The sequence below is a fragment of the Scomber scombrus genome, chromosome 19 (genome assembly GCF_963691925.1).
Source record: "Scomber scombrus chromosome 19, fScoSco1.1, whole genome shotgun sequence".
NCBI lineage: Eukaryota > Metazoa > Chordata > Actinopteri > Scombriformes > Scombridae > Scomber > Scomber scombrus.
Genome location: NC_084988.1, coordinates 1,884,908 through 1,956,996, shown reverse-complemented (window position 1 = coordinate 1,956,996; position 72,089 = coordinate 1,884,908). Strand labels below are relative to the sequence as shown.

The window sequence follows — 72,089 nt, the reverse complement described above, 5'->3', positions numbered from 1 at the left end:
TTAGTACTTTGTGGCAGAAAGAAGTAAAAAGTTTACTAAAGTACAAGTAGAAGCTTTAGTATTAAAGTATAAGTGTAAGTCTTTGTATTAACCCTCCTGTTGTCCTCGAGTCAAGGAAGGGAGGAAGAAGGAAGGGAGGAAGAAGGAAGGAAGGGAGGAAGTGAATGGAGGAAGAAGGAAGGAAGGGAGGAAGAAGGAAGGAAGGAAAGGAGGGAGGTAGGACAGAAGGAAGGGAGGTAGGAATAAGGAAGGAAAGGAGGGAGGAAGGAAAGAAGGAAGGAAGAAGGAAAGGAGGGAGGAAGGAAGGGAGGAAGGGAGGAAGGAAAGGAAGGGAGGAAGAAGGAAGGAAAAAAGGAAGTGAAGGGAGGAAGAAGGAAGGAAGGAAAGGAGGGAGGGAAGACGGAAGGAAGAGAGGAAGGAACGGAGGAAAGGAAAGAAGGAAGGAAAGGAAGGAAGGAGGGAAGGAAAGAAGGATGGAGGGAGGGAGGACAGACGGAGGGAAGGAAGGAAAGGAGGGAGGAAGGAGGGAAAGGAGGGAGGAAAAGAAAGAAGGAAGTGAGGAAGGAGGGAAAGGAGGGAGGAAAGGAAAGAAGGAAGGGAGGAAGGAAAGGAAGGAGGGAAGGAAGGAAGGAGTCAATTTGACCCGGGAGGACGACACGGAGGTTAATGTACTCAGTCTTAGACTTTTCTTTATACTTTTCAGTATAAGCCAAGTATACTTCACTATACTATTCTTAAGTATATAAAATATAGTATATAAAAAGTAAACTTCAAGTATACTGCCTCAGTTTTAGTATAAAATAAGTATACTCGTTGTACACTTGAATAAACTACTTTTTGCTGAGGGATATAATGATTAAAATAAAAATAAAGTGTGTTAAAGCTGCAGGAGGTATTTATAACCCTTTAACCCTAACCTAACCCTGTTCAATAAAAACTGAACTTTTGAGCCCTGGTTGTACCTCAGGAGTACAATGAGTGACTTGAAGGCTTAAGTAATCCTCTAGAATCTAAAAAAAACATCTGCAATCATTTTTTAATGCTTCACAGAATATCAAAAGTCAGCAAAAATAAGGCAGACACGAGAGATTCACCTAATAATACTGATCTGATGAGATGTGAATCTGCTTATGCAAAGTGATTAGTAAATACAGCTGTGACATGAGTGTAAAATATATATTGTTTTCATAAAGAAAATACAAAATGTGATACTGAACTTAACCTCAGTAGTGAGTTATTGTTCTCAGCCGAAGCACCAACATGTTGGAGCCTAATAAAGACAGACCTCCTGATCTGAAGAATGCCATTTAGGTCTAAACATGTTAGTTTTTTTTAACAAAGACTTGCATTGGCCTTTATTTTGCTTTGATTTTTTTTTTTTTTTTTTTTTTCTCCTCCATTTTTTTTTTCTCTTCTTCTCCTACTTTGCACAACATCCCTGGTGGGAGGTGAGCTGAGATGCGGGAGAAGCTTCACTCTCACCACCATCACCAAAACCACAACCACAAGCAACAAGTGTGTGCTTGACTGCATATTTGTAGAGATGGGCATGTTTGCCTGGGCGGCTCACACGAATATTTTTGGTTAAGTACAGTCGGTGATACCCTGCGCTGGATACATTTGCAGCAAATTAGCTCCTTTTATGGACAGACTCCTTTATAGCACCAGAAGAACACATAAATCTTCCCTTTTCACAGGAAATATACATTGTTTACTTCATTATCTTTAAGATAATCTCCTTCTTTTTGGATTTTTTTCTCTCTTTTTATCAAAGAGAAATGGGAGGGGTGTAGAAACTTGGCGCCCTGTTGCACTGAGTGGTGAATGCCAGTTGCATTGCATTGTTTTGTATTTAGTAGGAAAAGAAAAATCAGTGCAATGCTCACATCTAAGTTATGATTCATTACATCGACTGTCGGACCAAGCCGCATTCAAGTGACAGCACAGAGGGAAAAATACATATTGTCTCAGAGCAACAGCGCTGTATACGTCTGCGTTTACATGCCTAGTGGTAAATGATTGAGGTGTCCTTTCAAGGCGAAACACACCATTGTTTTCCTAACAATCACACAATCTGACGCAGGAAGTGATACACAGGACACAAATACAATGACCAGCGCGGCTGCGGCTTGGCGACAACAGAATGGCGGCTCCATGGAGTAGTGGGAAAATGTTCCTGTGTGCTCTCTGGAGCGCCCGAAACACACACGGACACGTACAATACAGACGGAGAAAAGAGGCACACAGACACAGAAACTTTACATAAGAAATTACATGACAAACTCTGCAGCCTTTATATTTATATACAAATGGATTAAACTCATGCATGCACAAAATGCTGCACCTGAGTCATGCTTTTTAAGTTAATGCTCCATGCTGTCATGCAGATATCGATACCACAATGATTGCAAACTTTAGAGATACACATCATAATTACCTTAGGAAAAACTAAAGACCTGAAGCTTTGGAGCGGATCCAAGCAGCATGACGCCACTTCTCCTCCAAACACTTGACGCTCCCCTCCAGCCAACCTTCCTCCTGAACTTGGACCTAATTCGGCTCCCATCTTATAAAAAGAGACACGGTTTTTCCTGTCTGCCTTTTATTTCTTTATATAGCTTTACTCTATTATTTATAAAAGGACATGGGAACAATTAGGTGGTTGTCTAAGAGTTGCATTGCCTAATAGACTTTGGCTAAGTATTATTATGTAGAGTCTATTATTGATTATAGAGGCAGATAATCAGGGTTGTTTGAGGCGTTGAACTTTGCACCTGTTTTACGTGACCTTTAGTAGCAAACCATAGAACTGGTCTAATACAATATAAAAACAAAATATGTTTACAAAAATGCATAAAATGATAGTTAACAGACTTCTTGGATCATTGCTGAGGAGAAGATATGCATCCTATATAAAGTATGAGAGCAGCTAATTAAGATTTAAGTACATTGAGTTAGCGAGCTGGAACACAGTTGATAGCTAAATAATGAGGTGGTTAGCTTTCTAGTTAGCTATTACATTAGCTAGCTATCTAGGTTTAGGAATATTAAAGGATAGGAAAAATTAGCGTTGTATCTTTATGTGGCTCTGATGTACTAAATTTAGTTGAAAGACTTATTGGTGGCTGCAATCTTTCCTTCCTAACTCTAAGTCGGGAAGTCGCTCAGCTGCGTTTTTCAGTCGTCTGCTTCATGCATATGATAGCACGGATATACTCCTATTTTAAATAAATGTACACGTCTTAACCAAGCGACAATCATAGTGGCCTGACGCTGAATCCAATGCAGAAGTACTTTAAGGAGACAACTGAATCTGCAACTGATTCAAAAAGCCTCAACTTATTTCTCATTATGGTCTCAATCTCAATCAAAAGTCAGGCCCCCTAATACAGTAAGTGCGCTGATGGTCATTTTGGATTATTATTACAAGATTTGAGTGAAAAGTTTTTGCAATATTTCACTAAGTTTAATGATTCTTGATAACCACACCTATCCCGTTAGCATGATTTAGCTAAAGTAGCTAATGTTAGCCCAATTGTCCAGTGCTCGTTGTTCCACACCACGTATGCTAGTTTTAGCTTCAGTCTGAGATAGCATGGTGCGTTTCCAGAGCATGAAAAGGTAACACCCCACACTCCTTATTTGGAAGATCCTGGCTCCAAATGGAAAAGATGGCACCAACCATAACCTGCAACTCTGTGCCTCAAACCACCAGGTGATCCACACGTCACTATGTCCAAGTTTATATACAGGCTGTGATCTAGACACAACCCGATTTGCCAATTTTAGGCTTCAAGTCTATTTTTTCATCATAACTCACTGTAACCATAACAATAGTGATTGTGTATTGGACATCCAAATCAACTCCACTCAATCCTGTGCCTGAACACACAAAAGTAGCACTCACTGCTACTCAGGCTACACTTTCTGTGTACACACTTATAAGAGATTGGGGGTTAAAAATCAGCAGCAAAAATAAAACGAGACCTCAGCAGCCTGTTTTAGCCAAATCCAATTCCCTTTGTTGTGTCAAGGTCCTCGAAACAAAGTACATACAACTGCCAGGACGAATCCCTTTTACACAGCTCAGGAAGCCCAAAAACATTGCCCAAAAAAAACCAGAAAGGGACGTTTGTACAAAGAGAAATGTTTTTCCAGCGTTTCTTAAACATATGACATGCATGTGTTATTTGTTGTATTAAGGTAGATATAGATACATAGATTATTCCTGATATAGCTTTGGAAATCAGTCACAACAATTCATGCATGAAAAGTTAGAGTTATTAAGACTTTTTAAAACTTATGACTAGTATATGTGGATATGTTAGCTCTCTTATATTTTTCACAGACTTACCAGAAATACCAGTTTAGGGTATAAACAGTAGTGTATCTTGGAGAAAAAGGGTATATATAAAGGGTACATTTGGGGTATCACTTGTATATAAACAGAATGTCTAGGAGACAGGTTTTGGTATTGCTGCTGTCCAGTTAGTCTGTCCACTGCTGCAGAGGATTGATGAATTGGTGAATGGGGTGAAACGGTTGGATGATCAGACGGCAGAGACAGGTAGCTGGATTTGGCTTTGAGGTTTTCGAGTCAAACCAACCACATCGACCCACTTAAAGCCGTTCCGTCATCAGACCAACACTCAGACTGAACCTCCATCGCTCTTACTCCATTACCACACACTCTCTGCTCTCTGTTTACCGCCAACAGAGATAAGAAGCCCTTTTCAAACGCTGATTTTGTTTATTTGTCTTTCCTCTTTTGTCTCTTTTCTTCTTTGGATAATAGGATCTCCAGCCTGGAGAAGCGTCACTTTTTTTATGGGCACTTTGTTGGAGGCTTCTTGATCTAATCGCTGTGAAACTCAATGCGGCAGGTAGTCTCATACCTGCATGAGTATAAGTGGGAAAGTGTTTAGTGTTTGCACTTAAAGTGTGTGTGTGTGTGTGTTTGGGAGAAAACCCAAGTGTCTTTGTTCCTTTATAGACTCCTGTCTTAATGACTCAAATATATTATGTACTGCTCTGATGTCTGTGATACCAGCAGATGCGTGAATTAAATAAATGTTCTACTGGTATGAGATGATATCATTTTTAAATACACTGTTTAGGAGTTTTTTAAATCATGTTTGCATTACTAGATTTAGATTTTCAATATTTGTTACTTTTTAAAAAGTCCTTTCATTTTCCACTCTCTCCTTTTAGCCAATTTTCCCACTATTAAATTCCCAATCAATATTTATTTAGATGCTTTTCAAGCTGCAAAAGCATTTAAGTTGTTGTTCATATTAAGTGATTAGCACAGAGCTCTTGACATGGCCTTGACACTATACAGCTTCACTGATTATGCTGAAAGAAAAAAAGAAAAGAGAGGAAGGCAATCTGATAGGAATGCTGCTGGAATTCCCCGGAATCTCCCCCCTTCCCTCCCTCCACTTTCCCCCCATCACTGTTCATGAATCCATAAGGAGTTTTAACGTGCAGCACAATGGACAAGGGGAGCTATTCTGCGACAATAATGCAAGGAAATGTTACCTCAGTGCAAAAAATGTCAGGACTATGGAGGCCCCCGGTCCTAGAAACAATCAGTAAAGGAAGCTGAGGCAGGTGCCCACCTCCTGTGAAAATATCCTACTGTGACGTGCAGAGGGGAAGGGCTGGGTGTGTCGCTGTCGGCAACAGTGGCAAAGCAGAGGAGCAATTAAACCATAAAGTCATAACTGCTCAACACCACAAACGATTGTACTAAATATCACCTGTGCATCATCATACACAGGCACACATGCAAAGAAACACAAATGCATGCACAGGAATACTGTTTACTGTTACAAATTATGATACTCTGCATCTCTCACCGTATATGCAAATGCAGGAGACACTAACTGCAACTCACTAGTGGAGGACCAATTTTAAGCAAATTTCCACAGTGCAAAATTCTCCACTTCTTACTCTGCATGCATCAGTTATTACATTCATATTGGTATTAAAAACATATCCAAAGTACTCGACTACAAGATGGCGCCAAAAAAGTCTAATCCTACTCAGTTGTAGACTTCACATTGGGATGTCGTCACAAAGGAAAGTTTTAGGATTATAATACCTTTATGAATTAAAAATGTTCAATGCAAAGAGTAATAATTGACCTAATAAGCAGTTTGAGGTGTCTTGTGAACAGTTTTATAGATTATTTCTGTAATAATGATGATCTATGGGAGAAATGCATGAGGATTTTTTCAGCTGCAATACTAAAAGTGGCCACTAGGGGAAATTGTTAGGAAAGCACAGCAGTGGTGCCATATCCACCTCTCTTAACATATCCATAGTCAGGGGACAGTGATCGACCACCACTCAGTGAGCATGAATAGCGAAGAATCAAAGCTACCAAGCCATGAGCTGCTGCCTTCAGACTCTCCGAGCCCACACTGGAAACACAGAGAGTCTAGCAGGACATTCATGGTACCTGTATTGTAGCTGTAGCGGCTCTGCTACATGAAGCTCTCTGGTGTGTCTGTGTCTGTGTGGGAGTGTCAGTGTGTAGCTGGGGCCTCCTGAATATCTTCTACAGCTCTGAATATAGCACAGTTACTTATCGGCAGGTCTACGTGTTGTGTTTACTGCCAGTCAAAAGGAATCTGTGCGACGTCTCTATGCCGTCTCTTATCTTGAAAGATTAGTAATGCTACCAGCACCTCTGTCTGAGAGGCACAAACTGAGGCTACTATGCTATATTTACACTTGATATGACAGCTGATAACTAGACCCATAGAGTCCTGCTTATTATGTCATGGTTATAGAGGGCAGAGAATTTGGCTGAACTGAATTTTCAAATCCAAGCAGGCACTAAAAAGGCTTAATTTGAGCAGATAAAGTAGTTTTTACACACTACAGTCCTGATTTACTAAAGGTCTGCGTGTGTAAAAATGTGCATGTGCAAACTTGAGCACTGAGGTTTGCGTCTTTCAATTGTGTAAGATAATACACGCTGGCCATGTAGTACGTTTACCGTAATGAATGTAATATGAGACAGGAGAAAATGCAAATATGTTATTTAGCACACGCATTGTGATTTACCAAACCTGAAGTAATGTTGCTGATGCTAACTGCGTCTATAAATAATAAGTTTGAAGGACAGGTACCGGCTGTTACTATGGAGACGAGGAGACGGAGGCACAATGACAGAATACACACACTAACAGCATTGACTTCAAAACAAATACTTTCTCTGGTAATATTAGTTTTTGTTATAACTCAATATATTTGTTAACCTCTTCCACTAGAACCTGATCACATTTCATTTTGTGCTTGCACCTTTCTGCTCGTCCAAACTCTCCATAAAGACACAAAACCCTCATTTAAATACCGCTGTCTGCACCCTGTTGCACCTGTTTTCATTTACACAGTTATTCTTAGTAGATCACCTGCAAAATGCATGCAAACGAGACGTGCAATCTATTGCACTGTGCACTCAATTTAGTACCTTTATTTGGGATCTTAGTAAATCAGGCCCTATATGTTCGTTGTTGGAAAAAATCACCTGCATTAACATCATATGCCAACATTTGTGATTATGATTACTGTGTAAAAAAGGTTAATAAGAGTGAAGCATCAACTTAATCTACTTCAAATGCAACCAATACAAACTTTTACTTAAAGTAATAATCTAAAATGTGTTTACGTTTCTATATGTCAGGTGATGTGTGTGAGAGACATGTAATCTTTGGCAAGTTGGGACGAAAACACCACATGGATGAATAGCTACAAGGTGTAGTCAGTGTGTGGAGGCCTGCAGTTCCTGTGTGATTTACAGTCATGTCAAATCAGATGAATGCAGGTGTCTGGAATTATGATAACACACTGCAGAGCACTGAAGAAAGGATGACGACTCAGATTATATATTTCATTTTGCTCCTTTCAATTATGACAGTAGTTGCTATGAAACATACGTAATAACATTCACATCTGAGGGTATTAAAGGAGACACATCATGCTTATTATTATATATTTTGTACTGCTGTGATGTTGAATGTTAAAGCTGTAAAAGTTCAAAGTCTCAGTTGAGGTGAATGTATGTAAAAATGCTCCATGCAAGTTAAAACGGTTCCTCCTGCCCTGACTGCTCTGTATGCAAAGATACCTTTACGATGCCATGACACACCTCCGACAGCCCGTAGTCAGGCGGTCCGTTATCCCAAAAACAAAAACCCGCTGCTCCAAAGGCCCTTTACTCCAAATATATACTCTAAGTGATCATTTTAAGTCAATCCATGATGTTTCCCAAACGTCATGTGTGCCTTAATCGAACCTGACCATAACTTCAGCATTGTCAAACCTTAAAACATCATTATTTCTTAATAAGCATGTCAAAATACAGTAAGATATTAAAGGCAAAAGAGGACAGAGGTAGTCTGATTGGAATCAATGCACCATAATCGGTTGGTCAGACGCTGATAATGTTCATTACCTGACAAAACAGACTTATATATTACTGAGGTCCTTTGATTAATTTGGCATCATTTAATAAATCATCGGTTATAAAAACGTGTAAACTGTGTTGAAGAGGCAGTAAGTTGAGTGTTGAGTGTCTGTTTTTGAGTCTTAAGAAATCATAAGTAGATGTTTCTCAGTAAGCTTGGTTCCATTTAATTTAACAATAACTTAACAAGACTTTATTTACCCTCCTTTTCAGTCATTTACAATGTAAAATGAACTAATTCACTCTGTTCTGCTTAGTTTGGCTTCATGTTTCTAAAAAGCAGATCTCAGATTTAATAAAAGTATTTCTTTAGGAGTCATACAAACATCATACTTTAGGATTTATATATTATCTATTAACCCTTACATACTGTTCAGGGGTTTCTTTTACATTAGAGAGCTGTAAAAACACCATATACACATTTATTTTTAGCCAGACGTTTCCTAATGACCCACAGTATACAAAAATGGAAATGAAATGCATCTGGATATGCAAATTTCCAAATTTATCATTCTCCATATTCTATTAAATGTTCTACTGGACCATAAAATAGTGATTGTGTATGTGTTTTCCCCCCATAAATACATAGAATACACTCTGTTTGCTCTCTAGCTTCACTAAGAATTCATCAAACATTTATTAAGACTGACGGGGCATTTGTGAATTGGTCCAGAGACTAATCATGAGACACAATTTGAACAGTATGTGAGGGTTAATGACAACAGGACATTTTTCAAACTTTTGTGGATTTGGAATAATGGGCAATCCCCACCTCTGCTTCCTCCTTCTACTCTAACCTACCTCTACTGTCCACTCATATTTCGGATGGGATTGAGAAGTGGACATTTTGAGTAAATAACGAAACAAGAAGTGAAATCCAACAACACTTCTGACAGCTGGAAGTCTAATAATGGGAAGCCTCCTGATCATGAAGCTCATCAAGCACAGAGTGAGCTCATCTGGAGAGTCTTAAAGAGACAGGAGCTAAAACGGCCTGTTTCAAACAGAGGCTGAACCATAGACTGTACTGCAGTGGTCTCCAACCCTGCTCCTGGAGAGCTACTGCCCTGCATGTTTTAGGTATCGCCTCACTCTAACTCGTTATCAAGCAGCTGAGGCTCGTCAAAGGGCTTGATAACGAGTTGATTATTAGAATCAGGTGTGTTAGAGTGAGGAGATACCTAAAACATGCAGGGCAGTAGCTCTCCAGGAGCAGGGTTGGAGACCACTGCTGTACTGTATATAAGAAATGGACGTAACATCCGTGACGTCACCCATTGGTTTGTGGACTGCTGCTCGGAAAATTTCAGGTGCATGCTGGGTAAAATAAAAGCACGGATTCTACTTATATGGGCATCAGGAGGAGCATGAGGCGCCCTCCTGAACCTGTGAACCAATCAACCTGTCAATCACGACGTAGCCACGCCCTAATGCATACCCTGCTTTATCGTCACATATAAAATCAGGGAGGCCAAAATGTCCCAAATGAACATCATACTGCATTGAAGAAGGCTTTAAACTAGCGATTGAGACCATAAACACATTTTGAAAACGTTTACTGAGGTTAGAAATCAAGTGAGAAGTTGGTGAATTCTCCATTGACTTGTATAGAGACGGAAGTCCTTTTGACACCAAAACGGTCGCCCCCTGGTGGCCTTTTGATAGAATGCAGTTTTAAGTTACTTCCGCGTTGGCATCATTTCAGAGGACTGGAGCCACCCGTCTGGGCTGAACTGAGATGCTGCTTAAAGCGCCACTATAAGATAAATAAGGAGTTTTTTTATAAGTCATGCATGTCCATGTAGAGTCCAAGAATTTAAATCCATACCTGGAAATGTGCATGATATGTCCTCTTTAAGACTTCTCCTAACTTCCTACAACAGAGGTGAGTTACATTTCATATTTAATTATCAAAGCTCTTAAAATAAAATGTAACAGCTTCATGTCTCTTCAGAAACAAAGTCCTGAGGCAGTTCCTGATCGATTTTTCGTGTCTGAACTAGTTGACATGCATTTGTGAAATGTCAGACGAGAGTCATTTGTTGTATGTTCGGTATTTCTGGGCCACAAAATCAAAGTGGGCACGTGCCTGAGAAGTCAAACCACTTGTTTAATAATAGTGAACGTCTGTGTTTTTACAATGAATATGGCATAAAATGCTAAGAGGGAGCTAATTTAAAATGTAAAAAAATCAAATTGACCCCGTCTGTTTTAACTGTTCCTTCTTTCCTTCCTCCCACCTTTCCTTCTTTCCTTCCTCCCTCCTTTCCTCCCTCCCTCCTTTCCTTCCTTCCTCCTCTCCTTCGTTACTTCTCTCCTTCCTTCCTTCCTTCCTTCCTTCCTTCCAACCCTCCTTTCCTTTCCCTCCTCCCTTCCTTCTTTCCTTTCCTTCTTTCCTCCTTTCCTTCCTTCCTTCCTTCCCTCTTTCCTTCCTTCATTCCTCCCTCCTTTCCTCCCTTCCTTCTTTCCTGTCCTCCCTCCTTTCTTTCCTTCCCTCCTTCCTTCCTTCCTTCCCTCCTTTTTCCCTCACTCCTTTCCTTCCTTTTCTTCCTCCCTTCCATCTTTCCTTCCTCCCTCCTTTCCTTCCTTCCTTCCTTCCCTCTTTCCTTCCTCCTTTCCTTCCTTCTTCCTCCCTTCCTTCCTTCCTTCCTCCCTCCTTTCCTTCCTTCTTCCTCCCTTCCTCCCTTCCTTCCTTCCTTCCTTCCTCCCTCCTTTCCTTCCTTCTTCCTCCCTTCCTTCCTTGACTCGAGGACAACAGGAGGGTTAAGAAACATCACTGATTAAACCACTGAAAGTCAATGCAATTAGGCCAATAAAAACCAATAGGCTAAAACACTCAAAAGTCAATTAAATACATCCTTAAAACTAAGTTAAATAAAACAGTAAAAGTCAACAGAATAATACACTTAAAGTCACTGAAATGGTGCTAATCTGTAGGATCAGTTAATGCTCTAATGTTGTGCGCTGTTCGTGTAGCTGGCATGTTGTGGATTCCCCCCCCCCCCCCCCCCTCGATTCATACACACCAGCATCAGTCGGCTCCAGGCAGGCACAGACTGGCCATCGGAAAGTTCAGGGATTTCCTGATGTGCCAGTCTGGGCCCACCATAAATATGGCTTCATTCATATTCACTACCATCACAATAACAGGTGTGTGAACAACCTGGTGTGTGTTTCTGTCCTTCCTCTCCCACAACCACATACCTAGAAGGATGCAAAAACAAGCTATTGGAAACCAAAATATAGATCTTGTTTTTCAAAGGAAATGTTTAATTTTGTCACTGGAAAAAGTTCAGAACCAACTTATATATATTTCAAATCTTTTGTTTAATAACTGTTCAAGTGCAAAAATCATCTTGAGTTAAGTTCAAACTACTGAGGAATGTAAATATCAAATTTGGCATCTTCTGTATTGAACGACTTTGCTGTGAGAACATTTCAGCGGGAAAGCTTTTTATAAAAGGATCAGTAACAAATAAGGGTTGACAAGATGAGCATTTCAAAAATATCTTTAAAAAATAGTTTTAAAAGCAGCATCAGGTTTTTTTAAAATGTACATTCTGTAGCTTTGTTGTCATTTGAAATGACATTTGCACCATTTTTTTTTTTACCAAAAGTAAGACTGAATGCTCCTGAACCACAAAAGAATGATAAATATTACATATTTTATCACCTACAGTGTATTTAAGTGGATTTATACTAATAATGACTTCATTTAAAACATGTAAATGTTTTCTGATCTCCATGGTAACCAGAGTAAATGTAATAGTTAGAACAATTGTATTCCATTAGCTTTATTTAATATAAAAGTTATAATGTAAGATCATGCCAAACTAGTTGATATGGTGTTTTATTGAGAATCTACTGTTTTTAAACAAGTTGAATTATTTGGTACAAAGTTTTTATGGTTACACCACTTAGACATTTTTGCCATAATCCTCTAATATATTCTCTCTAAATGGATTAAAAGCAGAAATTTGATGCTGAGTCCACAAAAAAAGAATGTGTGCAAGTTATTCATATGTTTATTTTGACATTTAAACTCCTTTCAATTGACTAAAATAAGGTTAAACTCTAATTTTGACCAAACTGGAAATCTAATCCAGATTAGAAGGTAAGATTAATACATGTTAAGGATAAAAGCCAAACTAAAGTTAAAGCTTTTGTTAAAAGAGATGCACAGCAGCAAAAAAATGACCACATTATTTTCCTTTAAACTGAATGAAAACAGATTTCTCTCCTCTTGACTGCAGCACACACACAACCATTACTCCTCCCGTCTGAGACTTGATACCTGATGACGATCTAGACTCCAAACGTTGTGTATCGTTCAATAAATTACAGGGTCATTAGAAGCAAAGCATACTGTATTTTATTGTTTTGTGTCCTGGTTTTCATCTGACATAATGAACGGCTCGGTGTCCCATGAGAGGCGGCGGGGATCAAAACTCTGCGGCCTCCCAGAGGACTTCCTTTAATGTCTTTGTGCATGCGTGGATTTGATACCCTCCCTCCTTTAAATTAGATCCCACTACATCCATTAGTCACAGAAGCCTGTTAATATGTCTCTTCAGAGGGTGGAGACCTGCACATAAAGGTCTATACGGTCCTATTGTGACTCTGAATCCCCATTAGGTTGTGATAGCGGGCGTGCTCCCAGTCTGGGCCTGACTTATTATTTTTTGAAACGATTTTGTTGTGGTTGCCCCTTTTATGTGTCTTCATGGTTCTGGATGGGAAATTAAGTTTTAACCTTTACAGGATGTGTAGTTTGTGTTAAGTCAACATCAGTAGCATTTTTATAGTGTAAATAGAGTAAATAAAGTGTATAGTAAAAAAAACATCCTCATAACTAATTTTTTGACAGACTATGTTTTCGGATCTAATGGCGCTTTTCCACTACACCGTTCCAGCACGACTTCGGCTCGACTCTTTTTCTTTTGCGTTTCCATCAGGGATAGTACCTGGTACCTGGTACTTTTTTTAGTATCTGCTCTGCCGAGGTTCCAAGCGAGCCAAGCCGATACTAAATGTGACGTCATCAGACTGCCGGCCACTGATTGGTCAGAAGAGTCGCTGGAAGAGTCATGAGCCGTCCCACACAAGAATCAAACCCGGCATTTTTAAATACCGGCAACAGAGTCACAGCCATATGGCTCAATTTTCTTGCTCCGTGTGTGACAGAAAGCCTCATACAGCAGCAAGTACACCATCGCCTCAATGTCCTCCATTGTTTATGTGTTTGTGTCGCGTAGAAAACGAAGTCATGGCAGTTTCGCGGAGCCGTGCTATTACGACCCCGCTCACGTTGAGTAGGTACTTTTTTGTAATGGAAAAGATCGTTCCTGGAACTGTGTCGAGTCAAGCCGAGTAGTGCTAGAACTGTATAGTGGAAAAGCGCCATAATTGCATGATGGATAGATGCAGTTTCTACAGACACAGTGCGGAGGGGCATATAATGCACATTTCCTGTTTGAAGCAGGCTGGTTTTTTATACATTATGTTCATAGTCTTTTTCTTATGGTATAACATCCCATCAAAGATTGGAGGATGCACCGCTAATATCCTTCGCGGACTCCCATATCCCAAGATCCTTTGCGTGCCGCTGCTCAGTCCTGAAAAAACAAAAAACGGCGCAGATGGAGCCGCTTCTCCTCTTCCTCCAGAACATAAAATCAAAAATTGCTCAGGCTTAATCATTTTTTAAACTTTCTTTCTACTCTTTCAATTCCTTTTGTTCTTACTTTCGCGGGCCTGAGCGGCAGAAATCGTGACGTAAACAGGAAATCCTCCAAAGGCTAGACCTTCGTCCCATTTAACAACGGTTGATGCATCCTTTGGAGGGACTTCCGAAGGATGGATGCAGCCTCTGAATTGGGACACAGCTAATGAATCATATTTCATAAACCTACTTATAAGCTACATAAACTACAGCTAACAGATAAATGTAGTGAAGTGAAAAACACAATATTTCCATCTTCAAAATAGTGAAGTAGAAGTATCGATAGTAATTGATAGTGATTGAAATTCAAGTAGCTCAGTACTTCAGTAAATGTACCAGGTTTCATTCCACCACTGCAGCTGAAAGGTACTGCAATCAGGGGGGAAACAAAGTCCACGGCCATCTTTGATTTCACATGAAGATGATTCACAGTATGACGTCTTGGATCTGAGCCACTCTGTGAAGAAAGTAGAGTTTGGTTTCACTGTTGCATGGGAGATTTCTGAGTGGAAACAAGGAAGAGAGACTGGACAGAGAGAAGACACAGGCACAGACACAGACCTGATATCATACTATTTTACACTGTCAATGTATGTAGCATAAACAATCGGTTCTCTATATGTATATGTAGGCTGCTGTTTCCTGGTTCTCCTCTGCCATTTCCCTTCAACTCTCACTCAGCAGGAAACCCCCAAAAAAGACGAAAGCAAAAGAAAAACTAGAAGTTTCACCACAACAACAAAACGCAGCTACAGCACCAAACATCTGAGAAAAAACATGTGGGAGCAGGAGGTCAAAAAGTCAAACCTGTGTGACTACATGTGTTCATGGGTGTGTGTGTGTGTGTGTTTATCACTGGCCAGGATCTCGAGAGGGTGCAGTAGCATTGTTAATACATGTTCGTGTTGTGTTGCATTGAGTGACAGACGGGCTGGAAATGTACGTTCCCGGATCTCTTAGGAAGGTGGCAGCGGTTTGCGCTCGGGTGGGTTTAGCTTAAGGAAATGACACTTTCTCCCGCAAGATCTCAATCTGCTGGAGCGCGCTGCCAGGCACAACAATGCAGTGTTGAAAATGGGAGTGGGCCACGTTATTCCCCTCCGGTCGGGTCCGGTTCCGAGCTGAAGGAGTGGTCCGACTGGTGGGCCTGATAAGCACCTGCCATGAGGCTATGACAAGGAGAAGGGAGCGCCGCAGTGCGAACTGTTCTGGTCAACACCCAGAGAGATCCTGCATGATGTCACCGACAGTACCACCAAATCCTGCAGGGAAGGAATGACCTATATCTAAAAAAAAAAGAAGAAAAAAAACAGGGACAGTTCCTCCGAAAAGACAGTTCACCTGAGGATGAGTAACACAGTCAGGAGATAACATGGAGGAACAGGAGATGAGATATTAGGTAATTCAAATATCTGAAGCATTGACACAAAAGAGAAGAAAAGGTTTCAGTGTCTTGATGTTCTCAGCTGAAACCAAATCAAAAAGAAATGATACAAACCAACTGCACGTTCTCACATGCCATCACCACGACAAATCCTCCAAATCAAATGGAAAAATACTTTGCTGGTCCATGCACGCCCCTGTTAGCAGCAATCAGCAGGAACACATAATGTTACTGTGCCTTTCTAAACTGTTACAAATCACTGCTGAAAAATAAATATGATACAGTATGTCAATGACCTCTATGGTTAAGATTAGCTCGATTTTAGGCAAATAAAACACCTTATTAACACTTAAAAATGATGGTTTGGTTTAAAATGATTCATTTTATTAAGTCTTATGGAAGTTTTGGGAACTTTTAATCGTATTTTGGCGCTTTTCCACTATACAGTTTTAGCACTATTCGGCTCGATTCGACTCGGTTTGGTATCAGGACAGACCTTTTCCATTACTATAGTACCTCCTCAACGTGGGCGGGGTTGTCATAGCACGGCTGCGTGAAACTGCCGTGACTTCGTTTTATACGCGACACAAACACATAAACAATGGAGGACATGGAGGCGATGGTGTACTTGCTGCTGTATGAGGCTTTTTGTCTCACACAAAGCAAGAGAAGAGAAATGAATCGCTGTAACGTTGTTGTTGGTATTTAAAAATGTCGGGTTTGATTCTTGTGCGGGACGGCTCATGACTCTTCCAGCGACAACTCTTCTGACCAATCAGTGACCGGCAGTCTGTTGACGTCACATTTAGTATCGGCTCGGCTCGCTTGGAACCTCGGCAGAGCAGGTACTAAAAAAGTACCAGGTACAAGGTACTATCCCTAGTGGAAACGCAAAAAAGAAACGAGTCGAGTCGAGTAGTGCTAGAACTGTATAGTGGAAAAGCGCCATTTGTTAACATTTTTTTCAAATAAGTTAACCAAATAAGTAAGCCAAGTTAACGATTAGAAGATGCTGTTTGCAACCCATGTACAGATGGATGTACAGAACACTTTCAGGCGAGTTCTGGACTTATAAGGACAATCTTTTTTCTGTGATTTCTGAGGAGATTCTAGACATTTATCCAGAAATATAAATAATATCCTCAAAGTGTAAAAATTACAGTAATTGGGTCCTCAGGGTTTTAAGGTGTTTTAAGCAACCAAATCAGCGGCAGGTTTGGATGGTAAATCGGTTGCTGCAGTAACTTGACCTGCCCTCAAGAATACTTTTGTAATAAGCTGACAATAAAAAAAGACAACACAATGTGGTCATGTGAATCATTTTGAGTTTGTTGAAGCATTTTATAAAACTACAAGAACAACCAGTCACAACTTGCAGCCATCATACTATTTCCACTCACTGTATGAAGTAGTAATTAATGTGTCAGTATTGAGTTCAATTTAATTCTATTAGTGGATTTGGTAAACACGACTCCGCACAAAGGCACCAGTATGATAATTTGAGTCAATATACAGAAAACAGAGCCAGGGGTAAACAAGACATACATACACATACACATACATATCAAATAGCTATAATCAAAATAGAAAATGTTTCTTAGCCAAGTGATATTTGATGAGTGTTGATTGCTTTTGGGTTGGAGGAGCTCCTAATACAATATTTAAGATTCAAGATTCAAGAACTTTATTTGCCATTTGTGCTTGCACAGATAGGAACTCTTGTGCGGTTGTTTGTTCAAAGAGTCAAGTCAAGTTAAAAAGACACACAAGAAAGACACATAAATCCATAAAACATATACTTCTATAGAAATAAAAAGAAAGTGCATAAAACCCTATATAAAGGGAAAGTGAGAGCATTGTGAATTGCACAAAACCTTATATAGAAGTGTAAATTGCACAGGTATATTGCACAGGCCCAGGAGACAATATAATATAATATAATATAATATGATATGCTATGAGGTAGGTCAGGACATCAGTTCATTTTGTTTTGGCCAAGAGTCTCACTGTTTAGTCTCACATTTAGTGCATGAAGTCATTTTTAAAAAAATACTATAAATAAAGCTCTTGTTTTTTGTGAATTTGCATTGATGGATGTGGTAGTTGGTGTGTATTTAAAAAAAAAAAAAAGATTTATTATATTCTGTCTAAACCTTTTACAGTACATCTCCGCCTACCACTTAACATGATGTCATCAAAACAAACACTACCACTTGTTGACCCTGATGTTCCAGCTATTATTCATTGTGCGAACTCGTCTCCATCTGCATCAACCTTATCCTCCTTTATGTTGGCGGTTGGTGGTGGGAGCGTCGCTAGGTCAAGCACCCGGGTCACTGCGCTCTCAGATCCTAATTACAGAGACCAAATGTGGGACACACAGAGAGAGGGAGACAGGCCTGGACATGTGGAGCTATAGTCCAACACTCGGGCCCCCTTACACACACACACACACACACACACACACACACACACACACACACACACACACACACACACACAAACACATACACACACCTGTAACTGGGCCTCAGTTCAGTCTGTCATGCCGCCTTTGAGTATGAACAGCTTTTTTATGGGTTTTTTGAGCCTTTTGAATTGCTAAATGGGTGTGGTTTACTACACCAGGGAATACAATGAGCAGCAAAGTGTTCAATCACAGGAAAGTATTGTTTCATTTTGTTCAGTTTATCTTCCTGTGAAGTGACAACGTGCCTCGCACATTGTGAATTCCCACCCATCTGGTACTGAAACTACATGTGTAAAAAACAAACTGTGAGAATGATCTGCAGCTGCTCTGTGTGAGTCAGGTCACTTGCAGTTAATTTGGCTTGACAGGACTCTTAATGGAGCGCAAAAAAGGGTTTCATTTTCAGTGTGAAACCACCCAGAACCTGCAAGGTGACCAAACCACTTGTTACAAAGAGGGGAAGTTAAGAATAGTCCTCCAAATGTGGACATTTCAGTGGTTGAATATTGGTTGGTCCACTGCTTGGTCCAGATGGGAGCATGTCTGTGTTCCCTCAGCCCTATGTAAGTTCCCACAGCCTTATGTTCTCTCAGTTTAATAATAAAATAAAGAATTTCACCTGTTTTTGAAGCATTTTCATAGATGAAAAAAAAGAAGCTCCAACCAATTCTCATTAGCATGATATCTCAGGAACACTTTGACAAAATTACCTCAAATGTGCTACCAAAGTTCACTTGGACTCAACAATGAACTGATTAGATTTTGGTTGTCAAAGCTCAAAGGTCAAGATCACTGTGATTTAACGAAAGTCCGCTAGTAGCTATAATATGGTGTATTTACATCTCATGCAAATGTTCATTAGTATGCACACAAATCAAATCATAAACATTACTGTAAAATAAAATTGTGTTTTCTGTAACATGCATGCACAATTACGTAAGTGGTACAGCTTCAACTACTCTGAAGGTGGAATGTGCACCTGTACCTGGACTTGCAGAGCCTGTATCGGGCCTAATTTGGTGGAAAATCCTTGAGGGAACATAAGGCTGAGGGAACATAGGGCCTAATTTTGGTAGGAGGAAAGTTTCTTAGAAATTAGGGAACATAGGGATGAACCCATTCAGACTGAAATGTCTCAATAACTGTTGGATGCATTTCCATGAAAATGTGTAGACGTTCATGATCCCCAGAGGATGAATCCTACTTTGAAAGTATTGCACGTATAGAAATATTGACCTGCTGATGCCACCCAGAGGAAAAGTTAAATTCATCCTGAGGAGAACATGAACGCCTGCACCAAATTTCATTGCACTCAATAGTTGTTAGTTGTTGAGAAATCAAAAGCAAAGCCACAAATGAGGCCAGATGCTCAACAAAGTGATTATGATTCATCTTCCAGAGTCCACAAAATGTCATGAACGTAAATCAAATAATTGCAATAACTGGTGACTGACATTGCCTTCCTAAGATTTATGCTGCACAACTCAACAACCTCAGTCTCCAAAAATATGGATTATTCAGCCCCAATATTTGAGCACCTCTTTGAGTAAAACTTTTACAATTAAACAAATTGTGATTAGAATAATACATGTTCGTGTTGTGTTGCATTGATGGTGGTGCTATTAGATTGCTCTTAGATCAGCAGGTGTTTTGAGAAGTGAAAAAGTTATTTTAGAAAGGCTAAACACCAACAAATATGGATAAGAGCAGATCATTTCATTAGGTAAAAACATATTCTGAGTTTTGGAAATGATTATATCTATGTTTTTTACGCTCAGTTGCGGAGCTTCAGACAAATGGAGAGCTATGCTGCCGGGGGCGTTAATCCTCCACAGTAGTAGAGCCTAGCTGTTGCATATGATGGATGGCAGTACAAATGACCCTGTCTTTAGCCCAATGCATGCTGGGTTTGACTCCAGCGTGGTGTTGTGACATTTTGACATTCGATAATTGATTCATCATTTAGGTCATTTATCAAGCAGGATCATTTTTGACTAAATGTGTGAAATGTGTAATTTATGCTTATTTTTTTATTGAAGATTACTTGAGTAACTGGAAAAGTAATAGATTTGTTGTTATTCCCAATAATAGCCTCTAGATTCACTGACTGTAGACATGGAAAAACCTGAATGAATACTACTTAGGAAAGGTTGATTTAGGGCTAAATGGATAATTGGGGCCAGATTTAAGTTGGGAAACAAATACTATCAAATTCCTCACAAGCATACTATTACTACTATAAAGGAAATACTGCCAGGTATGCGTGCATGGGTTGTGTTTGTTTTTCTGTATGTGTGTGTGTGTTTGAGTGTGTGTGAGTGTGTGTGCGTGCCGTCCCGCCGCCTCACATGAGCCGTGGAGGCCGGACACAGACGAGCGGCTTCTGACAGGCATTTCAAACCCCTCCTGCCCTCTCCACCGTGTGGCCTCGCCGATAATGGGAACCTGATCGGAGGGAGAGCAGAGCGGGCGGCGGAGAGGTTGGGTGGGGGGGAGGGTTGGGTTGGTGGTGTGTGTTGGGTGGGGGGGAGTGTGTGGTCCGTCTTTTGTGAGAACCTCTTCAAAGCGCTGGCCCTCCTATTTGTCCACTGGAGCTCTTTGTAACGGTATCCTCCACTGTCATTTTGCCCCTTTTATTTTTAGGCAGGGCTATTATTGCTCCCATACCCCTCACATACCCCTAGGCTTTGTGTGCAGGGACAGGGTCAGGTTTTAACTTTTTTTCTTCACCCTGTTCAGAACCATCTTTTCTCCGCCTCCTCCACATGCTGTGTGTGCAGCAGAGTAATGGATCGCAGTGGCCAAAGAGAGCGAGCTGCTAATTCCAGGTCTCAGTTGAAACACAGTGGGGAATCTTGCTTCCTATGCTAAATGCTGTTAAGTATAATAATGCCAGGATATACCTTTTGTACTATAGGGTCTGGTGTCTGCTGTGGAAGTAATGATCTGGTGGCTGGAAATAGATTTGCACATCATTTTTGTGTATTGTTTTACAGAGCGACTGATTGGACTCAACACACAGGAAATAGTACAGGAGATACAGCATGACAGTTATGACTGAAGGGAAGCTGCTGAAAATGCAATTAAACAGTGTAGTCTACTCGCATTGTTAGTGTTCCTCTACAGTAATTACCATCACCATTCATCCCAAATATATTCCCTCATTTGATGTTTTAACCCCTTGAAATTTGACCCTTTTTTGTCATTTGACAGCTGTAAAAACACACCAAATGTGTTTTACCCTGAAATTTGATGACTAATACTTTTGTATAGGTGCTATAAATGTTAGTCCATTGAGGCTGTTCTGGGTCAAATTATCTCCGTATCTATTGCCATGTGTTTCAGTGAAATGAATAGTTAATAGTTTTAATAAGATAGTAGTTATGAGGATTTCTTTTTATGATGTAGCAGTGAAGACTGATGGCTCTAATGGTTCTACAATAAACCCCACAGCTCCATAAAGTTCTGCTCATTTTACACTTTACATATAAAATACATTTAACCACCAAAAAGAGATGCAAACATAACTAAAAGAGACTTAAATTAACTAAATAAACCTAAAAACTACCAAAAACAGACATATAAAATGACTAAAATCAACCTACAGTTAGTTTGAGTGACAGCTGCCATCTAGTTACCGTAGTAACGTAGAGATGGAGTGACTAAAGAGACTCAAAACTACCAATAAAATACATTTCAATCATTATTGCTATGTTATATTTTCATGTCTTAAATAAAATAGGACATGATATTGTGTGATTAGTAGATGTTTAGCGGTGTATAAGCTACAAAATACACTCTCTCTGCTCTCTGAAACATTAATCAAAGTTTAATCACACATTTATTGATCAGTCAGATCGACTATTGATGCTTTCTAAACACATCTCATCATCATGACAGTGGTGAAGAGTGCTGTCTAACCAGGTGGGGAGTTCCGGTCCTCTGAAATGATGCCAACGCGGAAGTAACTTAAAACTGCATTCTATCAAAAGGCCACCAGGGGGCGACCGTTTTGGTGTCAAAAGGACTTCCGTCTCTATACAAGTCAATGGAGAATTCACCAACTTCTCACTTGATTTCTAACCTCAGTAAACGTTTTCAAAATGTGTTTATGGTCTCAATCGCTAGTTTAAAGCCTTCTTCAATGCAGTATGATGTTCATTTGGGACATTTTGGCCTCCCTGATTTTATATTTGACGATAAAGCAGGGTATAAATTAGGGCGTGGCTACGTCATGATTAACATGTTGATTGGTTCACAGGTTCAGGAGGGCGCCTCATGCTCCTCCTGATGCCCATATAAGTAGAATCCATGTTTTTATTTTTCCCAGCATGCACCTGAAATTTTCAAGATGGCGCTGCTCAGATCCGAAACTATTCGCTTCCGAGCAGCAGTCCACAAACCAATGGGTGACGTAACGGTTGTTACATCCATTTCTTATATACAGTCTATGGTTTTGAAGTTTTTTGCATGAGCTTTGCAACAAAACTAACACCATGAATAACAAAATAACTATTTTATTTAAGATAAATAGATAATATTTTCAATTATTTATGTAAAATATTCGTCTTAATTTGGCATTATGATTAGATTCAGGTGCTGATTACTCAGAGAGGTTAGAGTTGTGTTTTAAGGGTCTGGGTTTGGTTCATTTTCTTTGCAACTTTCACTGTGAAATTTACAGTGTGTAAGTTTGGCCAGAGAACAACAACAACAACAGGGGGAAATAGATGGAAAGTCAGAAGAAGAAGGACAACAATGTTTTTTAGGGGCACTGTGACAGATGCATCATACAGGACAGAGCTCTACAGTCTCTGCCCGGCTGCTTGTTGGTCCATCTGGTTGCCAGCCTGCTCTCACTTGCCAGCCTGCTTGTGTCCACTTCCTGACCCTGTGGTGCAGCAGTGCATGGCACCCCCACCCCCACCCCCACACCCTCCCACCCCCACGTCATCCTGTTCCCCTGTAATATCTGACATGAGTAGATGAATAATAGATCAGAGGCTTTAGCTGCCCCGTAACTCTAGCCGAGTCCCAGGACAGGAGGCAGGCCAGCGGCTTTAGCCAACAGAGGACATGTGACCACAGCAGAATAGCCATTCAGTGTGACCGTTGATGAGTAGAAGCTGTATTATTACTACAAGTGAAACACCATGTGGTTGATATGAACGCTTAGCTGGCTGGTTCCTTACAACTGTAGTGTCCAGCTGCTGTTGTGCACACAGCTGTGTCATTTGCTGGTCTTCTTGAACCGTGACTTAAGACCTGTTGTACACTGATCTTGTTTTTCAATTAATTAGTGTGACTTTACAGTACATATCTGGACTATAGGGATGCAATGGGATAGCATTTTGTTGATCTCGAATCCAATATCGAGTGGACTTATCAAATCAGAATCCTTTCAAATCCCATATTGAATCTTATTAGGTTTATCTTTCAATAACATCAAAATAACAGGTGCATTTATGCCAATAAGTGTTAGATCTTAAAGTACAAATTACTTAAACAGAGACGGCATACTTCTTTGAGATAGCAGGAAGAGACTGAGTGACCCTTCAACCTGCTTGGGCTTTCTTTCTTCTCGAAGGCCATGTTCGACAATTTGGGAAACATGCTTATTTGCTTTCTGACAGAGAGTTATGCAAAAAGACCAATACCTAGTGACAGTTTAGCTTAGCACAAAGATTCTGCACGAGGAGAAGCAACTAGCCACACTCAAAATCCACCTACTAGTACCTGTAAAGCTCACTGATTAACACGTTATATATATAGTGTAAAAATAACAATTCACCACTTTTGCCAGGAAATTACTGCTCAGAGTCAAGAAATAACCCAGCCTAAAATGATGATTTTTTGTCTATAAATTAAACAAATAACATACAGTATAATGTGTTAGTTAGTGAACTTTAAAAGTGCCTGTAGATTTTATTATCTTCAGATGGAGGTTGTTGGGTTTTTTCTGTTTTTTGGCAAAGCGAAGTGAACCGGCCGCTGGGGGAAGCTTCATATTTTTCAGAAAAACATGAAGAGTGGTATTAATCTTGTCATCTAACACCACCAGAAAGCAAATAAGTGTATTTACAAAGAATTCCGAGACTTACAAATGTGGTTATGACTCAGATCCAATCATGATGTGATCCAGACCACTTCAGATCATATTGTTGTTTTGTTTTGTTCTTTTGGGGTTTTTTTTTTTCCAAAGCTAAGTTAACTGTCTGCTGGGTGAAGCTTCATATTTATCAGCCAGACATGAGAGTGGTATCAATCTTGTCATCTAACACCACCAGAAAGCAAATAAAGTATTTCCACAGAATTTCGACACTTGGCAGTGTGGTCATGTCGTATGGCTGCGTTTACACCCAGCTGAGATCCCATCGCAATGTGATCCAGATCACTTCAGGTGAAATTTGGCCAATCCAATCATGTTCTGTGTGTATTCACAACCTAAAATAACATGTAGGTTTTCTTATTCAGAGAAGATATCCATATGAAATAGATCCAATGTTAAAACCAGGTGGAAACGGTGTTAATATTACTGGAGTAAAAACAAAACAACAAGCTAAAAGATGCTAAAAAGCTTCTTTTAAAAAAATCTGTGGATTCATTAAGACGAGCAACAGAAGCTCCCAGTATACAGTTGTTTGAGTCAATTTAAAAAAAAAAAAAAAGCGATTAATGGACAAAAAGAAATAGAAATAAATCAAGAGCTCTGTGGAGAAACACAAGCCGGTCTTGAGTTGAATAAAGAGTCCATTACAACGGAGCCCAATCATCACAGTGTATCTGATTCACACATTGACCAGAGAATAATGCAGCACGCTTGGATACTCACACAACAAATGCACGGAGAGAGCGTGCACACACACACAGACACACACACACACATACATACACAAACACAAAAACACACACGCCACCCTCTCCGGAGAGGATCAGGTTTCCTTCTGTGTCCAGTGGCTTATTAAACATTAAGCTCAACAGCTTCCCTACAGGAGGGTAAAAAGGCCTCCCCCACCTCCCCTCACCCTCCCCGTTGCCTCCCCTCTCTCATTACAGCTGTTGAGGTATGAGACAACAGAAGCACGGCCACAACAATGGAGCCGGAGGCCGATAGCCAATCAGTACGTTCGCTGTAGCGTTCGCTCGGCGACAGCAGGTAGGCCTGAGAGCGGGCGAGATCAACTCCTGTTGTTGTTTCTTTTTCACAGGGTAACGGAAATTCTTCCTCCTCATGTGGCGGCAAACAGTAAAAAGGTGAAACCTACTGTGTGTGTGTGTGTGTGTGTGTGTGCTCCCTTAAATTCAACACCAACAAGAAATCATACTTTTCTACAACTACACACACACACACACACACACACACACACACACACACACACACACACACACACACACACACACACACACACACACACACACACACACAGATCAACAGATTGAATATCAACATTAAGTACAGTAAACGGCAAAAAACTGCAAAAAAATCCACCAAAACTAATCAAACACTTTATATAATAATATTTAGTTTCGGTGTCAATGGCTCAACAAATATTTGGCCCATTTCACATGATATTAAAAGACACCACAATACAGAAAAAACAACAACAATATAGATTACCAAAAGTCTTTTTCCTCTTTTTGTTACCCTGTTGAGCTGCAGTGGAAGGGTTGAAATACAAAGAGGGATATTTGTTCTAGAAAGGCTGCAACTTTGAAAGCCAAAACCTAAATCAGACAGTTGAAGGCTGATATTTACCTCAGATAAACTCTAATCGTGAACTTTGTCCCCCCATCACTTACACTGTAAGAACATTAGGAAAGAAATCTCCCTTTAATAACCAGTGTGAACATGAAGAATGATGACAGCCAGTAAAGCCTGTTTCACTGATCGAAGGGGCTCATCACGATTGTTTTAAGGCTTTATATCTGCTGTAGTTCACTGGCACAGATACATTATAAATGCATCTGACATATGTGTTTGTAAACAGTTAATGGAAGAAGAACTGAATAGTAAACTGAGCAGAGCTGACAGCAGACAACAGAAAAAAAGGGCTCGTCTCAAGACCACCAACATTGTTTGACTGATGGATGATCTCCTGCATATTCATCTTTATTTTCAATTTTTACTTAACATTTCTGTCTTAATGTGTGTGTTTGTTTGTTTGTTTTTAAATGTGAAAAAAAAGTTCTCTCTAAGTTTATTATTCTGCTCTGAGGGGGTTTCTCAGCCTCTCAGGTGTTGTGGCGACACTCCCTCAAGTGTGTGTGGTTGGTAGTTTGACACCTGACACCTGACAACAAGCAAGCAAGCAGTGTGTGTGTGTGTGTGTGTGTGTGTGTGTGTGTGTGTGTGTGTGTGTGTGTGTGTGTGTGTGTGTGTGTGTGTGTGTGTGTGTGTGTGTGTGTGTGTGTGTGTATGACACTAAACTCGCACAGAGAGAATAAAGTGAAAACACCAATCAGCTGCATGTGACCTGAAAACTTTTGCTTAGACCACAGTGCCACCTGCTGGCAGCTTAGCAACCATAACTGCCATCACAACTAATATCAAATAATAAAAATACAAGTAATAATCAAACTTTGTATGTGTTTTTTTTGCCTGAACTGCCTAAAAGAAAGAAAAGTTTAAGTTTCTTGACTTCAGTTCTGACTGACGTGTTTCCTTAATGACTGTTTTCCTTTATTTTCCATCTCAAAAACATTTTACATTTGCACGAATAAGTCTTGTAAAACTATTTTTTTTCTAGTCAGAATGAAAACACATTCCCATTTTCATCCCACAATGAGAATAAGAAAGCAGGTCATGATCCTCCTTTTTTTGTTTCATTCAAATTTAAGCAAGTGCCAAACAATAAACTTTAATAATTGTGTATGAATAAAACCCACCAGTAACTCTCTAAGTGATATCAGATTAAAAATAACTAATCTACTGTAACTCTTGCCCAACTACAGAGTGTTAAAATACTAAGAGAGAAAAGAGATGTTAGACTGCAGCAGCACAAGGACAGAAAGTACAGATAAATAAAAAAGAGACAAATCAATAGATAAAGATAATAAACTCGTAAAACATGTACATGAGAGAAAATAATTAAAAAAACTATACAGACGATCAAATTCAAGTGGAAATTCAAAAGTGTCTGAAGATACCAAATCAGGCTGAATTTGGGGGATAACTCTGGATAAGATTATGCAGAAGAAGTCTACAATAACTTAAATACTGAAAATAATAATACCTGCTGTACAGGGGGAGAAAAAGTCATTATATTGGGGTTAATATCACATATTAGTAAAACTTTAAACTGTTTGAGTGTAAAAGCAGATGAGTGCAGGACGAAGAGCAAATCCACTTACTGGATCATTAACCCTTACATACTGTAAGGCAGTGGTCTCCAACCCTGCTCCTGGAGAGCTACTGCCCTGCATGTTTTAGGTATCTCCTCACTCTAACACACCTGATTCTAATAATCAACTCGTTATCAAGCCCTTTGACGAGCCTCAGCTGCTTGATAACGAGTTAGAGTGAGGAGATACCTAAAACATGCAGGGCAGTAGCTCTCCAGGAGCAGGGTTGGAGACCACTGCTGTAAGGTGATATAAGATGATCAAGAATAGTGAATAAATGGTAGTTTTTGATTTTTTTTAATAATAATGAGTCAAACAATCAACAAAAAATTGATATCAAATGCACAAAAACATTTTTAGAAGTTGAAATATTCCCCTTTTGTATATTCTTGGTCACATTACGATAAATCATCGAATATCTGCCTAAAAGTGTAAAAATGGGTCAAATTAGACCCTGAACAGTATGTAAGGGTTAAAGAAAAATGGAAATATGAAATGACAAATCACTGAATCAACCCGCTCATCCTGACATGAAATCTCTGATTCACACGAGGCCTCGAGCTCATGAAACACTGTCTGACAGCTGTAAAACTGCAGCAGAGCCCTGTCTTTATTTTAAAAAGCTGTCATGTGAGTCTGATCTTCTCATCCTCCTCCTGATCTGATTCCAGGAAACTTCTTCTTTCCTCTCCCTCCCCCCTTTTTTTCCTGCAGCTCCTGACTTGCTTCAAAGACTCCCATCATCTCTCTTATTTCCTGTCTTGTCACAGAAGCGCCCCTTCAGCCTAACATTTAAGTCAGGTATTGCTAATGCATTAGCGGACAGCAGACAGGGTGGCAGACATTTGAATGATTTAATTAGCAGTCATATTGGATTAGTCTGACTCAGAAGAAGAGAGGAGATGAGTGAAGAAACCTCTTTCAAGGGGCCCTCGACATCCTCTTGGATGGCAGTCAGGGTCTTTTTTGGGGGGATATCTAAGATTAACTGACAATTATCTGTGTTTCCTCTGTGAAACGAGGTGAGTGAAGTGGAAGAAAAGTGCTGCCTAAACAGTCTAATCACTCCATCAGGGAAATACTTATTAATTAAATTTATGAGTTGATGATATATCTCTCTATGATTGCTTTTCCCTAAAGAATTAAGATATAAAATCATAAAAAGTAGTGAGGTTGTAGCCCAAACTGGATTATCATATGTTGCAATAACTTTGTGTTAATTGGAGTAATTTGCACCACTAAAGCTCGATAAAGCCAGAAGGTGACCTGTATAGAAAATCCAAATCTAGGTTAATACCTTTAATACTTATTTCAGCTGATATTACAACATGCATGGTGCCAACCCTGTCTACTGGACATTTACTGTAAATAGTGCTTAATAACAAACGTAATGCCGCCCACATTAGGTTTTCTGTCAACATAATGAGAAAATGTTAGTTAACCTATTTGGAAAGTTAAAAAAAAAAAATACTGATTCTGAATGTTTGAGTAACAGTGATGACATATTTCATGTTTTTACCTGCCAGAATATCCAATCTTGCAGTACAATTTCCACTGATAGTAATAACAGCATTAACTGTTTTAATGGTTGTGTGCACTGGTCGTTTAAGGCACGTACCTACAAACATGATTTGTGATCATAGCTGGTTTGAAGTAAAAATTTCCTTCATTGCGATGTTAATAAAGTTCAATGCATGGTTGGAAAAGCATGTGGATTATTAGATGGGAGGAGAAAGCCGCTGTGCTCAAGATGAGGATCCAGGTCATGCAGGAAAAAGAAGATATGATCCTCAGTATTCATCTCTTCAGTAGAGAATTCGAGATCCTCAAGAGGAAGATAGAACAGTAGACAAAACACAAAGTTCAGGAGGATTGTCTTAGGTGTGAACTGACAGCAAAGGAGGAGAGCTGGGAGAGAAGAGGAGGAGAGGAGGCTCAACAACACAAGCAAGATGGAGGAGGTGAGATGCTCCTAGTCCAGGAAGACATTACTTTATCCTGCCTCTGTTTACAAGTTTTGATTTTAATCAAAATATGTTGGAAAAGTGGAAAAGAAAAGAAGGAAGTAGATGGAAACAAAGGAGTGAAAAGAGAGGAAGAAGAAGAAAGAGAAGGAGTAACATGTTTTCCTTTCCTTATCTCTCCCACCCTTTCTGCCTTTCACATTATGAGGTGATTCTGGAGTCTGTAGGCTTTAATGTAGCTACTAAAGTTGCTAAATCAGGGAAATACTGCCATCTAGTGGCTGAAGTTAAGCACTGCATTAAAGTGATAAAACACTCAGAGGAGTAGTTTTACTTTTCAGTGAGAGGATGTATGCCAGCAGAATTATGTATTGTTATCAAAACACACAGACTTTCTAAAAGGTTAACATGATTGGATGATGGTGGCAGTAATTTGTGTAGACCTTGTATCCAATAAACTGTAGCTACATCAACAATTATTTTAAAAAAACTGCACTGCATCTGGGTTTTAAAGAAACACAAAACAAAAACATGTTGGTTTATAACATTACTTTTATGTTACTTACTTTAATGTTTTCACGCTGATCAACATAAACTAATCTCATGTTAAATTGAAAATAAAGTTCAATAATACATCAATAAATACATCCATCCATCTATTTTTACTTACTGCTATACATAGTTTTTTTTAATTTACCACACACACATGTAAAAACCTGTGTTTTTCACTTTTGAAGAGATTTTACACATATTAAAACACATTAAACTACATAAAACAAGATCAATATACTGATCATAAAAATGGTTATATTACAGTATTACCAGGTATAAAATAATAACAATTAGAGCATAATTACATGGAGATTTCTTACATTTAAAAACAATTACATCAAATCAAGGAAATGTAATAGTTACTCTACTCATTGCAGTGGACTGGGGAGATGATCAGAGGAGTTGAGTTTTTACCATCCTGATTAAGACAGGGACAGAGGAATGGGAGGAGTTTCTCATTAAAGGCACAGTCGGTATAAGAGTAGATAAGAGCTGCAGCATCAACGTCATAAAAGGAGACCAGACCCTCCTCATAATCTACAAACACCCCAACCTTCTCAGGCTTTGACTTTAAAGAGAGAAGGACTGAAGTGTTACCATAAGCAAAGTACTGTTTTTCATTCCTCAAACACATTGTCCAGTAACCTTTCTTACAGCTAATTCTGATTAACCCCTTCCTGTTGATCGACTCTCTGGCAACTCCTAAATCCCAATGAGTCTTCTCATTAACCTGAACCTCAAAGTAAAATCTTCCAGAAGAAACAGTCTGCTTCCCTAGGACAAATGGACAATTAGAAAATCTTTCTGGGTTGTCTGGGAGATTCTTCTTTGCATCAACATGATGGACTTGTTTCCCATCATCAGACAGGATGAGGTTGGGATTGGCTGTATCAGGATCCAGCGTCACATCCACTGCATACTTTTGGGCCCACATCAGTTCATCCTTTGTGAACATGTTTTTCAGTCTCTTCATCAGTTGAGCCACAGCTGTCTTCACAGCCCCGTCATATGACTGAGGAGGAACTATGACTTCTGTCCAGTCTTTGGTGGGTGGAGCAGCGATCAGAGACCGGAAGCTTTGGAGGAGGTTAAAGTGGTCTTCAGAGTGTGAGAGCTGCTCCAACTCAGAACTTCTCTTCTTCAGCTCAGAGATTTCTTGCTCAAGCTCTTTTAAGAATCCTTCAGCCTGTTTCTCTGTTAATTTCTGCTTCTCTTCAATCATTGTGATGACTCTGGCTTGGCATCTCTCAACTGACTCCTTCAGTTTGGTGAAGGCCTCAACATCTTCTGCTATCTCTTTGTCTGTATTTTCCTTGCTGAGCTCGACTGAGTGTTTGATCTCTTGAATCTTCAGTCGTCTTGTTTGGATCATCTGCTGAATTTCAGCCTCTGTCTTCTCCAGCTCAGCCTTCTTTTTTTCACATTCCTCTTTCAGAGGAACAACTTCATGTATCTTGTGGTCTGAAATAGTGCAGAGGATGCAGACACATGTCTGATCGTCCTTACAGAACAACGCCAGAGCTTTATTGTGCTTCATACATATCCTGCCCTCCAGGTTCTCGACAGGATCGATCAGCTGATGTTTCTTCAGGCCTAACATTGTCAGATGAGGCTCCAGGTGAGACTCACAGAAGGAGGTCAGACACACCAGACAGGACTTCACAGCCTTCAGTTTGGTTTTCACACAGACGTCACAGGGAATTTCTCCTGGTTTGGCAGCTTGTTGCTCTGAGCTGCTGCTGCTGGCTCTCTGCTGAACTTCCTGTCTGAACTGAAAAAGCATCTCAGAGATGAAAATATTGACCTCCAGCTCAGGTCTTGTGTAGTAAAGCTTTTTACAGGTGGGACACTGGCACTGTTCAGTAATATCCCAGTGTTCATTGACGCAGTTTTTGCAGAAGCTGTGTCCACATGGTGTGCTGACTGGATCAGTGAACACATCCAGACAGATGGAGCACAGAAACTGATCTTCAGAGAGCAGACTAGTAGCAGAAGCCATATCTACACCCTGAGAAAGAAAAGTTAAAATAGTTACAGAACTGTTGATTGTTTTAAATATCAAAGATTTCTGAAACATTTGGAAATTTGGCACTTTAATTTGACAGCTGTTGGTATTAAGTGAAAAGAGACACATTTCCTGCTTGATTAGAGTTAAAGTATGAGATAATTCTGGTTATCTAAACAGTAGATATTATCTGCTGTACTCACCTGTGTTTCTGCTGTAGCTGAGAAAGGCTCCATTTTCTTCAGAGAGAAACAGTCGTCTCAACTGCAGTACTAATGTTGCTTTGAAGACGTGATACTTCTCTTCATATATTCTTTGCCAGACTTTTAGTTTCATTTCAGGACAGTGACATCAAAGTTCATCTGTCAATATCAGATTGCTCCGCCTCTTGCTGCAGCCCTGTTACTGATTACTGATTTTTGTCACAGGATACATTTTATAGGAATATAGTTTAGAAGTGTAAATGGGTTACTGGAGACTTGATACTTCTTGTTATGTTTGTCTTTGTTTCTGCAGCCATTAGAACATATATTTAAGACAAGACAGCTACTGAACTCATTTAAAAAAAATCAGGACATATGCAATATTCAAGATTTTCAGTGTTTTTCACATGTTAGAAATACAACATTAGATTTCTCTCTGCTCTAAAAATGAAAACATGTGGAATAATCAGTGGTTCTTGCTCATAATTCCTTACCATTATTAGTGTTTCCAACAGACACAAGAGACCAAAAACAGCCAAAAGTTGTGTTAATAATCCACCACAATTGAAGGTTTTTATTGTATTTGTGAATCCTAAAGATGTGAGACAGAGATGTTGGAACATTTTGTCTTTGCTTTTGAGATCTTCTACAGTCAGAACACAGGAGTCTTCAGAACTCACAAAAAATATCACAAAAATATTACATAGAGAGAAAAGTCAGCAGTTGTGGTTGTGATATATTTTAGGCACAGGACACATTTTTATAAGGAAGTGAATATGGGCACCCTCTGGTTACTGAAGACTTACTGACTCTTTTTTATGTATTCTTTGGCAGACTTTAAGTTTCATTTCAGGAATGTGACGTCTAAGTTCACCTGTGTTTCGGTGATTGCTCCACCTCTTGCTGCAGGTATGTTAGTAACCTGTTGTTGCCACCTTCAGGGTGATTATTGTGGTATAATTTTGGCAATGGACACATTTTATAAGGAAGTGTATTTGGGCACCCTCCGATTACTCAAGACTTGATACTTCTTATCATGTTTTCTTTGGCAGACTTTAAGTTTCATTTCAGGAATGTGACGTCTAAGTTCACCTGCCTTTGGTGTTTGCTGCAGGTCTGTTAGCGAGCTGTTGTTTCCTCATTCAGGGTGATTATTGTGGTATATTTTTGGCACAGGACACATTTTATAAGGAAGTATATATTGGCACCCTCTTGTCACCAGAGGCTTGATACTTCTTATTATGTATTCTACATGTACATGTACAGCTACTAAGTTAATTTAAAAACATACAGGAACATACATGCAAGATTTTCAACATTTTTCACATGGTTAAAACAAAGAATGTTTAACTAGGCAAATACAAGTAGAAAAGTAGAAAATAAGTTAAGATTTCTTTCTGTTTTACAAATGAAAAGAGGAATGTGAAATAAACAGTGGTTCTTGCTCATAGCTCCATATCATCCTTTTTGGTTTACACAGTGTACTGTGTACAACACACACATTGGATCAAAAGCAGATAGATTATTAACACAAATAGAGATTTATATCGCAATTGCAGGTTTTTATTTTATTTGTAAATCTTAGAGACCCAAGACAGATATGTGGGAACATTTGGTTTGGGCTTTTGATGAGATTGTATGTAGGCTGATAATGAAAGTAATAATTTGTTGCAGCCATAGGGGAGTGTGCATAAATGAATCACTCCCTGAATGACTGATGTACCTGTTATACACCCACGGTCTTACATAAAGAATCATAGTCTCATGTTTCCTTGTAATGTTTTCTGTCTGCCCCCCTGTGTTGAAATAGTTTCTCTACATTGATTTAATGCACTTCTGCCCCCTGTGTTTTTAGACAGTCAGCAAAACATTGAAAAAGTGCAGACACTGAAGTCAGACTTTAAATGAGACTCTTATACTCACTTCTTCAATAAAAAAAAATCATGATCTAAGATTTCATATTGACTTTACTCTGAATCAACCTATTTAGCATTTAGAAGCAGTACATCAATGTTTAAGAAATGGTTTATAACACACTATAATGAAGTTATAAGCAGATATCAGGAGATTTGGAAGTGTTTATTCATGTTGTTATTCACAAAATCAGTGCAGCAGAACTAGAAATAATGTCTTATTTAGTCAATGCAAATATCCTTTATGCCGTAATCTGAATAATAACCAAAAACACCCAAGCTCACTGCAATACTTTTTTAAATTAATCAACCACACATGTAAAAAATGTTGCTTACATTGTTGTGATGTTTTAACATTTGAAGATATATATTACAATTATAAGAACAGATTAAACACCATTAAGAAACAGTCAGAAGTACCACAAACACCCAAGTTCACTGCAATACTTTTTAAAATGTACAACCCACACATAAAAACCCTTTGCTATTGACATTGTTGTGATATTTTAACATTTGAAAACAGATAATACAATTATTAGAACAGATTCAACAACAGATTAAACAACAGAAAATCAAATTATTAATTGTGAAATCTACAATGACTAGAATCTGCAGAAAACAAAGACATACTGTGAATAACATTTAACATGGAGATTTCTTACATTAAAATACATTAACATCAAATCAAGGTATTCAAATGGCTACTCTACTCAGTGTGGTGGACAGGGGAGATGATAAGAGGTGTTGAGTTTTTACCACCCTGATTAACACCAGGACAGAAGAATGGGAGGAGTTTCTCATTGAAGGAGCACCTGGTAAAGGAGTAGATGAGAGCTGCAGCATCAACATCATAAAAGGAGACCAGACCCTCCTCATAATCTACAAACAACCCCATTTTCTCAGGCACTGACTTCAGAGAAAGAAGGACCGGAGTGTCAGCAAGAGCAAAGAACTTTTCGCCCCTAAATTGTAGAGTCCAGTAACCTTTCTTACAGCTAACTGTGTTTAGCCCCTTCCTGTTGACCGACACTCTGGCAACTCCAAAAAGCCACTCAGGCTTCCCTTTAACCTGAACGTCAAAGTATAATCTTCCAGAAGAAACATTTTGCTTTCCAAAGACACAGAGACCAACAGAAAATCTTTCTGGGTTGTCTGGGAGATTCTTCTTTGCATCAACATGATGGACTTGTTTCCCATCATCAGACAGGATGAGTTTGGGATGTGCTGAATCAGGATCCAGCGTAACATCCACTGCATACTTCTGGGCCCATGTTAGATCAACCTCTGGAAACCTGTTCTTCAGTGTCTGTATGAGTTGAGCCACAGCTGTATTCACAGTCCCATCATATGACAGTGGATGGACTATGACTTCTGTCCAGTCTTTGGTGGGTGGAACAGCGTTCACAGACTGGAAGCTTTGGAGGACGTTAAAGTGGTCTTCAGAGTGTGAGAGTTTCTCCAATTCAGAATTTCTCTTCTTCAGCTCAGATATTTCCTGCTCAAGCTCTTTTAAGAATCCTTCAGCCTGTTTCTCTCTCTGTTTCTGCTTCTCTTCAATCATTGTGATGACTTTGGCCTGATATTTCTCAACTGACTCCTTCAGTTTGGTGAAGGCCTCAACATCTTCTGCTATCTCTTTGTCTGTATTTTCCTTGCTGAGCTCGACTGAGTGTTTGATCTCTTGAATCTTCAGGTTTCTCTTCAGGATCATCTGCTGAATTTCAGCCTCTGTCTTCCCCAGCTCTGTCTTCTTTAATTCAAATTCTTCTTGTAGAGGAACAACATCATGTGTCTTGTGGTCTGAAATAGTGCAGAGCATGCAGACACATATCTGATCGTCCTTACAGAACACCTCCAGCAGTTTATCATGCTTCACACACATCCTGCCCTGCAGGTTCTCCACTGGGTCAATTAGCTGATGTCTTTTCAGACCTGATGCTGTGAGATGAGGCTCCAGGTGAGACTCACAGTAGGAGGTCAGACACACCAGACAGGACTTTACAGCCTTCAGTTTGGTTCCTGTACAGACGTCACAGGGAATTTCTCCTGGTTTGGCAGCTTGTTGCTCTGAGCTGCTGCTGCTGGCTCTCTGTTGAACTTGCTGTCTGAACTGAAAAAGCATCTCAGAGATAAAAATATTGACCTCCAGCTCAGGTCTTGTGTAGTAAAGCTTTTTACAGGTGGGACACTGGCACTGTTCAATAATATCCCAGTGTTCATTGACGCAGTTTTTGCAGAAGCTGTGTCCACATGGTGTGCTGACTGGATCAGTGAACACATCCAGACAGATGGAGCACAGAAACTGATCTTCAGACAGCAGACTAGTAGCGGAAGCCATATCTACACCCTGAGAAAGAAAAGTTAAAATAGTTACAGAACTGTTGAATGTTTTAAATATCAAAGATTTCTGAAACATTCTGGTTGCCTAAACAGTATCTGCTGTACTCACCTGTGTTTCTGCTGTAGCTGAGAAAGGCTCACTGAACTCAGTTTCAATTTTATTGAGAGAGAAACGCAGTCGTCTCAACTGAAGTACTACTGTTGCTTTGAAGACTTGATACTTCTCCCTATATATTCTTTCCCAGACATTTAGTTTCATTTCAGGACAGTGACATCAAAGTGAATCTGTCAATCTGCGATTGCTCCGCCTCTTGCTGCAGCCCTGTTACTTAACTATTGTTGTCTCTGTCAACTGACTTTGTTTATGTATTCTTTGACAAACTTAAAGTTTCATTTCAGGAATTTGACATCTAAGTTCACCTGTCTTTCTGTGATTGCTCCACCTCTTGCTGTAGCTCTGTTAGCAACATGTTGTTTCCTCCTTCAGGGTGATTATTGTGGTATATTTTTGGCACAGGAAACATTTTATAAGGAAGTGTGTTTGGGCACGCTCTGGTTACTCAAGACTTGATACTTCTTTTTATGTATTCTTTGGCAGACTTTCTGTTTCATTTCAGGAATGTGACGTCTAAGTTCACCTGTGTTTCTTTGATTGCTCCACCTCTTGCTGCAGGTCTGTTAGTGACATGTTGTTGCCTCCTTCAGGGTGATTATTGTGGTATATTTTTGGCACAGGAAACATTTTATAAGGAAGTGTATTCAGGCACGCTCTGGTTACTCAAGACTTGATACTTCTTTTTATGTATTCTTTGCAACCAGTTAAAAAAACACACACATCTATCTGTCTGTCTGTCTGTCTGTCTGTCTGTCTGTCTGTCTGTCTGTCTGTCTGTCTGTCTGTCTGTCTGTCTGTCTGTCTGTCTGTCTGTCTATCTATATCAAGAAAGTAGCAGAAGAAGAGAGAAGGAGCAACATGTTTTCCCTTCCTTATCCCTCTCACCCTTTCTGACTTATACAATATGAGGTGATTCTGGAGTCTGTAGGTTTTAATGCAGCTACTAACTTTGATAAATCAGGGAAATGTCGCCATCTAGTGGCTGAAGTTTAACACTGCATCAAAGCATAACACCTAGGAGTAGTTTGACTTTTCAGTGATATATGCCAGCAGAATTATGTATTATTAGAGACACACATTGAGTCAATTTCCTACTTTTATTACATCCATTAACGTTTGGCACACATGATACACATACACATGAGTGGTACACTTGAAAAAAAAACACCCAAATAGCAAACGTATAACCACGTCTACATCATTGTGACACAATCCTCTAAATTTCATTATTTAGATTATTTTAAAAATTTCACAAAATATTCATTTTGCATCAAAATACACAGACTGTGTAAAAGGTTAAGATGATTGGATGATGGTGGCAATAATTTGTGTAGACCTTTTGTCAAATGAACTTCAGCTAAAACAACATGCAAACAATTAACTAAAACATAATCTAATGTCAAAGTGAATAGTGATTTATAAAATTGTGTGTAAAATGTTTACAATACTTCATTTAAAATCAGCAATCTTATAAAACCTTTTAGAAATTGTACAAACATAAGAAAGCAAATGTATGATTATCTTAACCCTGACCTTTGACCCCACACCACAGTAAAGCAATCTTAAGACAATCAAACTCAGTTGTTTGTGTTTTGATTTGGGGAAAAAAAATCATGAGATGAAAAATTACAATTTAAGATGTAAATCACAATCAAAATGTACAATAACACAATCATACAGCAGTTTTGACATTAATATATGACACATCAGAGAGACTAAGATCAGATAATAAGGCAGAGTGGAAAGAAAAGATTTGGTCTCTTCAGTTTGACTTAATTTAGTCAGATAACCCTCAGTCCCATTAAAAGACCACCCATTTAACTCTGCACTTCCATAACATTGTTGGACTTATTATCGTTTTTTAATAAAAGGATGAGACTCGATGCAACAGAAGAGATATATTCCTGTTTAGTCTATGTGATCATGCTGTTTGTTGCGTTGTTCCATAATTTAAAGTGTTGCCAAAAAATACCAAAGCTAGGTCGGCGGACTCTAGCAGCTGCTGTATAATGTGAGAAATACAAGTTGTAGAATAAAGTGTTCTTCATTCATTCTAACAAAATCCGTCCATCCATCCAGTTTTTCTTACTGCAACACAGCGTTTTTTTTATTTACCACACACACACACACACACACACACGTAAAAACCTCTCCAAATGATTGAATGATTTCTATTTACATTATTTTTTCACTTTTGAAGACAGGTATTATACTTATTAAAACACATCAAACTACATAAAACAAAATCAATCAAGATATTGATCATTGAATTATTGTATTGCAGTAGTTGGTAGAAATGGGATATATAATAAAAAGTGTAATATCTACAATTACTAAACTCGGCATAAAACAATTACCAATTGAATTAGCACAAAACATGGACATTTCTTACATTACAAAACGGTGAAATCAAAAAAGGGAAATCAATGGTTACTCTACTCAGTGTAGTGGACTGTGGAGATGATCAGAGGAGTTGAGTTTTTACCATCCTGATTAAAACAGGGACAGAAGAATGGGAGGAGCTTCTCATTGAATGAGCACCTGGTAAAAGAGTAGATGAGAGCTGCAGCATCAACATCATAAAAGGAGACCAGACCCTCCTCATAATCTACAAACGCCCCCACCCTCTCAGGCTTTGACTTCAGAGAGAAAACGGCTGGTGTGTCAGAAAGGATAAAATACTTTTCATTCTTCAAACCAAGAGTCCAGTAACTTTCCTTAAAACTAACTGTGTTTAGCCCCTTCCTGTTGATCGACTCTCTGGCAACTCCAAAAAACCACTCGGGCTTCTCTTTAACCTGAACCTCGAAGTAAAATCTTCCTGAAGAAACACTTTGCTTACCTAAGACACAGAGACCAACAGTAAATCTTTCTGGGTTGTCTGGGAGATTTTTCTTTGCATCAACATGATGGACTTGTTTCCCATCATCAGACAGGATGAGTTTGGGATGTGCTGTATCAGGATCCATCGTCACATCCACTGCATACTTCTGGGCCCACATCAGTTCATCCTTTATGAACATGTTCTTCAGTTTCTCCACCATTTCAGCCAAAGCTGTCTTCACCTTCCCATCATATGACAGCGGCTGGACTCTTACTTCGGTCCAGTCTTTGGTGGGTGGAACAGCGATCAGAGACTGGAAGCTTTGGAGGACATTAAAGTGGTCTTCAGAGTGTGAGAGCTTCTCCAATTCAGAATTTCTCTTCTTCAGCTCAGAGATTTCCTTCTCCAGCTCTTTGATGAATCCTTCAGCCTGTTTCTCTGTTAATTTCTGCTTCTCTTCAATCATCTTGATGACTCTGGCTTGGCATCTCTCAACTGACTCCTTCAGTTTGGTGAAGGCCTCAACATCTTCTGCTATCTCTTTATCTGTATTTTCCTTGCTGAGCTCGACTGAGTGTTTGATCTCTTGAATCTTCAGGTTTCTCTTCTGGATCATCTGCTGAATTTCAGCCTCTGTCTCCCCCAGCTCAGCTAATTTTACTTTATATTCTTCTTTTAGAGGAACAACTTCATGTGTCTTGTGGTCTGAAATAGTGCAGAGCATGCAGACACATGTCTGATCATCTTTACAGAACAATTCCAGCAGTTTATTATGCTTCAGACACATCCTGCCTTCCAGGTTCTCCACTGGATCGATCAGCTGATGTTTCTTCAGGCCTAACATTGTCAGATGAGGTTCCAGGTGAGTCTCACAGTAGGACATCAGACACATCAGACAGGAATTTACAGCCTTCAGTTTGGTTTTCACACAAACGTCACAAGAAATTTCTCCTGGTTTGGCAGCTTGTTGCTCTGAGCTGCTGCTTCTGGCTCTCTGTTGAACTTCCTGTCTGAACTGAGAAACCATCTCAGAGATGAAAATATTGACCTCCAGCTCAGGTCTTGTGTAGTAAAACTTTTTACAGGTGGGACACTGGCACTGTTCAATAATATCCCAGTGTTCATTGATGCAGTTTTTGCAGAAGCTGTGTCCACATGGTGTGCTGACTGGATCAGTGAACACATCCAGACAGATGGAGCACAGAAACTGATCTTCAGACAGCAGACTAGTAGCGGAAGCCATATCTACACCCTGAGAAAGAAAAGTTAAAATAGTTACAGAACTGTTGAATGTTTTAAATATCAAAGATTTCTGAAACATTCTGTCTAAACAGTATCTGCTGTACTCACCTGTGTTTCTGCTGTAGCTGAGAAAGGCTCACTGAACTCAGTTTCAATTTTATTGAGAGAGAAACACAGTCGTCTCAACTGAAGTACTACTGTTGCTTTGAAGACTTGATACTTCTTTTTATATATTTTTGCCAGACTTTTAGTTTCATTTCAGGACAGTGACATCAAAGTGAATCTGTCAATCTGCGATTGTTCCGCCTCTTGCTGCAGCCCTGTTACTTAACTATTGTTGTCTCTGTCAACTGACTTTGTTTATGTATTCTTTAACAGACTTAAAGTTTCCTTTTCAGGAATTTGACGTCTAAGTTCACCTGTCTTTCGGTGATTGCTCCACCTCTTGCTGCAGCTCTGTTAGCAACCTGTTGTTTCCTCCTTCCTCCTGTATTCTTTGCAGCCAGCTAAAAAAACACACACATCTATCTATCTATCTATCTATCTATCTATCTATCTATCTATCTATCTATCTATCTATCTATCTATCTATCTATCTATCTATCTATCTATCTATCTATCTATCTATCTATCTATCTATCTATCTATCTGTCTATCTGTCTGTCTGTCTGTCTGTCTGTCTGTCTGTCTGTCTGTCTGTCTATCTATCTATCTATATCAAGAAAGTAGCAGAAGAAGAGAGAAGGAGCAACATGTTTTCCCTTCCTTATCCCTCTCACCCTTTCTGACTTATACAATATGAGGTGATTCTGGAGTCTGTAGGTTTTAATGCAGCTACTAACTTTGATAAATCAGGGAAATTTCACCATCTAGTGGCTGAAGTTTAACACTGCATCAAAGCATTAACACACCTAGGAGTAGTTTGACTTTTCAGTGATATATGCCAGCAGAATTATGTATTATTAGAGACACACATTGAGTCAATTTCCTACTTTTATTACATCCATTAACGCTTGGCACACATGATACACATACACATGAGTGGTACACTTGAAAAAAAACCACACAAATAGCAAACGTACAACCACGTCTCCATCATGGTGACACAATCCTCTAAATTTCATTATTTAGATTATTTAAAACATTTCACAAAATATTCATTTTGCATCAAAACACACAGACTGTGTAAAAGGTTAAGATGATTGAATAATGGTGGCAATAATTTGTGTAGACCTTTTGTCAAATGAACTGCAGCTAAAACAACATGCAAACAATTAACTAAAACATAATCTAATGTCAAAGTGAATAGTGATTTATAAAATTGTGTGTAAAATGTTTACAATACTTCATTTAAAATCAGCAATCTTATAAAACCTTTTAGAAATTGAATTGTACAAACATAAGAAAGCAAATGTATGATTATCTTAACCCTGACCTTTGACCCCACACCACAGTAAAGCAATCTTAAGACAATCAAACTCAGTTGTTTGTGTTTTGATTTGGGGAAAAAAAATCATGAGATGAAAAATTACAATTTAAGATGTAAATCACAATCAAAATGTACAATAACACAATCATACAGCAGTTTTGACATTAATATATGACACATCAGAGAGACTAAGATTAGATAATAAGGCAGAGTGGAAAGAAAAGATTTGGTCTCTTCAGTTTGACTTAATTTAGTCAGATAACCCTTAGTCCCATTAAAAGACCACCCATTTAACTCTGCACTTCCATAACATTGTTGGACTTATTATAGATAGTTTAAAAAAAAAAAAAAGGATGAGACTCGATGCAACAGAAGAGATATATTCCTGTTTAGTCTATGTGATCATGCTGTTTGTTGCGTTGTTCCATAATTTAAAGTGTTGCCAAAAATACCAAAGCTAGGCCGGTGACTAGCGGACTCTAGCAGCTGCTGTATAATGTGAGAAATACAAGTTGTAGAATAAAGTGTTCTTCATTCATTCTAACAAAATACATCCATCCATCCAGTTTTTCTTACTGCAACACAGTGTTTTTTAATCTACCACACACATACACACATGTAAAAACCTCTCCAAATGATTGAATGATTTCTATTTTTTCCACTTTTGAAGACAGGTGTTATATGTATTTAAACACATCAAACTACATAAAATAAGATCAATCGAGATATTAGTCATTAAATGATTGTATTGCAGTAGTTGGTAAAAATGGTACATATAATTAACAGGGTAAAATCTACAACTAGAATGTGCAGAAGACAATTACAAACCTGTCTGTGTCTCAAATCTCCTGCTTCTGTACTTACACTTAATATTTTTAGTGCATAAGTGTGTTCAAACTGATAAGTATGGAAAAATGCAGTGCACTATATGTACCCAGATGGTGTACTCAAAACGGTCAAAGAGTTGGGTGTGGAACTATAGACACTTCTTGGAGTGAAATCAAATCGAGGAAATCAAATAGTTATGTTACTCAGTGGGATGGACGGGGGAGATGATCAGAGGCATTGAGTTTTTACCACCATTATTAACACCAGGACTGAAGAATGGGAGGAGTCTGTCACTAAAGGAGCAGTTGGAAAAGGAGTGGATAAGAGCTTCAGCATCGACGTCATAAAAGGAGACCACACCGCCATCATAATCAACAAACACCCCCACCTTCTCAGGCTTTGACTTAGGAGAGAGTAGAAATGCAGTGTCAGCAACAGTAAAATAGTTTTCATTCCTCAAACATAAAGTCCAGTAACCTTCCTCACAGCTAATTTTGATTCTTCCCTTCCTGTCGATCGACTCTCTGGCAACTCCGAAAAACCACTCGGGCTTCTCTTTAACCTGAACCTCAAAGTAAAATCTTCCAGATGAAACACTTTGCTTTCCGAACACACAGAGACCAACAGTAAATCTTTCTGGGTTGTCTGGGAGATTCTTAATTGCATCAACATGATGGACTTGTTTCCCATCATCAGACAGGATGAGTTTGGGATTTGCTGTATCAGGATCCATCGTCACATCCACTGCATACTTCTTGGCCCACATCAGTTCATCCATTGTGAACATGTTCTTCAGTATCTCCACCATTTCATCCAAAGCTGTCTTCACAGCCCCATCATATGACTGAAGAGGAACTATGACTTCTGTGCAGTCTTTGGTGCGTGGAACAGCATTCAGAGACTTGAAGCTTTGGAGGATTTGAAATTGGTCTTCAGAGTGTGAGAGCTGCTCCAACTCAGAACTTCTCTTCTTCAGCACAGATATTTCCTTCTCCAGCTCTTTGATTAAGTCTTCACTCTGTTTCTCTCTCCTTTTCTGCTTCTCTTCAATCATTGTGATGATGTTGGCCTGATATTTCTCAACTGACTCTTTCAGTTTGGTGAAGGCCTCAACATCTTCTCTTATCTCTTTGTCTGTATATGCCTTGCTGAGCTTGACTGATTGTTTAATCTCTTGAATCTTCTCTTGTCTTGTTTGGATCATCTGCTGAATTCCAGCGTCTGTCTTCCCCAGCTCAGCCTTCTTTTGTTCATATGTGTCTTTCAGAGGAACAACTTCATGTGTCTTGTGGTCTGACACACTGCACAGTGTACAGACACATGTCAGATCATCCTTACAGAACAACTCCAGCAGTTGATCATGCTTCATACACATCCTGTCTTCCAGGTTCTCTACTGGATCTATCAGCTGATGTTTCATCAGGCCTGACATTGTCAGATGAGGCTCCAAGCAAGATTCACAGTAGGAGGTCATACACATCAGGCAGGACTTCACAGCCTTCTGTGGTTCACCGCACAGGTCACAGGGAATTTCAGAAGCCATATCTACACACTGAGAAGAAAATTGAAAGCAATTACAGGAGTGCTGATACTGCTGAACATCAAGCAATAATTATTGAAGTATTAGCAGGTCATTTTGTATTATATCACACATTGCACTTATATGAAAAAGAGGCATTTCCAGGTATTAGTCATTGTATGTTTAAACACAATGTTTTCTGTACTCACCACTGTTTCTGCTGAGTTGTTGGGAAAACCTGAATAAATGTAGTTTATATTTTCTACAGAGAGAAACAGAGAGAGGCGTCTCAGCTGTAGTGCTCCGGTCACTGTGACAAACTTTCAGTTTGTAAGGCATGTGACATTGAAGCTCATGTGTCTTTCAGTGTCTTTCCACCTGTTGCTGCCACTCTGTTGAGTTATATTTAATAAGGAGTAAATATAGACACCCTCTGCTACGCGAGTTAGGGTTAGGGTTAGGGTTTGTCTTCTTTGTTCTGTGATGTGAAGCCACAGTATAGCAGCCATTACAGCATACAGCTCAGTTTTAAGACTGTTTGTATCACCTGTTTTCCCCCAACTGTGCAACAAAAAGTAGAGAAAAACTGTAGGATTGGATTTTATTTAATTAACCTCTTAACTTGATATTTCCTCCTCACTGCATCTGAGTGGCCTCACAGTCAACTCAGCTGCCACTTAACAAGAGCTATAAATGAGTCACTGTACCACTCACACATACTCGGCCAGCTCTTTCCATGCAAATGACATCAACCCCCGACTCACTCACTCACAGCTCTTAATGAGCACCAGCAAGGGAAAATCACTATCACACACACACTTTTGTTGAAAATGGCACACACCAGTTTCTATTTTTCTTATTGTCAACAACAACATTATCATGTGCAGGGCCAAACTAACAGTATTATTATTATTTGGAGCTGTTACAAAACATACTTATGTGCCCAAACTTTTCATAATGAAGCACCATGTCACTCAGTGCAGCGTTGTGGCTCAATGACATGTTTTTAATCGTTTTTGAACAACAATGGAGGAATAAGATATATCAGGCTTTGGATAAACACACTACTTATTATTAGGTCAGTTAATTGTTGGATTGGATTTTTTTAATGTACACTACTCTGCAATATCAGTATTTCAGGTGTAATATTTCGTCAGTTCAACTGTGCAATATATTTTTTTCACTTTAAAATCTGTGCAATATCTATATCACACTCAGGTTTATTATCAATATTCCTCTCAATACAATTTTGTCCCCTAATGTATATATTGCTTGTTTTTACTTACTTATTATTTATTGCTCTTTATTTTTTATTAATGCTCTTTCTATTGTTGCTATCCACTTTACTGCTGTGGCACTGTAAATTTCCCCATCGTGGGACTAATACAGGATTATCATATCTTATATATATATCCTATAAGGCAAAAGGAACACACACACACAAACGATCCCACAGAGCCACATTAATAATGTATGGGGAGGAAAATGCTCTGTCTCCCAGTAGAGAAAGGGTTATTAGAGTTTTTAAATAATTGGCCTGAGGACGTGCTTGAGTGGTCCTGTTATACTGTGTATATGCTGAAAAAGAAGGAGGAGGTGTATAAGAGTAGGCAAGGAAAGGTGGGGGGAATGCAAAGTCAGAGGATGGGGTAAAGGTGAAGAGGAACAAAGAGAAAGTGGCTGTAAGTAAGAATGAGGGATAACGAGAAGTAAATGGAAAGCAATTGAGAAAGAAAGACAGGAAAAGTGGGAGGGTTATGGTTCGAGAATACAGGAAAAAAGAAAAAGAGGGGAAGAAGACAGAAAAAGAGGGGGATGAAAAAGAGGTAAGAGGTAAGTGATGAATGAGAGATGAAAGAAAGAAAGAATGACAGGAAAAGAGAAAAACTGAAAGGGAAAATAATCTGATATGTTTTTTTTGGTTTTTTTTTTTGCTGCAGTGCTGTCTGCTCACCACTAGATGGCGGTGTCCGACCAGCTCTGTTCTTTTTCTTTGGGGGTCGTTCAGGTCAACTGTCTCCCTGCATCTCCTCACATTTATTCACACATAAAGGAGCAAAGAGGACTCATCATTCATAAATAATGGATCAGATTTTGGCTCTGTTGATATCATGCAGTGGAATTTGTTATGTTGGTTATTTAAGGACACGATTTTAATACAAGATTCCAGTGCTGCACCAGTTGGGGAGTGAAGATGCTGATATGTTTGTACTGATGTTGCAGAGAGATACATATTCTACTTCTGTTTTACAGCATGACATCCATAGAATGGAATGGAATGGAATAGAATGGAATAGAATGGAAAGGAATGGAATGGAATGGAATGGAATGGAATGGAATGGAATGGAATGGAATGGAATGGAATGGAATGGAATGGAATGGAAGAGGAGAGGAGAGGTTAGGATAGGATAGGATAGGATAGGATAGGATAGGATAGGACAGGATAGGATAGGATAGGATAGGATAGGATAGGATAGGATAGGACAGGATAGGATAGGAGAGGTTAGGATATGATACAATGGATTGATTTTGATAAAAGCTCCATGGCTCCAGTTGACTCCAATTTCTCCTTCCACTGAAATATGAAAACGTCATATGCACCGGGAAGTGAGCTGTTTATCACTGACTGCTAATTATGAGACCTCTGTGCTATCATTAGAAAAACAAACATATAAATACTATGATATCACGGTTACTTGGCCTTCTGGAATCTTACGTTTCCATAGTAACTCCACATAATGTGAGTTAATCATGTGGACAGCGCTGAAAATTTAATTAAAGCTCCACATTATCATTAAATAATATCAGTGTAGAATTGACTCCTGACCCATCGGAGGGCAGTCGTCAGAAACATCCCAGCTTCACAATGATGAAATAAGTGACTCCTTTCTCCATTGTTGTCGTCTCAAAGAGCAGAGATTGATTCTCGCTGCTTTCTCCAAGATACAAAAAAGCCTTAATGTAGCCTTTCACACTCCCTCCTCCTCCTCCTCCTCCTCCTCATCCTTTCTCCATCTTAAACATAACACCTCACTCTCATGTTCGAGGTTAACACAATTACACAAAATAATCCGCTCCTCCCTGGCTCCTCACATGCAGGCAGTTGAGGCTATTATAAGAAATTGATTCAATTTATTCTCATCCAAGATTGATCATGTCTGTTCATTAGGACGTGGTTATCTAAGCACAAGGAGACAGCTAGCTTGGCTCTGTACCAGCACATTTAAAGAACACTATTTAACATCTTGTTTGTTAAAATGTAAATGCATGAAATTGTGATTCGAAGGGGAGTTCATCCACCAAGTAATCCTGAGCTGCATCTCCACCCATAACTGTTTTTTGTTACGTAAGTATGAAGGTTTAGATGAACTCAGGTGCAGAGCAGAAGTAAAACATTACTTTGGTGGTACACAGCTACCGTGGCTTGAGGCTGAAGAACCTGAAGCTGAAGTGCAATGCCATCAACAGCTGCTCATTTATCCAGTTGACTCCCATTCATCATGTCATTATGGTCTCAATCTCTAAATTCAGACCCTCTAATAAGTGTGCTGGTGGTCATTTTTGAATTTATTGCTGCGTTAATAAGATTTGAAGACTTATAGTAGCTTCGATGTCTGCTGTGTGGGCGTTGATTGACAGCTGTGATTGATAGTTGGCTCACCTGCTGCTCTCCACGCCTCCGAGACTCACACTGAGTCGGACTATTGTTGTTATATTTCATTATGTTTAATGCTACTTGATTATGATACCTGCCCTGTTCGCACAATTTTGCTTAAAAAGAAGGGGAGGGTGTTTCTGGAGCGTAAAAGGCAACACCCCTCACTCCTTATCTGGAAGGGGGCTCCAAATGGAAAAGATGGCGCTGACCATAAACTGCAACTCTGGGCTTCAAACCGGCTCCAATGCAACAGCCAACAGGTGACGTCCCACCTTTATATACAGGCTGTGGGAGACACCTTATTGTTAAACTGTAGAATAACACTGTTATGCATGAAAGGATTTTACTTTTTGTATTTTTTGGGCATCTTTAAGCATTTGTTTCAGCAGAGAGTAGACAGGAAATGAGTGGGAGAGAGCTCGATTGTTCGCATGTTGAAAATATGGTATTTGAAATAAATAACAAACAGCAATGACAGGGCACTTTGTCTTTTAGTTTGTAGGGCTTGTTGGCTCTCGGGCATATGAATGCAGTTTTGCATAGCGTTTGTTTGTCAGGGAGAAACTTTCATGTACGTCTTCAAACAGATGCTGCTACGTCAATCATACAGGGCTCAGAGGCTTGTTTTAAATGATGCGGATTCCAGCGAGACTGTTAAATATAGCTTTATTCTTTATGTAGATGTGTGCATGTGTTACATATCACATATTCATATATGTATATTTCTGTTGTGTTTGTGGGATTGTGTTTTCTGCCAGGTATATTTGTTTGATTATAAAATGAGACAATTAAAGTTTTACTACCTCGACTAGATGTGACACAAGCTGACCAGGTAAGCAATGATTTGTTCATTTGCATGTCAAAAGATTTCTTTTAAAAACTGAGCTAAATTTGGTTGCAATGTTAAAGTATTTTTGGATGTCTAGGTAGCTTTTATTTCAACTGCAGTTCAATAAATCTTTCAATATGTAGTTCTCGTTCAAATGTAGGCACTAAAAGGAAGGAAATGTATCACACTTATAACCAAGACACCTTTTATGTTGCAAAACATCAAATCAATGCTTTTTGTCACCTTTTTTTGCTTTCACTGCAAGATCAAACCAGTCATCAGTCCATCCATAGTTTAAAATCATCATGAACTTAATCAGAGAGCAGACTGTACTCTCTTATTTTGTTAGTATGATGAAACACGTGAGTGATGACCAGGTCTGCAAAGAAGATCACGTGACTAAATGAGTAACCCCTGCTTCCTACTCCCCCTCCTCCTCCTCCTCCTCAACGCTGCTGGAGAATGCTGTGAAGTGGCAGATGAAATATTAATCTTCCTGAATATATGATGGAGGGCAGCGGGTGTTGGGATAGAGAGAGTGAGGAAGAGGAGTGAGATTGGCGTGTGAATAGATATTAAACCAAGATGGAAGGAGAGGCATAATTCTCCTTTGCCTCCTTCTACTGTCACTGTCAAAATCTCTGCCTTATCAAGACATTTTTACCTATTATTTATATTATTTTTTTAAAATAAGTACCAAAATCTGACAATATAATAAAATGTAGAATTATTTTCAACATTGATTAACTTTGCCTTCACTGTATCAGCCCCAAAAATGTCACCAAAGATTAAAAAATGAACTTCACACTGTGAGGTTTCAGTATGTACTGCTGGAATTGAAATGTTATCCTCACAAAAACCACTAGCACCAACAGGTTTATTCTTCAGTGGCATGTACCAATTATTTAAATGTCAAACTGCAGATCAGAACAGAAGATAACGTGTCTATCATTTGTCAGGGCCAAACTCGGGCAGCACAGATTCATACTGCAGTTACAGGGCAAGACATATTCAAAAGGTGAATTCTTTTACATTTACTGTCCTTGGCAACCCCCCCACTATAAAATAAAATATAATAGTAATAATAAAAACTATGCATTTTATCTATGGGCGCCTTTCAAAGCACTCAAGGACACCTTACGAGACTTGAAACCTTGATAGACTATACAATAAGTTAATGCAATAGATAATTAACTGTAACCATTAGAGTCAGTTTGATAGGTGTGTTTTAAGACAGGATTTGTAGGTGGAGAGAGAGAGTCAATATTGCAAATGTCTTGTAGCAGAGAGCTCCAGAAGTGGGAAGCAGAACAGCTGGAGGTTGCAGACCCCGTGACATTCAAGTGGGAAGATGGTGAGGTGAAGAGGATGGCAGAAGAGGATCTGAGAGTATGGGAGGGCCATAAAGGTGAGAAGCAGTGTCTTGAAATCAATACAGTATTTAACAGGAAGCCAATGAAGTTCCCTGAAGAACAGCAGTGATAAGATCTATGGAAGGAGGTCTGGTAATTATACAGGCAGCTGAGAGAAAGACAAATACAGTCAATACAGTCAATATACAGGATGTAATCAGGGTTAGAATGAGAATAACGAAGATGATTGATATTGTGTAGATGGAAGTATGCAGACTGAGTAATATTGTCGATGTGTGTGTACTGTAGCAGAGTTGCTGCCACAGTGGGTTTACCCCAGCAAAGGATCCTAACCCTAACCCTTAAATCACAAAAAACACACACTGCACTCTCCTTTTAACTGCACTGCACTGCACTGCACCTCCACTTTCTGTGTGTCACCCCTCTCAGTCCAGCCACTACTGCAGAGACAAAGGAGAGCTTGATTAGTCACCTCACCCCCAGCTGAGCTAATCAACTCACCTGGCGCTGCTCCTGCTGAGCCAGCTCTCTCTGCCCAGCCTCTCTATCCTACAGCTGAATGCCCAAACCACGCCCTCCTCCACAGTGTCCTTTAAAAGATAATGTACTGTCCAAGATTAACCTGCGGAGAAGGAGGAACTATGGAATTATCAATAATCAGTTTAGCCCATGGATGTATTATAAGAGCTGGGTAAGGTGCCACTGCTCACTCCATTAGCCAATTTTCCCCAGTGGCCACTCCCTGCATTTCCCCCATAGACCACCATTGTAAAGGAGACATCTTTAAATATGTTGACAGGACACCTTGAACAGCAGACAAAGTCAAATATGACTCTTTTTATTATCAATGTTTGATCCATGCAGGTTTTATATATGTAAAGCAACAGAATGGACACCATTTTTGGTCTACAATCCAGCTCTTATAATACATCCATGGTTTAGCCAAAGTACATTTAGCACACACTCATTCTGGCATTTCACAATATCCCCTCAATTATTAGTCTCTATTGATAATTTCTGAACAACAAATCAATCATGAAAACCTCATCATTCATTAATAAGTTATTGAGTAATTCTTAATGACCCTTTCGGAGAGCAGAGAGAGTTTATTCTTTCGTTTTTACACTTTTTGTTGATTGAGTGGGCCACATAACGCGGGAGCATATGCAGCAGCTGACCAATTTTTATATAACTGAATTGGGGCCATTATTGGTCTGAAATTCAGCTCTTATAAAACATCCATGTTTCAGTAAATTTAGCACAGACTCAGTTTTTTTTTTATCGCAAATAGGTTGGAGAAAGTTACAATAAAGAAATAAAAGTGATTTTGACCCTGATAAAGCAGCTCAGGAGCCATATTGTCCCCTTGCGTTGAAACAGACAGGGTGGAGTTCAGTCAGCAGGCAAAGGGAGACAAAGAGACACAAAGAGAACAGCACCTGAACCCCATTAATCGTCTCCCACTGCGTAGATGTCTCTTGGTTTGTGCAGCAGAGTGGAAAGAGAGGACACAGTGAGGAAGTGTTTGAATCCAGGTCTTGACAGGACAGACAGTGTTACAGTGAGCTGGATTAACACAAGAACACCGAACCGACTCTCTGTGTCAGCTGCAGTTTATAAAAATAAGCTGCGATGTAAAAATGTTCTGTCAAATTTGATGATTCATCGTCTTCATACGAGACAATACCTGAGTTTTTTTGTGTGTGATATAAAAACTATCTTAAAGGGGAAGCATCATGCACATTTCTCCTCTATATTTATATTCTGGGGCTTTACTAGAATATCTTTGCATGACTTGAAGTTTACAAAAACTCCTTATTTATCTTATACTGCCTCTTTTTGCAGCCCCTCAGTTCAGCCTCTGTCTGAAATAGGCTGTTTTACTTAAAGCGATGGTTCGGCGTAATTTCGACTTAGCATCATATGCACCATAAGGTCTATCTAATCACCGCCTCAGCCCTTTTTTAAAATTTGGTCGCAAAATAGTGGAGTTAGAGCCATCAGCCAAATGGCTTAGTACAGGCGCTAACGGACCCACCAGTGTATCTCGTATTTACTCTGCTGCTACCGCTAAAGCCATCAGGTAAATGTTTATTTTAATAAACTCCTGGTGTACTTACAAACTTTCCAATCCATCGATTTATGAGTAAAGACCCTATTTGTACTACTGTAGAAGTTTGATAACAATCCAGGCATTATTAGTTGGGTAATTTACGAGATACACTGGTGGGTCCGTTAGCGCCTTAAGACCATTTTACTTCCTGTCCCTTTAAGGCCCTTTTCACTACTTTTTCTCATTGTTTTCTAGAAATTGAAACTTCTCAAATACATCCGTACGTGTTTGAGCCTGAATCAGATCTGAACTATGCATGTCAAGAATGCAATCAAGCCCTGGAGCAACTTTAGTAAAATAGACTATGAAATGGAGAGTACAATCTGCTTCTCTACGTTAAGTTTCAAAATAAAGATGCTAAATATTTCCCTAAACTCAGGTGCTCATTGTTGCATACTGTTGCATAAAGCTTCTGAGTTGTCTGCTTAAGTGTTCAGACCAAGGCTCTCACTGTAGTTACTGTCATAATACAGCACATATGTGTAGTTCAGTTACTTGCAGCATTATTGTTAGTGGTAGCAAGTTTCTTCAAATGCACAAGAAAAGAGAATACAAAAAGAAAAACCAAGCCAAACTGGACAGAAGGTGAAAATGTTCTCCTCAAAGAAGTAAAGAAGTAAATTTAACTCAACCATAACAAATATGCACAAACACAAGATGTGGCAAGAAGTAAAACTGACAAAATCAATGTGAGAAATCTTGCTGTGAAACGAACTGTAAATGAAAGTGAAAACAGGAAAGAAGAAGCCAAACATGGAGTCAGGAGTTAACAAACACTGGTGAGTCATAAAAGGCTGATTACTGTATAAGGTTGTCATTATTGTCTGTATGGAGATTTTATGCAGCTAATTGTTTTCCAGGTATCATGTAATCTTCATGTAAGGCATTGTGATTCCTCTGTGGGATCATGTGTGTGGGTGTAGTTAATTCCTCTCTCCCTTGCAGGTGAAGAGCTGAGGCTGATTGCAGTAACTCAGGTCACCTGGGCCCAATGCCCTGTAGCTTAATTATGACTCCTCTGTCTTATTCATGTTGATGCTGTGCTGTGAGCTCAGACCTCCCTGCTGATTGTCTCCTCTCTGCTTCTCCCCCTCAGGCTCCATCTTTGGTTTGGTTTCCAGATATAAAGCTTCAGTTTTAGTTACTTTGCTTTCTGCACATAACAACACCCTCACACATACACATTCACACATCCATCATCTAGTCCTTACACTTCTGATGTCACTGATGCCCATACTTCATACTTTAATTACTTTAACTTGAGCCAGGTAATAACAGGCATCCTTACATGAACATTTAAGGGGGCAACCTTTGCATAACTGGTTTTACGCAACCAGACACTGACTTTTATCTTGCAGGAAACAGTTTTTTTCATATGTTTACCTCAGGTTTTGGAACTCTGACCAGGTTTAACATAGAAATCTGACATTATAACAGTATAAAAATAACTTAAAATCACAAATGATATGTTAAAGATGCACTTAGGGCTGGGCAATATATTGAAATTATTATTGAAATCGATAATAATAATAATTATTATCGATATCGTGATATGAGACGAGATATCGTCTTAGATTTTGGATATCTTAATATCGCGATATGTCATCAGTCGTCTTTTCCTGGTTTTAAAGCTGCATTACAGTGAAATATGTAATTTTCTGAACTTACCAGACTGTTCTAGCTGTTCTGTTATTTACTTTTTACCCACTTTGTCATTATATCCACATTACTGATGATTATTTATAAAAGATTTCACACTGTAAATATTTTGTGAAAGCATCGACAGTCATCTCTACAATATTGTTGTAAAATCGATATCGAGGTATTTGGTCTAAAATACTGTGATATTTGATTTCTTTCCATATTGCCCAGCCCTAGCTGCACTAGGCAATATTTTATGTTAGGCGTATTTTTTTCTTTAAATTGAAAATGGTTTAATGAGCAGACTAAAACAGAAACTGTATCTGTTCAGTTTTGGGGTGTTTTTTTTTTTTTGTAGCTATAATCATGTCTGTGATGTTGTTGCTCATTAGAGTCATTCATACACGAACACCTACATCTGGGATCTGCCCAGTACAGCCAAAGCCGTGTACTATTGACCACTAAGCAGATGCACTGCAGCAGTGGGGGGTTAAGCACCTTGCTCAAGGGCACCTTGATGGTAGTTAATGAAGGGAGGAAGAGGCAAATGCTTCAGAGTCCATTCCAGGACTGCTGGAGTGAGTCTGCATCAAACACCAAGCAGACCACATAAAATCCTGTTTCTCGAGCTTGAATTTGTTTGAAAAAGTGTAAAAGTTAGTGAATAAAAATGATCTATCTATGAGCAGCAGTGGCTCAGAGGCAGAAAGGATCATCCACTAATTGGAAGATGAGTGGTTCAATTCCTGTCGAAGTGTCTTTGGGCAAGATACTGAAGCTCAAATTGCTCCCAAAGGCTGTGCCATTGGTGTGTGTGTGTGTGTGTGTGTGTGTGTGTGTGTGTGTGTGTGTGTGTGTGTGTGTGTGTGTGTGTGTGTGTGTGTGTGTGTGTGTGTGTGTGTGTGTGAGTGTGAGAGAGAGAATGAGCTTCCTGATTAGCAGGTTGGCAGCATGCACGACAGCCTCTGCCATCAGTGTATGAATGTGTGTTTGAATGGGTGAATGTTGGCATGTAGTGTAAAGTTGAGTTCCCTCCTTCCTTATTTCCTCCCTCCCTCCTCCTCTCTTTCTTTCCTCCCCCTACCTTCCTCCTTTCTTTCTTTCCTCTGTCCTTCTTTCCTTCCTTGCTCCCTTCCTCTTTTCCTTTCTCCCTCCTTTTCCTTCCTTCTTTTCTTCCTTCCCTATTTTCTTCCCTCCTTCTTTCCTTCCTTCCTTCCATCTTTCCTTCCTGTGTTCTTTTCCTTCCTTCCTTCCTCCCTCCTTTCCTTCCTTCCTTCCTTTCTTCCTTCACTCTTTTCTTCCTTCCTTCCTTCCATCTTTCCTATCTATGTTCTTTTCCTTCCTTCCTCCCTCCTTTCCTTCCTTCTTCCTTCTTCCTTCCTCCCTTCCTTTCCTTCTTTCCTCCCTCCTTTCCTTCCTTCTTCCTCCCTTCCTTCCTCCCTTCCATCCTTCCTTCCTCCCTCCCTTCCCTCCTTTTTCTTTCCTCCCTCCTTTCCTTCCTTCTTCTTCCATTCTTCCTCCCTTCCATCCTTCCTTCCTCCCTCCCTTCCCTCCTCCCTTCCTCCTTCCTTCCTTCCTCCCTCCTTTCCTTCCTTCCTTGCCCCGAGGACAACAGGAGGGTTAATAACTTCAATAATGGAAGAAACCAGTGAAAAAAGGAAGCTGGATGTACAAAAAACACGAATAATGCACAACAGGCTTTGTCTAAAAACGCATTCTCCTTATGAGAGACGTTTGTATCAGTGCAGAAAGGATGCAGATGCAGAAGGAACAAAGCAAAATATAAATAAAAACAAATTTGTCCTGTAAAAAAAAGTTAATTCTGGCTCAGTTTTTAGCCGCAGCACATCATCTTACATCATGCAATGCACTGTTTCAGCCAATCAAATACATGCAAGCAGCAATACCTCGTAGCGTTTAGCTTGCAGCATTATTGTGCCAGTTCTACTGTTTACGCTGCCAGCACCAAGACCAGGATGTTATTTCTGCTGTGATTGCTTTCCAGAGTTCCAGTTACACAGGCAAAATCCTGCCTCAGGGCTGTGTACTGTAAACTGGTGGGTCTCCATGTCCGATAGCCCTCAAACTGGTCTCCTTGATTCATATTTCATATTCTGCCCTGGACCCTTAAATGTTGTAGAACTTTCTCAGTCAAATTAAAACTAAAAATTCCCCAAAATTGGACTTTTTATGGATTTTTATTACCACACACTCTTGTGCACATACAACCACAGCTATCGCACAATACACATATCTATACACTATACTAAAGTAATTCATCTCTATTTCTTTCCTCTAACATACAGTAATTCTACCACTACTACCTGTAATAGTGACGTCACCCATTGGTTTGTGGACTGCTGCTAGGAAGCGAATAGTTTTGGATCTGAGCAGCGCCATCTTGAAAATGTCCGATGCATGCCGGGTAAAAAAAAAAACACGGATTCTACTTATTTGGGCATCAGGAGGAGCATGAGGCGCCCTCCTGAACCTGTGAACCAATCAACCTGTCAATCACGACGTAGCCACGCCCTAATGCATACCCTGCTTTATCGTCACATATAAAATCAGGGAGGCCAAAATGTCCCAAAGGCTTTAAACTAGCGATTGAGACCATAAACACATTTTGAAAACGTTTACTGAGGTTAGAAATCAAGTGAGAAGTTGGTGAATTCTCCATTGACTTGTATAGAGACGGAAGTCCTTTTGACACCAAAACGGTCGCCCCCTGGTGGCCTTTTGATAGAATGCAGTTTTAAGTTACTTCCGCGTTGGCATCATTTCAGAGGACCAGAACTCCCCGCTTGGTCTAATGTCACTTTTGTTGTGTTTTTTTGCATTGCTTTAATCTGATTCTTCAGTCATTAAAGTATGATGTATTTTATAGCCATCCAACAGTCAACAACTGTGACTTTTAGCCTTGTTGTTCAGACGTCCATCTCTAACATGTATGAAGGAACAGATACAAATCATCCCTATTCATGGGCTGCGTATATTGAGATTGCAAGACAGTTTTCCTCCATTTTACACGCATGACTACAGTGACTGTGATCTCTTCCAAAACAAAGGTGACCTACACTCAGTTTTGTGCCTGAACGCCTCCCGGATCGACACAGACGGCTGCTGTTCTGCTAAACATGCCGCTCACATCACACCTCCTGTGTAGACCTGGTCTGAAGGGTCCTACAGCGGTGTTATGACATCATGCTGCTTCAGCCTTTAATACATGGAAAAGGCAGCAACATGAAAACTGTACTCTACTGTATGATGGTTATTATCTTTATGATAACACATGATCAAACAACAAATGCTGTTATTGTTCTGGTGAGGTTTTTATTCGTTTTGAAGCATTTTCTTACATACATCGGATCCACGCCAATATACACTGATAACAAAACAGAGAAATAATACAAAACAAAAACAGAAACCAAAAGGCAGCCCATGAACCCCTGCAGCACCCCATCCCCAATACACACAATTGTGTCCATACTGTAGTCAAAATATAACCATGCTTTGCTGGTTTTACTTGAATAACCCTGCACCCTTCCTATCATGAGTTCAAAAGCGGCTATCTCCGACATGAGCTTGAGCCACTCTGCAACTTCTGGACTGTGTGGACTCTTCTGCTTGCGTAAAATAATTCTGGCTGCCACCATAAAGCCTGTTATCATCACTCCAGCTTCTGCTTTAGCCAAGCCTGGTGGCAATTGAGATCTGTCCCCTAATAGGCATAATCGTGAGGATTCTGGCAAGGTTCTGCCTGATCCAGCTTTCAAACTTTCGCAACACCGCCTTCCAAAAAGGCAATATTAAAGGACAATCCCATAGGGCATGTAGAAATGTGCCCACTTCCCTGTTACACTTCCAGCAGAGTAAAATAATACCTATGAACAATTTTATAGTGTATACATTTATTTCTAGCATCTCTGGTTGTCCCTCCAACATTTGAAATGATATCCTGCCAGATGTGATGAGGACAGTCTTAACAAAATGAGTATGCATGGTTGGTTTGGTGCAGTGACAACTCGATACCAGTGTGATGGATTCAGGATTGACCCAAAGTGTGTGTGTGAGTGTGTGGGAGGTAGAAAATGAGACATGAGGCTTGGTTCACGCTGTAAGATAAAGTGTTTTTTGTGATTTAAAACAGTCCTGGGTTTGAGCACAGTACTACGATGCAGGTGCTGTTCCCAGTGGGTTCCCTCACCCCCCCCCCCCCGCCCTCCCACACACACACACACCCCCTACCGCAGACTCCCACGCGCCTTGGCTTCTGGGTCACTGCTACAAGGCGGGTCACCAGAAATTGATTTGCTCCGTATCCCTGCCACATTAATCACCCATTCATCACTTCACATGAAGAAAGCTGGCGTCTGGCGAAAATCAATTCAACCCCCCCCAAACAAACCCCCCCCCCCAAAAAAAAATCTGACCATTTGTTCTGATACACACACTTCTTAGTTTGTGGTTGAGTATACTGTCGTCTGGCTGCGTGTGAGGCTTTTTTAAAGCTATTGTTGGGCTATAAGCTCACTTACACATCAACCATCGAGCTGTCAGAGACGATCAGGAAGGACGGCGGTAGATGAAGCCTGGCGTGGTTGTGTGGCTGGAAGGCGGATGGTGTTTTGACAGTTGTATTTCACTATTGAAGTCCTGAAAATGACAGCCGCAATGACGCCGAACTGTCAGGGAATTTTACGGTGGAAATTTAGTGATAACAATCACTGTGGTTAAATGCACACGTTCTCTGATTAGGAGCGGCTGAGATTGTCATTACAATGAGAATAGCTTGTGCAATTTAAGTCAGTCCACCCTAAGTGAGCTGGTCAGGTTAGGTTAACCCATTGTTGTTGGATGCATGAACTTGGATTGGGTCTTCAATCAATCAATCAATCTTTATTTGTATAGCGCCAAATCACACCAAAGTTATCTCAAGGCACTTTACACATAGAGCAGGTTCTAAACCGAACTCTTCAGGTTTTAATTTTAAATAGACCCAACATTCCCACATGAGCAAGCACTTAGCGACAATGGCAAGAAAAAACTCCCTTTTAACAGGAAGAAACCTCAGAACCAGAACCAGGCTCAAAGTGGGAGAACATCCGCCTCGACCGGTTGGGGTAGAGAGGAGAGAGAGGAAGAATAGGAGAGAGAGAGAAGCACATAGAAAATCAACATTGAAGCTAGTAGGTCCGGGACTGGAATCTGTCATCCGGACGTCTACAGGCCCAGATTACCTGTGAGACGAGAAAAGTTACGGGGAAGAAGTTAAGGTTAGGTCTTGAGGAGTTTTATAGTGTATTTATTGACAGAAAGCCTAAACTGTACACACAGTCCAGTCTCTTCCGATTTAGGTGGAGGAATTTTTATTATTGGGCCATTACTCTGATTATTAGTAGAATATTATGCTTTGTATGTACAGATTTACATGCACACTCTCATGCAGACTGACTTGAACTAAAAGTAAAGCTTTGTTACAGCTATAAATGGTTGGAGAACATTGTGCATTGGAAACTGGAGGACAAAAACAATGCCAATAAAGTTAAATCACACAGCAATTACTGTATATTTCAGTCAAAACATATCATAACAACATGAAGCAGAGGTAAACTGTAGTATGGACTGATACACACACAACTGCAATTCCTTTGTGTTTTTTTTTAATTGGTATGAACATCAGAGAAGAAGTCCACCCACCTGACCTCAGCTCTTTGTACTATTAATGGAATAGCGAGTGGGTGTTAATAAAATTGTGACCACCACATCCACCACAAATCCACAATTCATTGACTTCTGTGTGGTGTAAGTAGCTTCTGTATTTCCTTTGTGAATTATAATGTTTTCAATGATTAACCTTCCTGTCGTCCTCCCGGGTCAAATTGACCCTGTCTGTTTTGACTGTTCCTTCTTTCCTTCCTTCCATCTGTCCTTCCTCCCACCCTCCCTCCTTCCTCTCTCTTTCCTCCCTTCCTTCTTTCCTCCCTTCCTCTTTTCCTTTCTCCCTCCCTGCCTCCTACCTTCTTTCCTCCCTCCCTCCTACCTACCTTCCTTCCTTCCTTCCTCCGTCCTTCCTCCCTTCCTCTTTTCCTTTCTCCCTCCCTGCTACCTTCTTTCCTCCCTCCCTCCTACCTTCCTTCCTTCCTTCCTTCCTTCTTTCTTTCGTCCGTCCTTCCTCCCTTCCTCTTTTCCTTTCTCCCTCCCTCCCTCCTAACTTCTTTCCTACCTTCCTTCCTTCTTTCCTTTCCTTCCTTCCTCCGTCCCTCCTACCTTCCTTCCTTACTTCTTTCCTTCCTCCCTTCCTTCTTTCCTTTCTTTCCTTCCTCCCTCCTTTCCTTCCTTCTTCCTTCCATCCTTCCTTCCTCCCTCCTTTCCTTCCTTCCTTCTTCCTTCCTTCCTTCCTTCTTCCTCCCTTCCTTCCTCCTTTCCTTCCTTCTTCCTCCCTTCCTTCCTTGACTCGAGGACAACAGGAGGGTTAAAGCAACTAATATAAAACTTAACTTGGGTGCTTTTTTCCAGCATGAACACAAATAAACTTAAATTCTGAATATCATTTATATATAATGTGAAACTGTGACTTGCAGTTTCTGTCCAATAAATAAGCGAATTTGGATTTTTGGTGATCAAATCTAAAATAAAGTGCCTTAAATGTGTCTTTTGACGGTGTTGACTGGAAACTTTCCCACCAACCTGTAAGGATTACCTCATCAGCTGTCCACTCAGATTTGGGACAAACAATGAAGTTCTTATGAAGGCTGTGTGTGTGTTTTTCTACCCCGGCTGATTGAATTATGGGATTGGCTGGGTGAGGCCGGCGGCTGCCAGCATGGGGGAGGCTAAACAGGCCGAGCACAAAAGCATTCCTGGTGCCATTCCACTGATGCCGATGTGGTCATTCCGATGAAATGGAGGAGCGAATGGAGGCATCTGGGCTCTGAGAGCGGACAAAAGGGCAGACTGTCGCCCCACCGGGGGGCTCATCTGAACCCCGGACACGCTCGTTACCCCTGAGGATTTGAGGAATGAGATGGGAGAGGGGGAAACAGAGAGGAAGAGATGGGAAGAAAGTAGACATGAGGATGGAATAATGAGGCTTTGGTTGTTGGGAAGGTTTAAGAAGGGAGAGACAGATTGGGCAAAGTCAATGAATATAAAGCTACACTAATGAATATATTTTATAGTGACAATAGATCAAACGACTGTGTGATGTGACGCTTATTGTGACTAATCCACAGAGAATTATCACCAACTCAACTGTGCAGCTCATCTGAGACAATTAGACTCTTTTAGCTCGTAGTTTTTCACTTTTGAGGCAGGCAGCTGTGTTCTGCTAACAGCCTCTGATCAACCCAGATGTTTCACCCATCACCAAACAGCACACACACACAAAGCTTGCAACTTGCTGGTGGAGAAAGGAGTCGGTGGAGACCAAACCAGAGCCAAAAGGAGAGTGAATGGACAGAAACACTTCACTTCAAATAAATGCTAATGCTCTAAAAACAGGCAACATGTTATTTAGTTTTATGGCGATAATAAACAGAACAGATTGGCTGAGTCGAACCTCAGTTGTTTGGGGCCAATTAAGAACTGCAGTTAGTGCTGTAATCTACTGGTAAAGAAGTCCAAGGCAATATAAACTCTGGTCAATATGTGAAAGACTTAGATTTTACTTTTGAAAATCTGCAAGCTAGGTAGCTCATCTGATTAGTTACTGAGCTAACTAGCTAACTTAGATGGCTAATTTGTTTTTTTAGTACAAGTAAGAGAGTGAGTAGCAGGACCCATGCATGCTACTGTACACTAATTAAACATAATTTAGGAATGCCCCCCCCCCCCGAAGCTGCAGTAAATTATGTTGTTCACTTGTCAACAACTTGCATAATTTTCCTTTAACGATGAGAATCCTGCATAATGATTCTGTGTGAAATTAGGACACGTTAGTTAATTAGTTACATGAGAACTGGCCTTTCATCACAGTTCTTATTAGTCTGAGTCTAAAACTTTGGTTTAACTCATCCATTTACATTACTTCTACCTTCTGAGTAGCTCTGCGTGCAGAAGAGAAAAAAATGCATTATATAAACTGAGCGTGCAATGCAAGAAAAACTAAAGAATGATGGAATGAATTCATGTAGCTTGAGAAAAAGACAGTGAGTGAGAACAAGAGCGATTATTCCAGGTGGGAGAACCAGAACAGAACCAAACAGCTGAGGCACCCCGGTTCTTTAACAGCAAACACCAACTTCATAAAAACACACACGACAGCCAACACTGGAGGGGGGGGGGGGCGAGACTTAACAGCTGTCCTTTTTTTTTTAAAGAGGAACCACAATGGAGGAGCTCTGCTTGGACGGGGGGTGAGACGTTAAACAGCACCTGCCTCTGCTCTGCCCCCCCCACCACCTCCCTCCTCATCCTCAGCCACAAGACACGACTCAGAGATGAAGGAGGAGGAGGAGGAGGAGGGTGAAGGCATGCGTGCATCCAGTCGGGAGTGGTCTATTCACCCCACTCAGCTGCCTCATCTGCATACTGTTTGACTTGCTGCTTCTAATTTGAGCGCCTTCGCCTTTGAAGGCAGATGTATACAAACAATGTCTCTTTTCATCTCGAGGAGGATTAGAAGATGACGGATTCTAGGTCATTAACCCCCAGAGGACTGACGGCTAACAAAGGCAAACCTGCCACGGGTTCCAAACATGGCCGCATAATCACCCGCAGCAGTTTAAAGCTTGTTGGTCCAAAGTGTAGAAAGATGTGAGGCGGCTTGCTTCCAGGATAATGAATGCTGGCTGCGTGCAACGTTTGACCAAGCAGCAACTACCACGTCCTGAGGCTGAAGTGCTTTAAATTGCCACCGACAGCTGCTAGATGCTCCAACTGAAAACTCATTCAAAAAGCCTCAATTTCTCATTTTGTTAAACGAGTCATTCTGCTCTCAATCTCTACACTCAGGCCCTCTAATAAGTGTGTTATTGCTCTATTAATACGATATGAAGACTTATAGTAGCTTTGATATCTGCTGTGTAGGTGCTGATTGACAGCTGGCTCACCTGCTTCTAAGTTTAACATGACTTTATTACCTCTTAGCACTGCTCAGTGTTCCCAATAAACTATCATTAGCTTAGATCCGAGGTAGCAGGGAGTGTGAAACGTGCATTCCTTATTTGGAAGAACAAAATGAAAAAGTAGCCATAACTCCGGGTTTAAAACAAGCTTATGTCTGAACAGGTGACGTAACACCTCGATACGTCCATCTTTATATACAGTCTGCAGGTTTTATTAATCATGTGTTCCAGTAGGCCTTTACCATAGAGGTCACTATTAAATAAAGCTTTGGTGTTTTTGGGCTTATAAGAGTTTAATTCTGTGACTTTGCTTTCAATAGTTCTGCAGCCAAAGTGTCAAAGTCTGCTTCTATAATTAAGGATGGACATCTTTTAGTGGCTGTTAAAAGAATCACCTTTATAGTCATGTAAGTTTTTAACCCTTACATACTGTTCAGGATCAATTTTGACCACGTTTTTTACATGCAGGAGCTTTAAAAACACCATATACACATTTCTTTTAGCTGGACATCTCCTAATGTGACCCTCATTTTACAAAAGTGGGGGGAAAAAAATCAGCATTCAAACATGTTGTATTCTTCATATTCTATAAAATGTTCTCCTGGACAATAAAATAGTGATAGTAATTGTCTTTTTTTCCATAAGATTAATCAAACATGACGATGATGATGTGGTATTTATGAATGGGAATTGTGTAGAGGCTAAATGTAAGTTAGAATATGAACAGTATGTGAGGGTTAAAATGATTAGTTTAAACCCCCACTTCATGTACAGTATGCTTAGAAATCTGGATTTTCCCTGTTAAAGAATGATATATTCCCAGGAAGTAATAACTCTTCAACCCTACAGTATTCATAATGTATCTTACAGGAAGTAGTAAACTGATTTACATGATAAACACACAGAATAAAACATTCTCAACCACAATAGGTCCTGCACATGTACAATAAATGTCATGTTTTATCGGTTGTTTGCCTCGTGGCAATACAACAAAATGAAAAATCATCATTCACCAATGAGTACATTACCTCACTAACACACACACACACACACACACACACACACACACACACACATACACACCTCCCATCTATCTCACACCATTACTTGCACTGTAACCCTGCATTTTCCCTTGCAGCGATGCTCTGCATATTTATAGGCAACACATGTAGGTGGTTATTTCTGCTGTAGTATTTATGAGTACTCTTCTGTGTGAGATGAGCACCTCTTCATACGTGTGTGTGAGGATGTGAGAGTTTCATTGCATAATACTGTATATGTTGATAAGAGAACAAATCCACCTTAAGTTCAACAATTCAAGACATTTTCATCATAGAAATTGTACACACTTTTGTTAATAACACATCAAAGTCTGTTTTTCAGGTCCTGAAGAGTTCGACTGCATATTTGAGTTGTCTAAAGCTGTTTATGGCTTCAGAAGGAGCTGTGTGAAATATGATAAGTGTCAGGTTGGAGCTAAAGACTCCAAGAAAAAAAACTGCATTTGGATCAGGCGGGGAGTTTCGGTCCTCTGAAAAGAGGCTAACGCGGAAGTAACTTAAAACTGCATTCTATCAAAAGGCCACCAAGGGGCGACCGTTTTGGTGTCAAAAGGACTTCCGTCTCTATACAAGTCAATGGAGAATTCACCAACTTCTCACTTGATTTCTAACCTCAGTAAACGTTTTCAAAATGTGTCTATGGTCTCAATCGCTAGTTTAAAGCCTTCTTCAATGCAGTATGATGTTCATTTGTGAAATTTTGGCCTCCCTGATTTTATATGTGACGATAAAGCAGGGTATGCATTAGGGCGTGGCTACGTCTTGATTGACAGGTTGATTGGTTCACAGGTTCAGGAGGGCGCCTCATGCTCCTCCTGATGCCCATATAAGTAGAATCCGTGTTTTTTTTTACCCGGCATGCACCTGAAATTTCAAGATGGCGCTGCCCAGATCCGATACTATTGGCTTCCGAGCAGCAGTCCACAAACCAATAGGTGACATCACGGATGTTACGTCCATTTTATATACAGTCTATGATTTGGAGTATTTTTTCTGTCTCTTTAGCTGCTAAATGCTCCACTATGTTCACCAGCTAGTCTACAGCTAACTGTGTCTGTTTGCTGTGCTGAGCAGGTAGAGTACAGTGACTTTTTACAGCTTTTTCTTTAAAAACAATGCTATAAGAGCGCTGAGAGTGAACCAAAACAATAAAGTTGCAGCCGGACAGCTAAACAATGAGCTGAAACTCAACTATAAAGCTCCATAAAGCTGAGAGGAAGCTGCAGAGTCTCTGATAATTCTCTGTAGGTTCATCATTTAGAGCCACAAACACATTATACACGGACAGATCACACATTATTTAACCCTCTTGTTGTTCTCGAGTCAAGGAAGGAAGGGAGGAAGAAGGGAGGAAGAAGGAAGGAAAGGAGTGAGGAAGGAAAGAAGGAAGGAAAGCGGGAAGGAAGGAAGGAAGGAAGGAAGGAAGGAAGGAAGGAAGGAAGGAAGGAAGGAAGGAAGGGAAGAAGAAGGAGGGAGGAAGGGAGGAAGGGAGGAAGAAGGAAGGAAGGGAGGAAGAAGGAGGGAGGAAGGAAAGAAGGAAGTGAGGAAAGAAGGAAGGTAGGAGGGAGGGAGGAATGGAGGAAGAAGGAAGGAAGGAAAGGAGTGAGGGAAGGAAGGAACAGAGGAAGGAAGGAAGGAAGGAAGGAAGAGAGGAAAGGAGGAAGGAAGGAAGGACGGAGGAAAGAAGGAAGGAAGGAAAGTAGGAGGGAGGGAGAAAGGAAAAGAGGAAGGGAGGAAGGTGGGGGGAGGAAAGAAAGAGAGAAGGAGGGAAGGAGGAAGGAGGGAAGGAAAGAAGGAAGGGAGGAAAGAGAGAGGAAGGAAAGAAAGAGAGAAGGAAGGGAGGAAAGAAGGAACAGTCAAAACAGACAGGGTCAATTTGACCCGGGTGGACGACACGAAAACATGTTTATAGACGATTTAAAGTTTTGCTTTTTGATATTTTGTTCAGCTTACTGTCTGTTTGTGTATAAATAAGATGTTTTGTCATAATGAACCTGTCTTATTGTGATCCTGTGCATTAAATATAATCAGTTTTCATGTTTCTCTTACAAGAGAGCTTTATCTCAATGAGACGTTGTAATTAATTAAAGCCAACTAATTAAATCAAGCAGTCTGCTAAGAACAACTGATGTGTTCACTTTAATCATATGTGATATTATATATGTATTTATTCTACAGGGAAGTTGGAATTTAGAGTTTTTGACACTGAAATTTGAGAAATGAAATGTATTCTGATGCTTTAGTGTGACTGAATCGAACTGTATAAAAGAAAAAAAGAGCGTTCATGCATGCTCAATAAAGCAACTGGCAAATGAGGTCTGAAAAGAAATGACTCAAACTCATCGCTGTGAAATCAAAACAAAGGAGTTTAACCTTCAACAACAGTTCTGTTGAGATCTACTGACCCAAACCAGAGGCAGAAAGAACATGAAGCCACCGCAGCATTATGTAGTGGCTGGCTTTTGTGTGTGTGTGTCTGTCAGTAGGGTTAGTGGGGGTTGTGAGAGGCTAAAGTGTGTGTTTGCAGGGTGTGTTCAAGGGTCAGAGGGTAAAACACACACACACACACACACACACACACACACACACACACACACACACACCACACACACACACACACACACACACACACATGTTCACCAGACATCTGCAACCTGAACTCTTCAGTTTCGGGTCATCTGGTGCGTTTGTGCATGCATGAGGACACGTGCATGCATGGGAGGGTGTGTGGGCATGTGCAACAAACTGTGTGCATGTGTGTGTGTGTGTGTGTGTGTGTGTGTGTGTGTGTGTGTGTGTGTGTGTGTGTGTGTGTGTGTGTGGCCATAGGGGCGTCTCCTGAATTTATGACCCATTGTGTGAAGCAAAACAGTGCACTTACACCTTGTGACCACACACCCACACACACCCCCACACACACACACACACACACACACACACACACACACACACACACACACACACACACACACACACACAGGAGTATCCCCATTGAGACAGATCCACCCAACATGCCTAAATATGTCAGAATCTTCAGTTGCCATGGCGCTGGATCAAATGTCAGACCATAAGCGTGTGCTGACAAGTCAGATCCAGAGCTGGATGCTGATTGGCTGAGCCTGAGGGGGATGCCTGTCATAACTTTTAAGACTCAATCAGTCAAACTTTATTTGTGCAGCCGGTCTCCTCTGTGATCTGTTGTGAAGCAACAAAAAAAAATCTAAAAACGCTGAGACTGAATTGATCCCTTTTCATCAGGCGTTAAAGGCACAAAGCAGATAAAAGACAGCTTTAAAACTCCAGAGAGCACACCTGCTCTTCTCCTGAAGCACACTGACCGGGGGAATCCCATTCGAATGGGTTTCAGAAGTTTAATCCACTTGCAGCCGTCCAGGAGAGAGAAAAGAGAGGACATGTTAAGGTTTCTGTGCTTTGATACAAAAACCCACAGAAACACAAACAGAGGTAACTAAAGCTGTACAGGTTTTAAAATAATCTAGACAGTAATATTCAATTAATCCAGAGCTAAGGACTACAATTTGTTACTATCAACACCTGGTATTAACATGTAATCTGCATCTGGATATCTTGTCCCGTTTCCTGGTTTTACCCACTTTATTTTATGGTGACTTTATTATTAATTTATTATATTGTATTAATCTTTTATTACCTTTTATTTTATGTGGGTATTCTGAATTTTTGCATTTTTATCCTACCTCTGGTGAGTTATGATAGCGCTTCCTCAGTTCCTGTTCTTATTAATCATTATAGCCTATATTTCTTCTTTTTTTTAAATATCTTAATATCTTATTTTGGGGGGGGTATTTTTGCCTTTTATTAGAAAGTTAGTGGCAGAGAGGCCAACAGGAAACAAGGAGAGAGAAAAGTGGGTACAACATGCAACAAAGGTCCCCTGTCGGATTCGAACCAGGGACATTGCGGATATATGTGGCATGTGCTGTAATCACTCAACCACCAAGGTGCTCCATTTTTCTATTACTACTACTAATAATAATAATAATAATAAAATAAAAAAATAAATATAATCTTTTTTGTTCTCTTTTTTTGTTTTTTTTGTGTCTTGTCGTTTTTTTTTTTACTATATAAAGCACTTTATGTTACATTACTATGTATGAAAAGTGCTACACAAATAAAGTCTGATTGATTCATTATCTGGATAAAGGGGAAAATCCCATTAATTTAATTAGATTTGAATACATTTAACCTGACGGGCCAGATGGTTTGTTACACACAACCATCTGAGAAGTCGTCCCTGGTGACTGTTTGGAAAAGGGCACTTAAAAAAAAAGAAAGAAAAAAAAACTGACATGTGATTGGATGAACCATCTGTCTATCACCTTCTATCATCGTCTTACCTTGCAGGGCAGCTGGATGCTAATTAGTCTGAATCAGCGGCGGTGGTTCGGACCAATCAGACTTCAAGCCTGGTGAGATGGATTCTGCTATGTGTGATGTCCAGGTGTTGTGATCTTCTGAATCCAGCTGCCTCGGATGTTGTTATCCGCGAGCCACGACTGTCTGTATTAAATGTCATGGCAACATGGTGGACGCACTAACAGAGAGAGACATGCTAGCGTGACTAAAAAAAAGCTCCTGTCAGTCTTCGTCACTGCTAACTCCAACTTGTGTCGTCCTCCCGGCTCAAATTGACCCCGTTTGTTTTGACTGTTCCTTCTTCCCTCCCTTCCTTCCGTCTGTCCTTCCTCCCTCCCTCCTTCTCTCTTTCTTTCCTTCCTCTCTCTTTCCTCCCTTCCTTCTTTCCTTCCTCCGTTCCTTCTTTCCTTCCTCATCCCCTTTTCTTCCTTCCTTCTGTCCTTCCTTCCTCCCTCCCTCCCTCCTTCTTTCCTTCCATCCTTCCTTCCTTCCTTCCTTCCCTTCCTCCCTTCCTTCTTTCCTCCCTCCCTCCCTCCTTCTCTCTTTCTTTCCTCCCTCCCTCCTACCTTCCTTCCTTCCTTCTTTCATCTGTCCTTCCTTCCTTTCCTTCCTCCCTTCCTTCTTTCCTTCCTTCTCTCCTTCCTTCCTTCTTCCCTCCCTTCCTTCTTCCCTCTGTCCTTCTTTCCTTCCTTTCTCCCTCCCTCCTTCCTTCTTTCCTCCCTCCCTCCTACCTTCCTTCCTTCTTTCATCCGTCCTTCCTTCCTTTCCTTCTTTCCTTTCCTCCTTTCCTTCCTTCTTTCCTCCCTCCCTTCCTTCCTTCCTTCTTCCTCCCTTCCTTCCTTGACCAATACTGACCTGGAGATGACGTAGACAGCCGTGCACCCTTTCCTTTCTGCAGATGTTTTGGTTGTTTTTGTGATTATTTTTGATCCGAAATGACTCATGACTTTGCAATTTTTCTAAAAAAAAGTGTAATTCAGGTTTGCAAATTAACAAGCTTCTTTCTGCCAGTAAGTTGTAATGCATGTGGAAGTTCTCACTGAATCCTCACATCCCATCATCCTCCACATAGATTCACATCCTCATGTCATTATAAACACATTAAAATAAACATAGACCCATCATCAGTGTTTAGCCTGTAAAAGTAGAAACACTATGTTAAAAATTATAAGTGCCCCTCTAAATAACAATCCCACGGCTTTTTAAAGTAGCATCTTCACAAAATAAATGATGTTTAATTTGTTGCTATGTGTCATCATGACTTCTGCATTACTGAGTAAATATTGCACAATTGGTTACTGAGTAAAGCTCCCAAAGGTATTCCATGATAAGCAAATCTTCGGTTCCCAAAAGGCACCAAAAACTATGAGGTACTTACCCCGATTCCTCTGAGGCATCCCGGCAGCCTAAAAGAGACAGCTGGGAGGTTGATGAATAAAAAATATGCTGGTGGGAGTATTAAAAAAAACCAAAAAAACCCACTTTTTGAAACAACATTTACATTTTAAGCATTTGGCTGATGCTGTTATCCATCGTGGGTTGGTGAGAGATTCAGAGTGTTGCTCCAGGGCCTATTCACAGGTATGAGAGCTGCTGTGGGACACAAATGAGCTGTTCGGAGAGATCAAGCTCATCCCTTTTTTTTTTTAGTAAGAGGATCATTTTTCTACTATTGTATCCAAAAATATTCCTTTTCCTTTGTGTGCAATTGCTATTGCTATGCATCCAGCTTGAGTTTGCTACTGATGAAAAGGTGAAGAGTTCACATGCAAAATGTAAATTATAGCTTAAAATATTTGTTTGTGATTCTTTATTTAACTACACATTTGTTTGCAAATATTACAAAGAAAATAAATATTGTATTGTAGATGGATAGATAGATAGATAGATAGATAGATAGATGGATAGATGATAGATAGATAGATAGATAGATGGATAGATGGATAGATAGATAGATAGATAGATAGATAGATAGATGTCCTACCTTCCTTCCTTCCTTCCTCGCTCCTACCTTCCTTCCTTCTTTCATCCGTCCTTCCTTCCTTCCTTCCTTCCTTCTCTCCTTCCTTCCTCCCTCCCTCCCTTCCTTCATTCCTCCCTTCCTCCTCCTTTCCTTCCTTCCTTCCTTCTCTCCTTCCTTCCTCCCTTCCTTCTTTCCTCCCTCCCTCCTTCTCTCTTTCTTTCATCCCTCCTACCTTTCCCACCTCCTTCTTCCCTCTGTCCTTCTTTCCTTCCTTCCTTTCTCCCTCCCTCCTTCCTTCTTTCCTTCCTCCCTCCCTCCTACCTTCCTTCCTTCCTTCGTTCATCTGTCCTTCCTTCCTTTCCTTCCTCCCTTCCTTCTTTCCTTTCCTCCTTTCCTTCCTCCCTCCTTTCCTTCCTTCCCTTCAATTCTAACAATACAGAACTATTAACTATACATTTAGAAACATTTTGACATTCAGTTTGACTTTAATTCAACTGATGTGTAATCCTGCTGACTCTGCAGACAGATGTATGCAGATGGTGACATTGACTGTAAATGCCAAAAGTTTTCAAGTACTTGAAGTTATCAGCCTGTTTCACACATTTCTCTCCTTCTTTCCTTCCTTCCTTCCTTCCTTCCTTCCTTCCTTCCTTCCTTCCTTCCTTCCTTCCTTCCTTCCTTCCTTCCTTCCTTCCATCTGTCCTTCCTCCCTCCTTCTCTCTTTCCTTCCTTCCTCTATCTTTCCTCCCTTCCGTCTTTCCTTCCTCCCTTCCTTTTTTCCTTCCTCCATCCCCTTTTCTTCCTTCCTTCTTTCCTTCCTTCCTCCTTCTCTCTTTCTTTCCTCCCTCCTACCTCCCCCTTCCTTCTTCCCTCTGTCCTTCTTTCCTCCACCCTCCTACCTTCCTTCCTTCCTTCTCCCTACCTTCCTTCCTTCCTTCTTTCAGCCGTCCTTCCTTCCTTCCTTCTCTCCTTCCTTCCTTCCTCCCTCCTTCCTTCCTTCTTCCTCCCTTCCTTCCTTGACTCCAGGACAACAGGAGGGTTAAAGACCTTTTTTCTCTCATTTCTAACAATACAGAACTATTAACTATACATTTAGAAACATTTTGACATTCAGTTTGACTTTAATTCAACTGATGTGTAATCCTGCTGACTCTGCAGACAGACGTATGCAGATGGTGACATTGACTGTAAATACCAAAAGTTTTCAAGTCCTTGAAGTTATCAGCCTGTTTCATACATTTCTCTCCTTCTTTCCTTCCTTCCTTCCTTCCTTCCTTCCTTCCTTCCTTCCTTCCTTTCTTCCTTCCTTCCTTCCATCTGTCCTTCCTCCCTCCCTCCTTCTCTCTTTCCTTCCTTCCTCTATTCCTTCCGTCTTTACTTCCTCCCTTCCTTTTTTCCATCTCCATCCCCTTTTCTTCCTTCCTTCTGTCCTTCCTTCCTCCCTCCCTCCTTCTTTCCTTCCTTCCTTCTTTCCTTCCTTCTTCCTCCTCCTTCTTTCCTTCCCTCCTCCTTCTTTTCTTCCTTCCTTCCCTTCCTCCCTTCCTTCTTTCCTTCCTTCCTCCTTCTCTCTTTCTTTCCTCCCTCCTACCTCCCCCCTTCCTTCTTCCTCTGTCCTTCTTTCCTCCCACCCTCCTACCTTCCTTCCTTCCTTCCCCCC

The 72,089-nt window shown here is 40.1% G+C and overlaps 3 protein-coding genes across 3 annotated transcripts; all 3 read right to left on the bottom strand.

Moving 5' to 3' along the window:
- Positions 1–34,740: 34,740 nt before the first annotated feature.
- LOC134001242 (E3 ubiquitin-protein ligase TRIM21-like) lies at positions 34,741–36,372 on the bottom strand. Its single transcript, XM_062440809.1, has one exon. The coding sequence runs from the start codon at positions 36,370–36,372 to the stop codon at positions 34,741–34,743; it is 1,632 nt and encodes a 543-aa protein (XP_062296793.1).
- Positions 36,373–38,924: 2,552 nt separating this feature from the next.
- LOC134001241 (E3 ubiquitin-protein ligase TRIM39-like) lies at positions 38,925–40,556 on the bottom strand. The gene is made up of 2 exons (XM_062440808.1): positions 40,317–40,556; positions 38,925–39,959 (listed from the first exon to the last, which is right to left on the bottom strand). Exons 1-2 carry the CDS (start codon positions 40,554–40,556, stop codon positions 38,925–38,927), a joined length of 1,275 nt encoding a protein of 424 aa, XP_062296792.1.
- A 2,455-nt stretch (positions 40,557–43,011) lies between these two features.
- LOC134001238 (E3 ubiquitin-protein ligase TRIM39-like) lies at positions 43,012–44,244 on the bottom strand. Its single transcript, XM_062440805.1, has one exon. It carries the CDS (start codon positions 44,242–44,244, stop codon positions 43,012–43,014), a length of 1,233 nt encoding a protein of 410 aa, XP_062296789.1.
- Positions 44,245–72,089: the final 27,845 nt, after the last annotated feature.

What these genes read in the sequence shown, in the direction of transcription:
- LOC134001242 (XM_062440809.1), bottom strand. Translation starts at nt 36,372, where the DNA reads ATGGCTTCCGCTACTAGTCTGCTGTCTGAAGATCAGTTTCTGTGCTCC.
- LOC134001241 (XM_062440808.1), bottom strand. Translation starts at nt 40,556, where the DNA reads ATGGCTTCCGCTACTAGTCTGCTGTCTGAAGATCAGTTTCTGTGCTCC. An exon ending in TTTCTCAGTTCAGACAGGAA is followed by an intron (nt 39,960 to 40,316) that starts GTTCAACAGAGA and finishes AAATTAGCTGAG; the next exon opens with CTGGGGGAGACAGAGGCTGA.
- LOC134001238 (XM_062440805.1), bottom strand. Translation starts at nt 44,244, where the DNA reads ATGTCAGGCCTGATGAAACATCAGCTGATAGATCCAGTAGAGAACCTG.